General features: G+C 39.5%; 3 protein-coding genes across 3 annotated transcripts; 2 read left to right on the top strand and 1 right to left on the bottom strand.

Moving 5' to 3' along the window:
• Positions 1-17,499: 17,499 nt before the first annotated feature.
• On the top strand, positions 17,500-25,775 carry LOC124258011 (carbohydrate sulfotransferase 15-like). The gene is made up of 6 exons (XM_046692086.1): positions 17,500-18,037; positions 19,099-19,231; positions 20,385-20,513; positions 23,327-23,477; positions 24,850-24,997; positions 25,540-25,775. Exons 1-6 carry the CDS (start codon positions 17,797-17,799, stop codon positions 25,719-25,721), a joined length of 984 nt encoding a protein of 327 aa, XP_046548042.1. The 5' UTR covers positions 17,500-17,796; the 3' UTR covers positions 25,722-25,775.
• An 8,516-nt stretch (positions 25,776-34,291) lies between these two features.
• On the top strand, positions 34,292-35,391 carry LOC124258012 (beta-1,3-galactosyltransferase 2-like). Its single transcript, XM_046692087.1, has 2 exons — positions 34,292-35,080; positions 35,299-35,391. Exons 1-2 carry the CDS (start codon positions 34,292-34,294, stop codon positions 35,389-35,391), a joined length of 882 nt encoding a protein of 293 aa, XP_046548043.1.
• Positions 35,392-47,035: 11,644 nt separating this feature from the next.
• LOC124258013 lies at positions 47,036-49,374 on the bottom strand. Its single transcript, XM_046692088.1, has 2 exons — positions 48,832-49,374; positions 47,036-47,080 (listed from the first exon to the last, which is right to left on the bottom strand). Exons 1-2 carry the CDS (start codon positions 49,372-49,374, stop codon positions 47,036-47,038), a joined length of 588 nt encoding a protein of 195 aa, XP_046548044.1.
• Between the last annotated feature and the right edge of the window lie 13,111 nt (positions 49,375-62,485).

A 62,485-nucleotide genomic window follows, 5' to 3' on the forward strand; every position in this document is an offset into this window, starting at 1 on the left:
CACTTTTAAGGTGCAACATGTCAAGTCAGTTAGGGCAATATTTTAACCGATAACTTGATGGTTTAATGTAATAACTCTGGTTTGGTTTGAACGATTTTCATTTAAAATAGCTTTGGGTGCTCAGATCATGAATTAAAATTGTTGACAATAATATTACATATATGCTCATCGCCATAATATTTTGGTAAGGTGAAAGGTCAGTTTTAATAGAAAGGGCATTTCATGAGAAAATATGAGTTGAACTTTACAAATTAAAAGGTAATGTTTCTAAAATTATGTTTTTCTGTTTCATCTATATCATTTGAAGATCATGTATACCTTTGGTTGGCATTGTATTCATGAACAACCATTAAAAGGAAACAAAGATTGGTACTTTGTATTTAGATCAGCAAAATATTATATATTATTAGTTCCATGATTTACAAAGTAACAACAATGCTAAGATACTGTTGAACTATCATACAAATTTCCGTTTATTTACATTCGGGCAGAAACAACAATTCAGCAGATAGCAGAAGGAGATATGGTTTGGTAAGTGTCAGTATTGCGCTGACATGTCGTGAAACCCTTAAAGCTATAATAATATGACATCCTAATGGAAGGTTTACAAGTGACATAATGGTGTGCCAATTATTCCGTTTACAATGTGAAACATTACGACTTTGGTTTTCTTGATTTATTTTACACCAGCAATTATTAATACATTGTAAAAGATACGAGGGGCGATCAAAAAGTATGAAGAATCACCAAGAAAACGATACAAATGCAGTTATTTTTATGTTTTATTGTTCTACATATTGTCTGTCAAGCTCAAGCCATTTGGTTTTGCTATGTTCCAGTTTCGACGATGCCTATTTTGTTTTACCTTTCTCTTGGTACCCTAAGAAAAGCAAAATCTACAGTAAATGCATCAAAAACTTCAGGAAACAAAATATGCAAGGAAAATTTGTGGTGTTTGAGATTGTTAGAAGTCCCCTAGAATCACACTTAGATATTAAAGTTCATAAAAAAGCAATTTGAAATTACAATCGCTTGTCAAAGTGACTACACCCCACCCCACCCCTTCATGTTGACTGAAAGAGCTTGTTTTGGAGTCACTACCCATCCCCCTTTCAGAGGACGTAATCATGAGGGCACAGCTTATTCTAATGTTTTCACTTATGCATACATAATGCCTAGGGTTCAAACTAAATACTGAATGGTCACAAAAGTGTCAGCTCAAAATATATTGTAAGCAGTGCCATCTTGAATATCTGGACACAATGTCTTTGAAAGATTAAAATGGGGGTGTCCTTAAACAGTAGCCCCCGACTAAATATAAATCAGGCAATCCAAATCTTTGACTGTTGATCATGACGGGAAGTCATCCAATACTATATTGACCATATTTTATATGACATAATCTGAGAGCATACCATTATCCAAGAGGTACCAAAGGACCAATCGTTTTTCATTTTCTGCAATTTTGTTGAAATATTTTACCCCAATGTGTTGTGATGACAAATATCTGGTTAACCACATTACCCACACATGTGAAATTTTGGATATGGCTTTGCGAACAACTTTCTTCAAAATAAACTGGAAGCTTTTTAAACATTGGACATCGAGAATATAGTTAGGCTACGTACTTTTTTATCGACCCTCGTATGATACACTGATCAGAAAGGCGTTGTGGTATCTTACCACCATATATACACACGGTCATGCTATCATAACGCAAGCAACATTTCCTTCATATCACTTCGTATTGATGGTTCTTAATAGTCGTAGTGTATTCCCAGTTGAAATGTTAGTCAATGTCAACAATGTCAAGATCACGGGAACATGTTTCAAGTCCACATCCACATGCTGAAGTACACAACAGGTTCAACCTCTTGCAGCTACACCTTCCTGTACATTGGCGTTTACATGCACAGATATGTTGAAGAAGGTCCACGGAAACGATTTAGTCTTAACTTATTTGCAACTTTATCACGGAGGAACAGAGGCATATTTGATGAAGATCTATTTTGACAAATACGTACTGCTTTAAATACAAAACATTAAGTGCCTACTTTTATGGACAACTCAAAGAAATTCCTAGACAATATTCATATAAACATCTTGCTTCTACTGTAACGCTCATAAAAATATGCATACCTCGGTTTTAGTAATATGTAATGAGTTACACATAGCATGGTGATGACACTATGAGCATCGATCTTCACAAGTGGGATACGATGACATGCATCAAACAAGTGAGAACGGCCACCCGATCACATTAGTTCGCTCTTACAACATGTTTGTGAACCTGTGATAATGGTTAATGAATAAATGGATAGTCAGTCTCATGATATCTATTGCAGATCATCCCAAATGCTATTATTGACAACACAATGTATATCGCCAATATATTTTCTGGTCTCTGCATAAGTCGTACCTCAGAGAGCCAATTGTCAAGTTGTATTTAATTACTATCAGCTATTCAATACACGCACATAAGTTGGTATATACGTTGACAGACGCTTTAGAATTATATTTTGCGCGGAAAACCTTGCATCGTCCATACGTACTGACAGTAGTGAGTGACCTCGTCTAGATGGATACTAAAAGACCAACTGTCGTTCCATTCCCGATTTCAGTATGTCGCATGACTACGTTGTCCTTCAAGCAGAGAGTGAATGAATTGACAATAGTTATCGCATCATGGAATTGGCTCACGTGAATCACTATCTTCATCAGCTGATGAACGTCGACAATACAACGTCAGCTCTAAAATATTGACAGACTTCGCCAAGATGAACACTACCAAGTCGGCAGTAGTCAATTGCATTGTTCCAACAGATATTATGAAGCCACCAACTGTGATCAGCAGAGTGTATTTCAAATGAAGGACATCTTCTGCTTGCCCATCTATATACTTATTTTCCGAAATACGAATGCTAATTAACTAGGAGATTAGGCTTTTAAAATGCGTTTCCCTCCTTGTAAGAACTACATTCGCTCTGAATCGCTGGGACCTTACACATGCCAGTAGTCCGTCTCATAATCCAAACTTTCGGTCCAACCCTTTCTGTAATGCAAAAGTCCAAAATAAAGTCAGTCTAGGCCCCCACTGATTCTGAATCTCCGAGCTCACTGGGGCTAATTCAGTATGTACGGAATTATATATAGCTGTCAAAATTTCTATTTTCAGAGGCTTACGCTAGGACCCTGTAATTATTGACCCAAACATGCCCCGGATATGCTTATTGGTTTTTCAAGACTATATCTATATTTCTGAATTTCTCCCCAATTTAACAACTGTTGTTAGATCCACTATTAAAATTTCACGCGTTGTTGTCTTTTTATGGCATTGGGTTTTGTGCGTGTGTTTGTTTATTTGTTGTGTTTTTTTGCTGCATTTGTATGGGCTGGGGCTATTCAAGATGAAATCCACCTAAGCATAATTAATTTAGTAGCGAATTAAGTGACCTACGTTTTGTTTGTACCATAAGCTCCATTTTTTTCCTGGTGACTTGACTGCTTCTTAGTAGCCCAGAAACGTCGTGTAATTTATGACATTGAATAGCTGCTTGATTTTATGGAATATGGAAAGGTTAATTCAAGTATATTGCATGTATGGTTGCTTGTGCAATCTTATGATTAGCATTATTATTTCCTCCAATCATCAATGGGGTAGTGGAAATAGAGGAAAATGGGAGGTATCTGTTCAAGGCGTTATTGCGTTAATACTTCCAGACATCCAGATAACCTGCAGCGTTGCTTGAACACCCATTCTCACTAATGAGGTGCAATTGATGTCGCCAGCTATTTGTTCATTATCCAACAAATATTGTGCCCAGTATTTGCATTATTCACAAAGTCTTATACTCGCCCTAGCCAATAAACACTGTTTCGGGTCGTCTGACCTTATATTGGCAATACAGGAAAAGTCAAAGTTGGCAAAACGATACGTACGTTACTGTCGCCATGTCGGAGACGATTCACTTAAGTTAATACTGTCATTTTGATTTTGCAGTTTGGGTTTCAGATTGAATATTTAAAGAACAATGTACTTATTACGCTGCATTCAAATGAGAATAAGACGGCAAACCATCCAAATCGGAATAGTTATAGAGTGTTGAAATGTTGTCGCCAAACTTTGGATACATACGTTGTGTTTTTCTGGATGACAGTGTAGCAGCGTACCTTTCTGGCTTAAGTGAAGTACAGTATCAATTATTTATACTCAAAACATTTACCAATTCAATTACGACAGGTTTTAACTATAAGTATAGTTCAGTATTGAAAAAAAAATACTTTTCAACACCACAAACAAGATGCGTAGAAATCAAGCAATACATACGTTATCATGCCAATAATTACTTCAATTTCTATAACACTTCACGCAAAACATTATACCAACAACACACATTTCTAGCTTTGTAAAACAGCTCATATCACGATCAGTAGTGTGTATAGATTTGCAAAAAATGAACATGAAAACCATTGAAAATATACATACGTAACCGTTACATACGTTACTAGAAAGTACGGAATTAAGTGTTCGAAACAATATGATTGGGTTTTGGCTATACCTACTTCATGTGGCGACAGTCATCGAACAGCAGATACATTTTGAGAGAGAAACCACATCAGTTTTATGAGGTAATGTTGTTTAAAATTCAGGTGATACCATGCATAATTAAAGACGTCACGTTAAACATGTTACAAAGTGTAATTCTTTCAAATTGTCATTGTGTGTTTTAACTACCATCATAACAAACAGGAAAGCGATGCTAAGGGCATCATTTGATGGTCCAGTTTTCGATCAAGGAATGCTAAAGTAACTGATACATACGTTATCAACGGTAATGTAGGTAACAACATTTGTTGAAGGTTTCAAACGTAAATGTCATATCATTTGAAGCCAGAAACTTTGAGGTTTTTTAAAAACATTCAGACTTAAACTGGCAATCAGTGTTATTAAATGTCCTTTTATTTTCACATAATGAGCTATGTGTTGGGAAAGAGATGGTCACCTCTCTGAATGATATGAAAATTGATATGAATATTTGATTGTTTAATGGGATGTAAGGATTGGTGTACAAATGGTGTACAAATGAAAGACAGAGTTTATATATTTGTAATAACATTTGGATTAGTCCTGGGTCTTTGTTATGTGAAAGAGCATTATTATAGGGTAACGTATGTATCGAAATGTATTATACATACGTTACTCATTTGTTTCTTATTTCAAGTGGGAAAACGTAGAGCAGAAATTCAGACAGAATATCGGTAAATTCGGAAAGCAAAAGGACCCGCCTTGCTTGAGAAAGAACGATCGAGGATACAGTCTTGTTATGTTCCTTTTGCCAAATTTATGATGATTAATATTGATCACCCTGATATTGTCTTTATGTAGTACTCAAAACTGTAAAGGAAGAAACGATAGAATCTTGTAATCCTGAAGAAAACGATGCTGATGTGTTTTAATCGATGTTTTAGGTAAGAAAAAGTATTATTCTTCATAATAAAAATCTTATTTGAAACAATTTAAAGTTGGGCTACATACGTTACTGTTTGTACTGCAAAAAGTGACTGGTAATTTTCATGAGTTTTATGTTGTTGCAACTGGCTATCGATCAAATATTTTGCTACTTATTTTTTGGTCTACTACGCCCTCAGATTGTCGGCTAATCTAGTTATCAGGTTTGATTTTAGAATTTTTTTGCAATTTGTTGGTATTTTTGAAAATTCAATCTGAGTAATAATGATTTACAATGTTTATGTCAAAGTACTTCTAAAGTTTTTGAGCAGACATGTGTGTTACTAAATCGCCAAACTCATGCGGAATATTTGATAGGTTACTCAAATAATTTATCACATTGTCACTTAATTCTCTAGTCAGAAAAACTAGTCACGTACGTATCAGGTGATAATATGTTATAATTCAAGGTGCCACATTTAGATACCAGTTGTATGGTTATTTGTAAAATGGTATGGCTGAAAAAGTTATATCTAATAGACCATATACCAAACTGTCTAAATAAAATGTTTTTGCATAGATTTTGTGTAGTTGATTTTTGACTTACGACGCTTACCCATTTGCACCTCATTAGTGAGAACGGGCGTGAAATACTAAATAATACATTTGAAAACAAGCTTACCAAAAAGAACTTTGAAAAGTAAGACAACACTGTGTGAAAGTACCTGTGAGTAATGCAGCTTTAAGCAGGTTTCGATCACAAGTATTTTTACAGATGTTTTGTTATTGATTGAAAGCATGAATCATGAATCAAGAACTACATTGTATAATGCATGGATGTGAAACATGTTGCAAGCTGCAATGTTGTTGTCGGTTAACACCCAATAAACTAGGAGAGAGTAATAACAGATTGCATAGCCTAAACAACTATAACATATGTTACATTTAACCACTTTCTAAAATTGCATTGTGTATTTCATAGCCTAAACAACTATCAAACCTCAATGTGAATGACAACATTTAAGTCTTTAACATCTATACCCCTTTTCTCCCACTCACACTTGTCTAAAGAACTGACAATGGGTTGAAACGAAGTGATTAAGCTGGTGACCTAATGGAAACCTGTCTGCTTGCATAACAATGTTTTGCTTAGCCAGGCCCTCGGTATGAGCCTTGATTTCAAAGGCTTCAGCATATGTGAATAACACAATGTGAACCCAGTTTTTCTGTGACCATTTTGTTTTAGTACTGGTAACATGAGCATATAAAAAGTGTTCAAATGTATGCCCTTGATATCCGGAATGATGCACAAAGTTTTAAGCCAAGAAAACATTTGAAAATTAGGTGGGGAAACATTTGCAAATTAGTAAATTTTCAAATGTTTCCCCACCTAAGGAAATATTCATATTTCTAACCCAAGTAAACTAAGAAAAGAGTCGGAAATTACATCACCTAATACAATCAAAAGGAATGTATTGGAAATACTGTGTATTTCACTTGTAAACCTTCCATCAAGCCATATTATTATCCATCAGCTTTATGGGTTTCACGGCATGTCAGTGCAGCTGGAGCGTGAAGTGACACAAATATAAACAATATTGACACTTCATCAAAACATATCTCCTTCTGACATCAGCTGAAATGTTGTTTTTCATGCATGCAGTGCCAACCAAAGGTATGTATGATCTTCAAATGATAAAATTATAAAAACATAATTTTGGTAAAATTACCTTGAATTTGTAAAATTGATAAAGTTGCACATAAGTTAAGACTAAATCGTTTCCGTGGACCTTCTTCAACTTCATATCTGTGCATGTAAAAATCAACGTACAGGAAGGTGTAGCTGCAAGAGGTTGAACCTGTTGTGTACTTCAGCATGTGGATGTGGACTTGAAACATGTTCCCGTGATCTTGACATTGTTGACATTGACTAACATTTCAACTGGGAATACACTAGGACTATTAGGAACAATAGACACGAATTGATATGAAGGAAATGTTGCTTGCGTTATGATGACATGACTTACTCATCATTCTTCAATGAGTAAAGAAAGACATCTGGAATAATAGAATGATACATTTAAGAAATTTCTGTTATGTTGTGCGATTTTAATGATAGTCCAACAGTATCTTTGACATATTTGGTATCGTTGACTATGTAAAGCATGGAGCTAATACTGTTGAACAGACATCATGTAACATTTTGCTGATCTAAATACAAAGTACCATCCTTTGTTTCCTTTGTTTGTAAATGTTTTTCATGAATACAGTGCCAACCAAAGGTATATGTGATCTTCAAATGATATAGATGAATCAGAAAAACATAATTTTGGAAAAATTACCTTTAATTTGTAAAGTTTAACTCATATTTTCTCATGAAATGCCCTTTCTATTAAATTGACTTTTACCTTACCAAAATATACTGAGTCAAAAAAGAAACTTCACAAAATGTAATTTAAAAAATAATGAATAATTTTTCTCTGATGATACATCTATGTATCCGAAATGGGATCCCTATCTTTCGACTCTAGAAAAACGTTAGCAAAACCCACTCAAACCCATCCATTCGTCGTGCAAATGACGTTAGTGCCAAATCAGGTTTTGCACGTGCAGTCGATCACGTGATCTTCGCATCGAAGTTTTCTTCATATGCACGTGTTTGCATTGGCCTCAAGAATTGAAAAAACACTTTTAAACCACAGTTCTAACGGTACTTGAAATGCCACGATTGTCAAATGTGCAACGTGAACGTGCCGTTGACATGTTGCAAGCGGGAAGATCAGTTATTGACGTCGCAAGAGCAATGGGATGCAGCCGTCGTACTGTGTATGACTTGCGAGGTCGTCTACAACAAACTGGCACCACTTCTGATCGCCCAAGGTCGGGTCGTCCACGTGTGACGTCACGAGCAGAAGACCGACAAATCGTCCTACGTCACCTACGTGACAGATTTCTGCCGGCTACACGAACCAGGGCTGAGATGTTTAGAGGTCGACTGTCCTCACAGACCATTCGAAATCGGTTGCGGGCTGCCAATCTCCATTCTCGACGTCCATATCGTGGGCCAATATTGACGCCGTTTCATCAACGTCAACGTCTGCTGTGGGCCCAAAGAGAGAGACTGGAATCGAGTCGTCTTTAGGGATGAATCCAGGTTTACCCTCAGATTCGCGGACGGCAGGCATAGAGTCTGGAGACGACGTCGTGAACGGTATGCCCAATGTTGTGTACAGGAAGTCGACAGATTCGGGGGCGGAAGTTGCATGGTGTGGGGTGCTTTCTGTGGGAACAACCGTTCCCGACTTCTGGTCATCCGTGGAAACCTCACAGCTGCTGCTTACCGCGACCAGGTGCTCACCCCCTGAACTCGTTCCTTTCATGGCGGCTCATGGCCCAGGTCTACAGTTCCAGCATGATAATGGTCGGCCGCATACCGCGATGTTGACACGAAATTTCCTTCAAAACGCTGGAATCAACGTCATAGACTGGCCATCGAGGTCCCCTCACCTTCATCCAATAGAGCACGTTTGGGATGCACTTGGGAGAAGGCTTCGTGGTCTTAGGAACCAACCTCAGAATTTGCAGGAACTTGGCGCTGCCTTGCAAGAGCAATGGCGCAGAATCCTCAACCACGTATTCACAAGCATGAGGCAGTCGATGAGGAGACGGTGTTTGGCAGTGGTGAATGCGCGGGGCGGCCATACACGATATTTAACTGAGAAATTTCGCATTTTTATTCTTGTGACTTGACATTCTGTATACCCATGTTTTGGAACGGCGGTGTAGCCTAATGGAACTGATTATGGCACTGTCAGTGTATCGAGTACATCACACAGATCTCAGCAATGAAATAATAACAATTTAACAATTTTACCATCTCTTGTTCTTTTAAAGAGCCCTGAAGAAAGAATGTGAAGTTTCTTTTTTGACTCAGTATATTATGGCGATGAGCATATATGTAATATTATTGTCAACAATTCTAAATCATGTTCTGAGCATTCCAAAGCTATTTTTTATGAAAATCGTTCAAACCAACCCAGAGTTATTAAATTAAACCATCCAGTTATCGGTTAAAATATTGCCCTAACTGACATGACATGTTGCACCTTAAAAGGGCCCCTACACGATAGTCACGCACGGTAGCTGATGACAATCGGCTTCAAATCAAAGCTAAATCATTCCTGATTGTGAAAATCGTTTAGTCGCCAGAACTGACCCCACATTTTTACCATTTGGGGGTCTTACTTCTAGACCATGAGTGAGTTTATATACTCTTCAAAAAAGAAACTTGACAAAGGAAAACTTGAATTTTAGGAAAATATTTGACACAAGCCAATCCATGCTGAAAATATTTGACACAAGCCAATCCATGCTGAACCCTCAGCAGTGGGGGAATGGTTGCCGACGACAAAACGTTTGAAAAAAGAAACGTTGAACAAAAACGTACCGTTACTCTCACGTCAGCAGTGAATCGTTAAAATGCACCCTACCTGAAATGCACGTACATCATGAAATTGTGTTTCACCCTGAGCAGAAGCCTATGACTGTAGGCTTTAAAAAGCCACATCAATGGTTACCCACATGCATTGCTTTAAGCCACTATAGACGACAAGAGAATGAAAAGACCGTTTACAAGGACGGGCAGCATGAGGTGGCAAGGCACTTCAGCGTGTCCAGACAGACCATCTCAAACCTATGGACCCGATACAACAATACTGGAAGTGTTAATGACAAACCCAGGTCAGTTCGACTTAGGGTTACCGTCGCCGCCCAGGATTGCTACATCTGGTTGAGACATCTTCGTTCAAAACACGCATCGTCCACAACAATCCAGGACTGCGCCGAATCTCCGACCAGGCGCCTGGGAAGAATGGCCAGTTTAACGGTTGATTTTTGAAGCATGACAATACTCGACCTAACTTCCTCCAGCAAAACAATGTTCAGGTGTTACTTTGGCCTTCTCGATCACCCGAGTTGTCCCTCATTGAACATATATGGGATACTCTTGATCGACGCTTGCGCCAGAGTAATCCGCCACCTCAGACACTACAAGAACTGCACACAGCACTTCAGCAAGAGTATCAAAACATTCCTCAAGACAGCATTCAGCATCTCCTTTCTTCTAACAATTTCATTTATATCAATATTAAAATCGATAAATTTAGAAAGTAAAAACATGTAATCGAAGGACAGAAAACATACTGGAGTATCCCAGGTCTTAATTTAAGACTAGTACGCGATCATAAATATAAATCTTTATAAACAACAGTACAAAATAAAAACGGGCCATAGATCACCAGGAATTGAAGGCTTATCACCATACTAAAGTACTGTCGGCAATAGAAAAAACTGTATTTTCTCATTTATCTCTACAATTTATGTAGTTGATATGTGCAAGTGTGAAATATCTGTTAAACTGAGTTCGGCCTAACTACAGTCTAAGTGGTAGGGACATAGGAAACGTAGAAAAAGGACTTTACTGAGGAGAGATTAGTGCACAGAAATCAGTCATGCGTCCAACACGATTTATTTGGAACAGACCATGGCTTTATGCAAATTAGTGTGCGACAATATTGTATTACAAAGGACACTTTTGAAATGCCCAATTTGAAATTAGACGTAGCTTCATTATAAACGATAGCTGGCGTAAAAAATAATAATTTTGATGCTGAAATTATTAAGGATGTAGCTACCATGGAGTCTCTCTGTCACTATATAAAGAAACAGATAGGAGGGTTCGTCTCAAAAGCAAACCCTGGACGGGTGTCGAAGACGTTCGTTGGGATCGGGCTGGGGGATATCAGCTAAGATAAGATAATCCTTTAGGGCAATTATACTGGCAAGGTACACGGCATGTCATAACAATTTACAAATAATATCCAGTCCTGTCGATCTTCGCGATCGGGTGGTCATGCCACCTATATATTTTGAGACATTTAATACGATGCGTTTCTATGGTTATCACGTATCATACTCTTTTACATATCTCAACATAAACTTTAGGAAAGAAAGACACGTAAGATGTTAATCAATAGATGAGGCATAGTCAACACACATGAAAAAGCACAAAATATCTTTGAGATGACCCCTTGTGTCTGTAGGCAGCACATGCATTTCATGCTCGGTGAGTCGACGGTCCGTCGTTATACCTGGCTGAGCGACCTAATTGCCATCTATAGTCTGATCTATTGTTTTCAGCAGCTATTCGTATTATTTCTAAGTTTTGCATGCTTTTCTGGATATCCTATTACGCATCCCACTGAATGCCAAGTTAACCGAAGTGGGTTATTTCGACATATGCTATTTGCAATTGGGTAAATTTTAGGGATACAGAGTAACAGTCTAAAAACAGTTTTATGCTATTTCCGACAGTACTTTAGGAACAAAATTGTGTTGTTCAGCCACGTTTTTTCAGTAAAACATAGTAAACATGACTCACGATATTCGTACAAATAGTTTACACTTGTTTCAAGTTCCGGTAGTTGTTACCGCAAAGATCGGACGTTGGAAAGCACTATTGTACGTAGAGGAGGGCGACTTTTCCTGACTCGTATGCGTTGTCTCAAAGCCCACTTCTTACCTCTTTTCCGCTTTTTAGCATCATTCCAGGAACATTCCTTTGGTAAATCAAGTGGCGCTCTGTAGTCCGATGAGAAAGTGTTGAAACGCATGAGCTGATTGCGTTTATACCGTAGAGAGAGATGCTGAGGAACTGGATGTCCACCGTCTTGAATAACGTCCAACGGTCTTATAGCAGTCGCGTAGAAGAGCTGATGGAAAAGGATCATTCCTGTTGATGTTACCGCTAGCCCAGTGCTCATCGCTATCTCATTATGATGAATAAAATATTTGTGCGCTAAATTTTCACAACTTCAGACAATATAAACTCAATTTAACAACAAAATTCCAAGACTAAATCACAGAGTTCTTTGAATGCGAGTCGCCACGGCACAGAGCAACCTCGGGCGCTCCTAGGGCGATAACATTCGCCCTCAAGTGTAGCAACTGGTGCTCTGAACTCTTCACAGTCGTCAGACACTTTCTGTACAAGGGCCAAAACTTGTCAAGCTTGGGATTCTCAGTTGATTCTGATTTTTGTCCGATGACATATTGCCGCAGCAAAATGGCGGCCGTCCTGCCTCCTGCCACTCTCCTACCCAAAGTTTAGTCAATTGTTCAACTGAAATAATTCGGGAACGTGTGGTACAAGTAAAAAAAAAGCTATGGAAGAAAGAGATGAAAACTTACTTAGTTTCAAATAGTTGTACACTGTTCTTAGCTGAGCTTCTGGATCTTTATCGTGGTCCTCTGTACGCAAGATCAGGAATTGGTCTCGCGGAAACACCTTCAGCCACTGTCGCATATACACCGAATAGCACCCAAAATAAATACGAGTCTGAAAGAAAATATATGAATTTTAGTATATATTTTTATCTGTTGTTGGAATGAACTTAGAATTGATTTACTGTTAGTCCTACAATATTGATAAATGTTCATGACATTCTTGAGTGAGTGAGTGAGTATAGTTTGACGCCACTTTTAGCAATATTCCAGCAATCTCACGGCAGGGCACCAGAAATGCGCTTCACACATTGCACCATGTGGAGAATCGAACCCGAGTCTTCAGCGTGACGAAGGAACGCTTTAACCATTAGGCTGCCCCACCGCCCGATCACTAGTTACTAGTTTTCAGAAATTCTCACTCGAAGTCTTTGTAATATGTCCAGGCTGAACAGACATTATATGGACCGTCTCCCATTCAAGGACTCTCCGAGCTCAACGTTGCTTAACTTCAACTGATTTGTGACCTGAGCTGTCAGTATTTTAGGACTGGCGTTGTATTGTTGACGTTCATCAGCTGATGAAGATAGTGATTCACGTGAGCCAATTCCATGAGTTATTGTCAGTTCATTAACTTAATGACTGACAACGTAGTCATGCGACATGATCAAATCGGGAAATGAACGACATTTGGCGTGGTAGTATCCTTCCTGGCGAGGCCATATGGTAATAATCCATTTACCTATTTACCTAGCATTCACGAGCGTATGAAATATAGGATAAATCTAAACCTGGTCATACACAATTCTAAGGGTACTAGTATTTAAACTTGTGTCATAAATGAACAACATTTCCAATTATTTCAAAGAACACGATGAACGACGAATGTTTGCTGCAGACAAGTGTTTTGGCATTTGGTTCGAGTGAGTAAGTATAGTTTTACGCCGCTTTAAGCAATATTCCAGCAATATCAACGCGGGGGACACCAGAAATGGGCTTCACACATTGTACCCATGTGAGGAATCGAACCTGGGTCTCCGGCGTGACGAGTGAACGCTTTGACCACTAGGCTACTCCACCGCCCCCTTTGTTTCGAAAGAATAGTATTGGCTTAACATGTAAAATATATTTTAAAACGACACAGATACCAAATACGTCAACACTATCAACTCGATCTTCAACTGGATTACGGACACTAACACTTCTTTTTACGATACATGATAACGAACCTGCTTAGTTATATGAGCTTATAAACTAATTGTAATCATGAACATTTTCTAGTTTCTACCCTAAATATGAATCCAAATAGATATTGTGAAAAAGGTGGGGGTATATTTTGGCAGGTAACTGATATTTGAGAAACCTTCCGTACGGGGTAATGTCTGGATTCCGAATTAAAAGAGGTTATAGCAAGAATGTGCATGTTTACACTTTCTGCAACATTATTGTTCAAAGTTATTACCTACTGACCAGAAAAGGCCAAAAGCTCCCAATCACCAAACACTCGTATATAAGTACCAATAACATCCATGTTGCAAGTATTTAATACTCATCGCCCTACACTTACATAACATGCTAAGTACTATAGAAAACAGAAATGTCCGATTCTCACCCATCGACCCGATATATGAACCTCTTCAAAAGACATTATGTGTGGGTCAAGAAAGCCCTTTAAATTGTAGGTCCTCAGTCATGGGTATCTCTTCACTATGTGCTTCTAATGATCTCAGTGCATTATGGCGTGCTCGGGGCCGCTAACGAACCCGATGGTACAGTTATATTACCAATCATTGAAATACATGTTAAATTAATGTCAGTGTTGCAACACTCCATTTGCCCATTACCACGTATCAAATATATGACAAACCTAACCCTGGTCATACCCGATTTAAAGGGTATTATTCACAGGATTTATGTTTGTTACACGTGCCAGAAAACACATGAAACCAATGGCCAGATTTACACACTTATGAAACACTTGTAAATACAGAATTGAGTGTTCGTATATTTCAACACTTCCGTAATCTGACAGCCATATGATATATATGTTCCTGACCTGAACGCTGCAACCTGATGCAGTTGTATGCTGCACTAATCTGTCATCACGAGATGGTGGATCACCAGATGGTGGACACACGTATACGTTCAGATCGTCTGGTAACATCCTTGGTTACTGACTCAGTCCAAACGTCCCTCTATCAACCCAGCAGAAAATCGGTATCCTATATGCGAGAGGGAGGTAATATATCTTTGTTATCCGTTTTCAGTTTGGGTTGCTTATTCCTCAAGGAGTTGAGAGTAATAATTTGAATAAATACGGTCGGGAAACAAATAAACAGCGATTGAGCAGATACTTGTTTCTGGAAAAGTACGGTATGTAAATATGTTAAAATAATTTGTGGAAAGCCAAAGCAGTTTGGTATGTGCCAGCAATACAGTCGCATCCAGTTCTCGGACAGAGGTAAGTTTAAATCTGTATTTAAGTTTTCAGATAAACACAGCTTTTCACAACAACTGTTCAAAGTAACTCTTTGGCCTCAATCTTCTTTTTTACATTTTTTACATTTTTACAATCTTGATACTTGGATTAACTGCAAAATGAGCCGAAGATACGCTAATTTTAATTAATCCGACTGTGTTCATAAGATTGCTGTTTGGGACTGCCTTTTGGGCTGTTGTAGGGGAGAGTTTTACTGTTGCATATATAACTGTAAATGTTTGTCCACGTGTTCGTAAACACCACATATTTCTGCTGTACATGAGTCGTTATTGATCTGTCCATCTTCGAGAGGGTTTTACATTAATTATTAACTTGATAGCAATATGGAATATGTATCATTTTCCAGCAAGTCACGATGAAGTTCAAATTAGAACAACGGGTGTTATTGATTCTGGTTGTTTGCGCTTCACTATGGCTTGTGGCATGGCACGGCAGTAGAATGGCCATTTATGGCATCAAGAACAACATCATATCTTCACATGGTTACCTGTCTGAATCCAAGAAAGTAGACAATGAGTCACAGAAGCATGGAATTCGGTGTGTGGGAGGAGGGGCACACACGGCAGAGGATTTATTCTGTATGGTATGTAAAAGGTTTGCTTCTTATTTTGGGAATATGAGGGAGTGAGTGAGTGAGCGAGTGAATGAGTGAGTTGCGTTCTACGCAGCTTTTAGCAATAATCCAGCAATATCACAGCAGGGTACACCAGAATTGTCCATCACACATTGTACCCATGTGTGGAATCCAACCTGGGCCTTCGGCGTGACGAGCGAATGCTTTCACCACTGGGCTACCCCACCGTCCCTTTTGCAGAGAAAATTATACCTCGGCTGGAGGCGATCAATGGTTGATAAAGTTAATTCCAAAGACCGGTTCCATCGCCGAACTTAATTATTCCTATAATCAGTTGTCAAACAGGTGCTTTATGTTTTTCATGCTTCATTTCAAAAGACTAATATTGTTTTAATCTCAGCATTTACATTTAGATAGCTTCTTTCCACAATTTTAACAATGCAACAGTGATCACGTTACTACTTCTTTAATGATGATAGCAAAATCATGAATACGAGTAGAGAGAGTTTATTCCGATAAAGGGGTCACCGGCCCATTATACATGTACATTAGTGCTACAATACGTTGACGAAGCGCCACGACATTCACATATACAGGTGTTATGTTTTAGGCAATATTATAATGAACATTGATAGCATCAACATGATGAAAAATATTTGTTTCGTTTCTTCTGTGCTAAAGAAATATATTTAGCAAGATTGTTTATAATAACATAGGTTTTTTATGGGAATAATAAGATAAGCTTGTTGCTAGATGGAAAAACATAATAAAATTCTTGCAAGAGATCTGATAGCAGGTCGTGATAAAATGGACATTCAAGACAGAAGTGTAATTCGGATTCAATATTAGGTCTAACACAAAATGGGCAGAGACGATCTTTGCGGTCAAGTTTGAGACGTCTTCCATACTCAATCATTAGGTCATGGTTGGGGCAGCGGAACTTACACAATGCAATACAGTAAGCTTTTACTTTGACTACACTAAAATAATATTCTTCAGTTAGTCTATTGGATACAGAGTAAGCCCGGAGATCGAATGGTCGGTGGTTCGACCTCCTGCTCGTAGCCAGATCACAGAGAAAACAAATGCGATGAAATGACGTTGACTATTGACAGACATTTTATGTTTTTCCTCAACTGTGCTCTTTTATACTATATTGTTATCATCATGACATTTGGATATTTTATGAGCTCCCTTTTTTTCTTTTGGCAATGTGAAAATATTGAAATATTGTTTAGCAGATGTTACCGGGATGCTTGTTACCACATAATATTCTTAACGGTATTGGGACGGTGGGGTAGCCTAGTGGCTAAAGCGTTCGTTCGGCACGCCGAAGACCCGGGTTCGATTCCCCACATTGGTACAATCTGTAAAGCCCATTTTGTGGTGATATTGCTTGTATATTGCTAAAAGCTGCGCAAAACTAAAACTCACTCGCTTAAGGGCATTACACGACCATACTATCTTCTCATCCAATACTGTCCACACTGGACACACAATTCACAGACGCTTTATCCCACTGAAATATCTGGATATTTAAGAATCATTTCACTATGAAGTACCAGGCGTGTAGACGGGTGTCGATGAAAATATCATAATATTTTGTTTCCAAAACCATGACTGCACACACAAAGGTCACGTAAATTGATGAAGTGAATGGACGTGTATGCATGAATTTTAATATGGTTGTCAATTAGCTGTTCGTTGTGGCTTGAATGTGTATCATCATCCGAGGTCGTCTCTATCATTTTGGAATAAAGATGAGTTATGAATTGGAGGAAATGTGTTGCACACTCATGTCTACAGAATGAATAACAATGGACAACGTTAGTATATTATTGGGTCTCGAATGGTCATCTCGTGGATAATGCATGATATTAGAATATATTGCTAAGAGCGGCACAAAACTAAAACCAACTCACTCACCAAGAGGATGCTGTTGTGCGAATCATGCTATATGAATAAGTACCATCAATGAAGTGGTATTAAGAAATGCTGTGTCTTATTTTACAGGAAAGTCCCAAATATCTGCCGAACTTTAAGAATCCCTGCTGGTACGCAATAGAGAATGGAAAGCTCCATCTTAAGTGCGTCCCATACTACCACATTCTTGGAGTGGCCAAATCGGGGACCACCGACCTCTCCTACCGCATACTGGCCCATGAAGACGTCCTTGGATGCAATGATTGTTACAAACAGAAGGAAATATTTTATTGGAGCCGTTTAAGATATGGTAATTGTTAATTAATATATAATTTATACCAGGTGAGGGAATGACTGACGAATATTTTAAACACATTGACTGGTGTACAGGTACATATAAACCAGTAATGTTTGTTTCCTTATAGACAGACAAATGTGACACAGCCTTGTACCGGAAGGGTAACATTTACCATGGAGTAAATATGCAAGCACAACAGTGACTCCTCTATGTAATGTTGTGCTGTGAGTGTAGTGTTCAAGAGAGCAAGTTCCGTCTTTATGGGCCACAAATCAAGATATTATGTTCTGGCAACTAACGGAGCAAATAAGCAACAGACATCATGATTTCACATTTGAGAAATCAAATTTGTCAATGAACTTAGAAGTTATTAGAACATATGTAACAGGCGACTAACAGGATCGGGTGGTCATGTTCGCTGTCATCGGTTCCCAATTGCGCAGATCGATCCTCATGCTGTTGATCACTGGATTGTCTGGTCCAGACTCGATTATTTACAGACAGCCGCCATATAACTGGAATATTGCTGAGTGCGGCGCAAAACTAAACTCACTCACTCACTCATTAGAACATATACAAATAGAAAGAATTTAATTGTAATTTTCACAAAGTTGTACGTTACGGATGACGTCAGTGGTGTCCACGCACAGTAGAGCAGCATGTTTTTTCTGAAAGATCGTGTCTTGACTGCAAGAAAACATAACATAAAAAGACAGCTTCTTTCAACGGTTTAACAATGGATAGCACAATACATAAATCATCTTGTTTGGATGAAAATGATGCCTGTTACAAGTATGGCGCTAGAGTGGGTGAGTGAGTGATTGAGTTTTACGGCCTGTAAATAATCCAGCCTCATACGACAAGCATGGGTTACTGAAGATCAGTATTCTAACCCGGACCTTCACGGGTCTGGCCCTAGAGAGGGGATCGAGCAACATGGAGTGTATGTGATGAGATGTTAATTTGTTACCTGTGAACATCCTACAGTCAACATATAGTGTACTTTCCACGTGCTTGGATTACTGCCTGTACCCTCCTTACATACCCACCGTTAGTTGTCGTATCCGTTGCAGAGGATACTGTCGCCATTTTTGGTACTAAGCTGCTCGAGCGGATTTTACAGCTGGAACACGTGCCTGTATCCCTCGCCCGATACAGTCCCAGCAACGTGCTCAAGGGGATATGGACTCGTGGTAGGCACGGAAGGTGAATTATTCTGAATGGAAGCTGTCACTGAACGGTATGGCCCTGCTTTGTCATCCATAAATGCAGGTCTTGTCGCGAGGGGATGATTATCAAATTTGGGGACAACGACTGGATCCAGGAATAAACTGATCACCAAGTCAAGTCTTCAATCATGAGAGACAAATCACCACACCATGACGGAACCTCCACCAAGGGCAAAAGGTGGTTGAATGCAAGTGTTGTATTTCGCTGCCTCCAAACTCTCAAATATCAGTTACAGGGGGGGCACCAGAAATGGGCTTCACACATTGAACCCATGTGGGGATTCGAACCCGGGTACATGGATTCAGCCGTCATCGGATAAATATATTCTTCACAAAGTCCATAGACTCCAGCGTTGCCGCGGTCAACACAAGCTGGAATTGGACTTAGTCCTGTCAGCGGTCAAAATATGTAAGGATGCTTAACTCTTTCAAGGTGTATATACTAATATAAAGGTTCAAGGTTATATCGGATAGCAAACACTATCCGACGCAGGGCAGTTGCTATTGCCAGATATCAGAAGAGAACAAAGTGGTTGTTTACAAGAGTAATGGGGCTGACGGCTTCACAGAACAGTATCGACAATACTTTACTCTCAGGGTTGGGGCTTTTTGAAAGTTTTTGTTTACAAATATTTTTTTGGGGGGTTGTTTTTTTGTCTGTAACACCCAAATCTGTTATTATGATTTTGTTATTGGTGTTTTGTATTTTGCTCGCCTGTATATTAAAGTGACAAACATCTCTCCATGACAAGAGGGATGACTTCAACCTTCAAGTAGTGATTGCTTGAGTATAGTTTTACGCCGCACTCAGCAATATTACAGCTTTATGGCGACGGTCTGTCAATAATCCAGTCTGGACCTGTCAATCCAGTGATTAACATCATGAGCATCAATCGCAGTTGGGATACGATGACATGTGTTAACTAAATCAGCGAACTTGGCCACCCGATCTTACGCCAAGCATGGGTTGCTTGTCTAAACCATTTCTAGATTTCTAGATCTTCTCGGGTATACTGTGATCCAATGTAAGACACGTTAAAGTAAGTTTGCTTATGATGAAAAATACTTGTTCACCAGTGTACTAGGAGAGAATAAAGCATTGATATTTCAAATCATTTGCTTTTACACAGGTTATACACTCAGCATGAAGGAAGCGGGGAGAGCATGCAACTTCAGCTGCCATCTACAAAAGTTCACTATCGCGGCACAAAAGATAGAACAGAAAGTTACAGAATCAGGATACCACAACATGATTACAGGTAGGATAACATAGTCCAGCTTGTCGTCATTATACTTCCGGGTTTCGCGAAAGTGGTAAATGCCAAAGATTTGCATAACTTCCTTTTGATTCCTCTTTCGTCGCGGCGTTACAACTTCAATCACTCACTCACTCATTTCGTCCAGGTGACGGAACTCCAGGGGATTTTAGCGATTTCCGAGGTTGGACCAAAATACCTCAAAATGCAGGATTAGAGAAACCGGTGGTTTTGACACCCCATCTTATGAGACGCGTGTATACAGATCCAAAGTTCATCCTCATCTTTAGAAATCCAACTGAGAGGTGGGAACTTGTTTTGTCTTTACAGAACTATCTTAATTGATTATCTTAAAGAGATTGTTTGTGTATTGAAAGACAGATCACATTTTCGCACGGATCAAGTTTTAATGATATCAGATTTTTTTCCAACAAATAATGGTACCACCAACTAATAGAGACACGAAGTCATGGTCACGGTATGTTCGAGGTGCTGGTGTTGTGTTTGTATGTATCGTGTGTTAGAGAGCACAACTACATTTGGTACTGAGGATTGCAACAAATGAAAGCATTCATGTCCCTTCATCGGGGCAACACAACGTCACGTTGCAAACATCTTTGGTGTCAGCCAAAACGTGATCAGCAGGGTATGAAATCTGTACCGGACCTTCTGATCAAATACCAACGACAGACATACAGCGTTCCACCGGACAGCGAGGTGACTGGTGCCTCTTGTAGCAAAACGTCATCACTCAATGATTGCAACTGCTCTCAGAAATTACCTGTGGAACTTTTCTATATTGCAAGTGCTCTCAGAAACGACCTGTGGAACTTTTCTACTCACAGTGTAATCGTCTCTATTCTAATCTGCAATCAGAGGCAGGCACTTTTGTATTTAGGTGAAAATTACGTCAACTGGACTGGGCTCTGGTGCTCTTCATGAATCGAAATGTCTTGACTTCGGATATCGTTGTACCCAAGTGTGGCTTGCAGTATTCGCACATGACGAATATGGAGGAGGCTCAGTCATGATCTGGGATCAGTGAAGCTACAGTCGGGCGCAATGACTGGTTAACCTGTAGGCTTTTGTGTTCATGAGGTGATATGCTGATGAAATCAGATTTTACACATGACCTGATCGCGCCAGGGGTTTGGTTATGCTGAGCAGGAGATCATTGCGGTCATGTCGTAACCAGCCCAGAAGCCAGACACCAACACTATGACAAACTCAGATTTGAATCACTCTTTGACGACATCCTTTTCTCCCGACAACTCTACAGCAAATTCTCGTACTCATGATTGAAAGACTTCCCTTGGCAACCAGTGAGACCCATATTGTGAGCATGAGTGAGTGAGTGATCTGGGTTTTACGCCGCTTTTAGCAATATTCCAGCAATATGACGGTGAGGGACATGAGAAGTGCGCTCCACACATTGTAACCATGCGGGGACTCGAACCCGGACCTTCGGACAAGCGAACAATTCACCCACAGGGTACAATACTTGAAGCCCATTTTTAGTGTCCCCCGCCGTCATATTGCTGGAATAGTGCTTATAGCGGCGTTAAAAAACTCTTACTTCATCCACATGAGTCAAAAGTAGGTAATTTGTCCAAGAAGTTTAACTTGAGCTACAGGTGTATGAGTGACATCCAATTCCCCTCCAAAAATTGAGGAGACCACTTACTGTTCTATATGTAGGTCGATGCATGACAAGAGGGGTTACTTCAACCTTCAAGTAGTGAGTCTTTCCCTATATTTTCCACATTTGACGCCTTCACAATTTCAGAAGTACAATCGAACATGCAGTTTCTACATAGATTTCACAAAGCGCCCTACCATTCCTGCTATAATACTGTTATAAGGCTTATACCTGATTCCACAGGTTTTATGATGGACATAAGGGTTCCGGTGTTTTTAGAGGTAACCGATTCCGCCATCGGAATCACACAAGGTATTGTTCAAGTAGAAAATTCAAATGATTTTGACTCTTGTTGTGTCAATTTAATTTGAAAACTGGCCGCATTTCCAGGTTTTTAAATAGTGTGCTTGAAATTAAGGGTCCATTTAGGCATGTAATCCAGTGAATTTTGACGTCAAGTCGGCTTCTTTTGAAAAAGCTCACAAAAGGCTTATGGTCGAAGTAACTTGAGACTCTCTTTACTTGCTCTATACGTTTCTTCGGGTGAACAATTGAGGTTTCTTTGCATTTGTTTTTGACGGGTGCCACCGATGGGGCAGCATACGTACGACATTTTTCTGAGCACCTGGCTTGAACTCTTCTTGATTGTGATTCATGATAAAGTTAGAATTGTACTATCGACTTTGCCTTCAGCAGATATTTCGCATCGACGCACAAAGGGCTTGTTGCTTTTATATAGGCATCCACGATCACCGTGGAAGGGTATCCAAAGGTATTGTCACAGAATGAGAAAAGGCAATTTAAACTTGAATGTTTTGAACATGTCCACACAAAAATATAGCAACCTGTTGGTACTTCGTCACTATTGAACTTATGTCTGTAGAAATGCAATGTTTGATCTGGGGTGTTTTAATCATCAAAGTCTAAAATCAAATGAACACTGAAATGAAGGATCCTATTCATTGTGAAAGAGACTAAATACCTAAAGTCCAATCATGTATCATAATACTTATTTTATTTATTTAAACTTAACATAAGTAAACGATAGTAGATAGATAGTAACCTGAGCAAAGCAATTTTGTAAAGCTACTAATTATAACATTGAAGAAGCAAATTTCTTAGGTAATATTTTCAGTGAAATCTATCAGAATTGTTACCTTATGTAATGTTATTGCAGGTTATATTCCGACTACACGATGTTAGGAGGGAGCTCTGCTGAGGATTTCCATGAAGCTGTCAGTGACACTATTCAGATCGAGGAGGCCTGCATGAAGAACCACACTGTGGAACAATGTCTGTTCAGCCTGGACATATCACGAAGACTTCGAGTGAGAATTTCTGAAAACTAGTAACTAGTGATCTTCAAGAATATCGGGCGGTGGGGCTGCCTGGTGGTTAAAGCGTTCGTTCGTCACGCCGAAGACTCGTGTTGTTCGATTCCCCACATTGGTACAATGTGTGAAGCCCAGTTCTAGATCCCTCGCCGTGATATTGCTGGAATCATTCGTAACTACTCGTGTAATTCCGGCAAGCCGGATGGCGTCTCGTACCCCTCTCGTGGCCATGTTTACGACTGGGTCCTGTCTAAGCGCAAACGGGCATGGAGGTGAAAATAGTCTAGTACTATTAGCAAGGAAAGATAACTCTGAATTTCTAAACATGGCTCCTAGAATATCCTATATCCCGTGGGCAAAACAGCAATACAGTTATTCCCTTTGTAAATATGTTTCAGGGTTTAAAGTTGCTGATCCTTAGCTCAAAGTTTATGTTAGCTTAGGAAAGTTTCAGTGTTCAACGGTGCCGCCATTTTCTTGCTTCGAAATGCGTTTTATTACGCGCGATTTGATTCGTTTGCCACGATTCTTGGCAATAATGGCGTACGATAGGGGTACGAGTCTTCTTGTAGGTCACGGAAAGAGGCGAGTAGTTACGAATGTGCTGGAATATTGCTAAAAGCGGCGTCAAACTATACTTACTCACTCACTCAATAATGTCATGCACATTTATCAATATTGTTGGACTACGGTAAATGTATTCTAAGTTCATTCCAACAACTGTTAAAAAAATTATCTTATCTTCATTTAAATTACTTTAATTTCATTGGTCAATGACGGTTTAACAAGTTTCCGTGTCACCTTCCTAGGAGGGTGAGTACTGGAAAAAATATTACCCGCTGCCACGGTAACCGCCAAGCTCTCCGCCGAATAGCTGAAGCACTAACAATCGTATGACGTCATAATATGACGCATGCCGTGCCCGGAGTTCGAAAACCGTTCGATCAGCTGTTGTTGTGTTCACTTTGTACAGATTTATTTTACCGACTTTCACTACTTTATTGAAGCTATTTTATACATTGAGTGGTTTGCACACTCAGCTTAAACATAATTAACAATTTTTATAGCAGTTTTATGCTTGTCAGAATATGTTTCACTGATGTTAAAAATCCAGTCGAGAGGCAGACGCCATTTTGTTTGCATGCCGTATAGTCAGTAGAGATCTTTAACATGAAATACAATGATATTTTGAACATTTAACATGGCGGTAAGACAAATACGTTGTATGCTTCTCTCGTGGGTAATACGGTCTGATGTACGCCTCTTTGTAGCAGTGTTACCCGAGCCGGTAGGCGTACATCAGACCGTATTACCCTCGAGAGAAGCATACAACTTATAATACTTAAATCAATATATTTTCTTTCAGACTCGTATTTATTTTGGGTGCTATTCGGTGTATATGCGACAGTGGCTGAAGGTGTTTCCGCGAGACCAATTCCTGATCTTGCGAACAGAGGACCACAATAAAGGTCCAAAAGCTCAGCTAAGAAAAGTGTACAACTATTTGAAACTAAGTAAGTTTTGCATCTCTTTTTTCCATAAGTTTCTTTTGACTTGTACCACACGTTCCCGAATTATTTCAGTTGAACAATTGACTAGACTTTGTATATGTCAGTCATGACGTGTGTCACCGGTGGGGCAGGATATGTTCATCTTTTCGCGAACACATGGTAACATCACTATTTCATAGCGATTCATAAACACATACTCTGTCATCGTACTGGATGGTGACAATCACTGGATTGTCCAGTCCAGACTCGCTTGTTTACAAACAACATCGAACAGCTGCAATACTGCTGAAACAAATACATACTCATGATATAGTCAGAATTGTACACTCGACTCTGCTCATAGCAGAGCTTTCCTGTGGGTGTAGAAAGAGTTGTGTCGCTTCTATTTCAATTATTGTTTCCGATGAGCAATGGCCGGCTGCATGGAATCTAAGAAGTATTAAAGGAAGAATGATGTAGTCACCATTTACCTTTTTATAGCATCAACATCGTAGAACAATATTCCCACTTGAGGACAGATCATTCAAAGTGTCATTTTACTTCAGATTATACTGAAGAGTGGCTGGCCTCCATCACGCGTGTCCCTCATCAAAATGCCAGTAAGAAGAAGAAAGGAATGGGACCCATGCTTCAAAAGACCCGTATCCTACTGGATGGATTTTACAGCAGATATAATCAGGACTTGGCAGATATGCTGCAGGACAAGATGTTTCTGTGGTTGACATAATAGTTGCCTTAAAACTTAATCTTAATTGTGGGGGATATAAAATACCACACTAAACAAATAAACACAAATACATGTAGTTCAGTTGACTTGATGGTGAAGGTAAATAACTATTACCCTTGCTCAGAAATTGCTTGATCAACGTTCGATCATTCAAGCCCTGAGCAAAACTTTAAAGAGGTTTATTGTCGCGAGAAAAATCAAAGGTTTCGGCTGTTGTCCTCCTGAGAGGGTATTTAGTCCCAAAACATTCCAGGTAAATTTAGTTCTACCAAACTTTTAATCGTGGAATACTTGTTACTTTAAATAATGGCTGAACTCAGATCAATCGCTAGCAGCTGAAGGGATGGTATAAATCCAACTAGGGTCCACGCAGGTAGCAAAAACACTGTAATTCCCAATGGTCCCTAGTTGGTGATGAACCTTCAGTTGCTGGCGACTCTCAGCCCGTTTTTATATTGTATTGTCCTGATTAATATCTAGTTCTAATTCTTGTTTCTGTGATATTCTGGTTGTTTACTGTCCTTCGTCGACAGGTGTTTTAAAATTTAACTGTATTTATCATGCTTTTATAGCTAGTTTTAGTCACGATATGGCTGAAATACTGCTGATGTGACCATAAACGTAAACTCACTCACTCACTCGACTGTTATATGATGCAATGTCATATGGCTGCAATGGCAAAATGTACGACGAGCGTTTCTAAACAGTGAGAGAGTTTATGTTAAGCGTCACAGTAATTAAGCCATATCGTGAATACATTTTTTAGATACAAACTACAAGAGTATCACAGATATGTATTAGGTCTTTTCCCGGCAACCCAAGGCGTTGGCTCAGTAGCCATGGTCACAAGATGGGACGAAGGCCAAATGACACAATTCATTGACTCCTAAATTAGACAAAGACTGCATTTTTGAAAGTTGAAATTTGCGAACAAGGAAATTGATGCCATAAATATAAGTAACCTTCTGAGACAAAATATTTTCTCTAATGTACCACAATATTTCAGATTAAGGAAATATGAACAAATTCCTTTTCCCATTCGAACACAATTTCATCCAGCTGGTTCAATTACAGGAACGTGTGGCAGAACATGGACTTGTCAGCTTACGATGTCGATTCCATTTCAAGACTCATTGTACTGCAGCAAAACTGTAGGTCACATTATCACAGGTGAATTCCGCATTATTAACAATCTTCATCAGCTACTCAAATATGGACCAAAATATCCTTTGCAACAACTATACGTTACAACTTTTAAATTATGATAGAAGCTGTAGAAGCATATGCCAAAACAAAGAAGCTTTCAGAGTGGGTTGAGTCAGTGCGTGATGTTGTCTGGTAGAATGCAGAAACTGATACTGAGGAAACAGAAACCTATTCTGTCAGAGCTAGATGTCCAAAATCTGCAATGCATGAGAAGTTTGTAGTTGTTTCCAATGACAAGACCTCAAATAACATGACCACAATATGTAAACATCACTACATTTACTGTTTGATGAAAGAGCTTGTACTGCACTCCAAAACATCCCCACAAAGAGTGATATATTGCCCAGCAAATGTACGACCTAATCCCTGTCTCCAAGATTCATTGATGTGATTGATAACATCAAAGTACAATTGGGGATAAAATGTTGGACGAGAAGTAGGCACACACGCACGGCACGCACACGCACTCACGCACGCACGCAGCCAAACACACACGCACAGAAAAGACGATATCTTTCCATATCCGTTCCTCTCGGGCAATATTCCATCATCTTCAGCCTTTGGTGTTCACATTTCACAACTTTTGAGATACAGCCATACATATTCTATTTACCAAGATTTTAAAGAGCGTTATTTTGCTCAGACATTGTACGCTCAAACTTACAACATACAAGGTCTCAGTAAAGCTTTCGAAAAATTAGTCTTATGGTAGACATGCGGAGAACAACTTATAAATTGACGCATCAGTAACACAGATAATGTTCGATGAAATTCCCTATTTTGATCTGTATCACGCATTTTACGAATGTTTTCAGGTGAAAAATTGACAAGCCCTTGCTAATGTATTGAGCAGACATGAGCATGACACTTCACAAATGACATAACACAAACATAGAATGTGGTCAGTGGCACGTAAGCAAGGAATGCAATCTTATGACACTCAACACCCAAAAATTAAAAACCTAACCCCCTTTCTTTAATCATAAGACATTCTGCTGAGTCAGTATCCCGAGTCTCAACACCTCAACACGATCGAAACCATCGTCGCCATCTCCCCTTCGCCTTTTATTCTGGTCCACTGAAACAGCACGACTCAAACGGGAGACTTATCACTGCCTATATAGAACGACCTTCTGTCGGCGTCCTGCTCGAGAGCCCATCCTTACAGATCGACACCATGAGGAAAAACTTGGATGAGCAACACCGCTTTAAGATTAGCCTCATCAGCAATGGAGGAGGTGGTGGGGTCAGGGTATCCCGCAGACGTGCATAACGATTTGCAAACGCAAAGAAACACAAATGTGGAGGCCCAAGCATCATGGTGTTTGGCAGCTTTGGGCTCAATCAAAGAACTGGAAGCTTCGTGGTGTAGGGCAGCTTTGGACTCAGTCAAAGAACTGGAAGTTCGTGGTGTTTGGCAGCTTTGGACTCAGTCAAAGAACTGGGAGCTTCGTGGTGTGGGGTAGCATTGTACTGAAGCAAAGAACTTGAAGCTTCGTGGTGTGGGCAGCATTGTACTGAAGCAATGAACTTGAAGCTTCGTGGTGTGGGGTAGCATTGTACTGAAACAATGAACTGGAAGCTTCGTGATGTGGGCACCATTGTAATGATGCAAAGAACTGGAAGCTTCGTGATGTTGGCACCATTGAACTGAAGCAAAGAACTGGAAGTTTTGTGATGTGAGCACCATTGTACTGAAGCAAAGAACTGGAACGTCGTGGTGTAGGGCACCATTGTACTGAAGCCAAGAACTGGAAGCTTCGTTTTGTGGGGCAGCATTGTACTGAAGCAAACAACTGGACCTGTATTTTCCCAAAATACTGGCCCAGGTAGGGAGCCCTACATTTACCGATTCCTCAGAGAGTAACTCTTTCCCTTTTTCGCCCGTCACAAACGCCGCATAATCCTGCAAGACAACGCCTCTTTCCATACAGCCAGAGCCACTAGAGACATCCTACAGGAGAATAACATCATCAGCATACCTTCGCCTTCCCTCCGTTTAGATTTGATTCCTATAAAATACTGGTGGGCGTGATCGAAAGAAGCCATATTGGCCTCCAACCAAGACCGACATTCCAGCGGAAGTAAGTGCAGGTCCCTATGGCCTTCATCAACCGCCTCATACACTCGATTCACAGCGGATGTGTAATCATCATTAACACCCGCCATGGGCATACGAGATATAAACTTTATTTTTTTAATTTTGGGAGTGTATGGCGTTGCATTAAACTTGAAAATGCCAATCAGTAATTTTAATACTATGTTGAGGATATGTGTAAAATCGAGGCATTCTTCCGGCTTACGGGATGGGATGGTCAGGCTTACTCGTCTGGACAAGATTATTTGCTAAAATTTTACTGAAATATGTAGCTTGGTCAATATTCAAAATCCATCTCGACCCGTGAAGGTCCGGGTTAGAATATTGGCCTTCAGTAACCCATGCTTGACGTCCTAAGAGGCGACTAACGGGATCCGATGGTCAGACTCGCTGGTTTGGTTGACACATGTCATCGGTTCCCAATTGCGCAGATCGATGCTCATGCTGTTGATCACTGGATTGTCTGGTCCAGATTATTTACAGACCGCCGCCATATAGCTGGAATATTGCTGAGTGCGGCGCACTCACTCAACATCCATGTCACACAAACCGAGACACAACAGGCTTAAGAAAGCTATTAATTGATATAATTGTAGATGTTATTATCATCCAGTACTCCTTATGTAAACAAGCATTCAAGAAATATAAAACATCAATGCTTAAGAATAAACAATCTCGATTTTTTTGCCGGGCGTCAAAATCAAAATAGCTGTAATGACTATCACAGTGGATTGCTGAAGCTCAGCGATAGCGCCGGGTGTTGACAAAAACGTTGTGTCTCAAAAGGGCAGAATTTTTCTTAAGCTGCAGGCTCTTAGAATTCCGGTGTGCAAGCTGGGGCTTTGTCAATATCCTTTCTGTAATATGTATGTATGTATACATTGATAATGTATTTGTCTGGAGCGAACATTAGGAATTTCATTTGGGCACACGAACCTGTATTTTGAAAGTGTGTTTGTTTGAAGTTAACATGCTCTTTCATAGACTCAATCCACGTCAAAGGCACTAGGAAAAGTACCATATCAAAAAGCATAGCTATAACAGTTAATAATTATTCCACCTTAAAGAACTAGTTGGCGAATTGAAAATTTCTACTTTTGATGTGAAACTATTCTTTTTTTTCTCATGTTCATTATACGCAGTAATGCGAATTTCAGCAGATCGATGCTCATGATGCCAATCACTGGATTGTCTGGTCCAGACTTGATTATCATATTCCTGGGTGCAGCGTTACAATCAAACAAAAACAAAATGCATGTCTGAGTGAGTGAGTTTGGTTTTACGCCGCTTTAAACAATTTTCCAGCAATATCACGGCGGGGGACACCAGAAATGGGCTTCACACATTGTACCCATGAGGGGAATCAAACCCGGGTCTTCGGCGTGAGGAGCGAACGCTTTACCACTAGGCTACCCCAACGCCCCCAGATGCATGTCTGAGATAGCGATGTAACAACATGGCGGGTTGGCCACATGTGTCATCCAAGCAACACACACATTCAACAACAACTCCAGGCCTCCAGTAAACACATAATCAATCATGGACACGTAAACACCACAAGAAGTTATCTCAATGTTCGGTCATAGGTAAGTGGAACTTTCCCATGTTGACAGAACTGTATTTGGTTCGGTAATATCACTGTGTTGCATTGCCGTAACCGGTTCCTTTGTCAGCGTTACTGTAATAAAGACGTCATTGGTAACATATGGTGTGGAAATTAAAAAACACACCCATAGAAAGCTCATGCGTAGATCTGCTTTTAGGGAACTACAGCAGTTTTCAATCGAAGTGTATTTGCTCTTCTATGCCACGATATGTAGTTACACGGGAGTAAATTTGTTTCCGGTTCAACATTGCACTTGAAGCAGGAAGTGTGGAAGAAAGTTTACAATCTTCAGAAAGGCCATTCTCTAGTTCGAAAGTTCGACAGAATGCTGGTAAGTTATAGTTCGAGCGTTTGGAACACTAACCATTGTTTCTGGTTCTAAGATTATGGAGGGGCGGTGGGATAGCCTGGTGGTTAAAGCGTTCGCTCGTCACGCCCAAGACCCGGGTTCGAATCCCCACTTGGGCACAATGTGTGAAGCCCATTTCTGGTGTCCCCCGCCGTGATATTGCTGGAATATTGCTAAAAGCGGCGTAAAACCATACTCACTCACTCACTCTAAGATTATGGTGATTAATGTTGACTACCCTCGGTGGTAAAGGGGTATTCAGAAAGCAGCTGGACAAAGGATGTTGACAATTTAGTACATAGTTTGCTTAGTTTTACATCTGCTTAAGAGGGGATCTCCTTACGTTTCCTGATATACACTAATTCGAGATACCAATTAAGTACTTACCTTTGGCAATATTGTTTGGGTGACTTAGGAATCTCAATGTTGTTTTGTCAGGATTACATTTAACATGCCAATTATACGTTGAAGAGGAAAGACCTATCATGATCCAAGTGGTATTCCTAAAATGCACGAACGGAAAATAAAGAGAAAATACAGGAGTTGAATTGAAATAATGATCCCCAAAGTGGTGCTTTATACTAGAAGTAGAAAGGGGCCCAGAACAGAACCTTGGGGAACCCTAGTTGAATAGGCAACCATTTCCTACATTTTGTTTCTGCCTAGAATCTTTTAACCAAGGTAAGCGTTTACAATGGATGCCATATTTTTCAAGTTTATGTTGAAAACCTTTGTGCCAAACCTTATCAAACGGTTTAGCGACATAACAAAATATCATACAATTCATTTTGTTCTTGTCAACAGAAGAAAGAAAGTTTGTATATGTTTCAAGCAACTGTGAGACAGTACAGTCTTCTTTGACGAACTCGGAAAAGCTGGTATCCATGAAGATGATTACGTAAACGTTTAAATACAAGTCACATATGTATGTATAGTAAGCTTACTGGTTTATAATTTAAGGGAAGACATTTTTCTTCTTTCTTATGCAACGTAGCTGGATCAACGAGCTGCTTTAACAATATATGATTATTGTAATCAAGACCACTGTTTTTATCACTTGGTGAATATTAGATGTTCGTTTATGGTGATATCAGTAAGAAAGGATTCACGACGCTTTTCGGGGGAAGGTACAAGATTAATTATTAGCTTCAACATTACTTATAGAAATAAATGATTCATTCACAATTTCAGCCTTGTTAGTATCAGTAAAAGCGCTACCAGAGGCAACATCGGGATCATCTTCTAAAATGTATCTCAGTAATTTAGAATATTTATTAATAGTAGCGTATCTAATAATATAATATTTGAATTAACAGCTTTCCTTTGCAAACTTTTCATTGGTACTTATAGTTATATTACCAGAACGTATGGCTTTTTTCTGTGACTGTCTCGTAATCGACGTTGCTATCAATCATGATCAAACCAGGGTTTGTCCGATGGTGGAACGGTAGTAGGTTTGTGGTATGTGATCAGCCATGACACATTTAACATTCGATTGTAAAACATCACACATGTCACTGACATCTCACATAGAGTAACATTATTCTGCTTAGTTTGTTTGTGATATGACCCGTGAAGATCCTGGTTAGAATTGATCTCCAGTAACCAATGCTTGTCGTAAGAGGCGACTAACGGGACCGGGTGGTCAGGCCCGTTGATCTGGTTGACACATGTCATCATATCCCAATTGCTTAGATCGATGCTCATTTGAATCAAGTAGTTTCACTTTTTTGTCAGTTTTCCCATTGATTCAAATAGTTACTCTTTGCCGTGACGTTTCCAATTGAATTATATAGATACATTTTGCTGTGAATTTTCCCATCGAATTAAATAAGCGCTCTTTTCTGTGAGTTTTCACATTTGAATCATATAGCTGCACTTTGCTGTGAGGTTTCCCATTGAATTATATAGATCTACTTTGCCGTAAGTTTTCCCATTGAATTATATAGCTACACATTGCGGTGAGTTTTCCCATTGAATCAATTAAGCGCTCTGACTATGTCAGATCTGTCATTGTGTTGTTCTTAATATCAGTCCCTGGTTTGCTTGGTCCAGACTTCAGCTCTTAACTCCACGCCGCCAAATCGCTCTTGGGACAAGCATATTCGTACTTCCTATACAAGAAGTCCACATATATAAGCTCATAGCGCACTCAAACATATCTGTAATTACTACTGTACCATTTTCCTAATATATTAGTTTTAGGTTGTGCATTTGAAAATGAATAAAAATAAAGTATTACATCGATAAACCTATAGATTTGTTGAACAATAATTTTGTTTCAATTTTATTTTGAACAGTACTTTCTAAGTGTTCATGTAAACAGTGCTTAAGAAATCTTTGTATCTCAAACTGGCATTCCATATCGTCTAAGTTCGTGATGTCCTAAATATCTTTGACAGTGAAGCCGTCTCTTTTTCAGGAGTACTGACGTGTATGACTGTTGGTGTCACAGGACAGGACAAGATGCTGGAAAGGATGTCTCTTTTGAACGACGGTCTCTACCTTTAGTTATAGGACACAACAGAATTTATAATAATGACTGCAAGTATGAGGGGAGTATTTACCTTCTAAACATTACATAACTGATTCGAGAAGTTCTTTGGTCTACGAGAGAAACGGCTGCGGACAGAAGCAGGAGGCTCACGATTCATAGACTGAAACCACCAGCATCTGAACGCTTGGATTCTTTTATAGCACTCCACAAGGCTCATTTATCGCATAGGGGCGGTGTGGTATCCTAGTGATTAAAGTGTTCGCTCGTCACGCCGAAGACACGGGTTCGATTAACCACATGGGTACAATGTTTGAAGCCCATTTCTGGTATCCCCGCTGGAATATTGCTAAAAGCGGTGTTAAACCCAACTCACTCACACAACTCACCCTTATGACTTACCTGTAAAGAAATCGACTGCGTCCTATGATATTTGATCTATAATACGAAATGATTTCAAGCTAATAGTTAACACTGTAAATACGTAAAACGGCCTTCAACTGGTGACTATGTTTCGTGGCATTTCACTGTGACATTTCACTGTGGACCTGTACGTTCAAATAGTGGCTTGTGAATCGGGAAAAGCTTCTTCCTTTAACTGCTCTAGTGATGTGTATAATAAAATTTAAGCTCACAGGCAAACGACAAACTTTGGAATGACCTAGAACCAACTGACCAACGGTTAGTTCCATACTCTTTTAAAACAACCATGACCTGCGAACACCTCCGTTGCATGGCCTGTTTTACAATAATACATACGATCATCACACTGGTGTTGATTGGGTTCGCTAATAAACGCTCTGACCACACTTTGAATATGGTGTATGGACAACAAAGCTTATGGGGAGATGATCTGTCTCGTATCTACATCGCATCTCCTAAAAGGAAATCCAAAACCTTAAGGCAATCATCCGACCCAAATTTCAAAATTGTTCGGCAGAATCGTGATCTGTGCTCTTCAGCTGCAAGAGTTGACGCACTGTTTGTCGTCATCACAGAGCCATCGAACCGGAAGAGGCGAGATGTAATCAGAGATATGTTCACAAGTGACGTCATCAGCAAGAAGCACACCAAACGAGTCCTGTTTCTGATCGGATGGCCGGTTAAATTTGTAAGACGCACTCAAAACGACATCAGAATCGAGACGAAACAACACAGGGATATACTCCAAGGCAAGTTTCTTGATACTTACAGAAACCTTACCTACAAAACTGTATTTGGATTCAAATGGATCAGCCGACATTGTAGAAATGTGAACTACGTCATCAAAATTGACGATGACGTGTATGTCGACATTAACAACTTTTTCTGCACATTATTTCCGAAGTTTGAGACACGCCATGCTGTGATATGCAACAGAATGACCTATTCAAATGTTATGAGGAACGGCAAGTGGATGTTGGACGATTATACATACAGACACTACGTTTACTACCCCGTTAAATACTGCAGTGGATATGCAGTGGTATTGAAAGGCGATATGGTACCACTCTTGTACAAGGCGTCTTTGATGACGCCATTCTTCTGGATTACTGATGTATTTATATACGGTACTTCTCGGACCTTCTTACGCTATCTTCCCCCTAACAAGCACCAAAACAAACATGTATTTCGCAATCAATGGATCAAAAGCTGTGGAATGTTTCAAAAATGCCGAACCATGCCCTATCATATTCAGTACGTTTATCGAGGATCTGTATGGGCTTGTGCAGTTCCGACAGAAGTTCTTGAAAAATCAAACACAGGATTTGTGGATGTGATCCTGTACAGTTATGCATTGTCAGCATGAACCTTCGCTATGACGATTAACACTCCCATACACAGGCTGACAACAGGTTTCTCAGTGGACCTGTTCCTAGCCTGGACACAGATGAATTTGTGAAGCCATATGACTTTGTGAAGCCTGAATATGCATAGGATATGACGGGAAACTCAACGTTACTTTTGGCGTATGGAGGCAAAGCTCAGGGAATATATACTCCTTAGAATAGTACCGCCTCCGTGGTGTAGTGGTTAGAGCGTCCGCCCGGAGAGCGGAAGGTCGCGGGTTCGATCCCCGACCGCGTCATACCAAAAGACGTTAAAATATGGTACTTGTTGGTCCCTGTCTGGCGCTCGGCATTAATGGGTACAACAAGGACTGGTCGACTTGGGGTCAGTATAATGTGTCTGAGTGGGGTATTCATGCTTCACTGCGGCAGGGTATCTCAGTGGACTAGCACTATAAAACCAGCTTAAATCTGGGCTAGTACAAGCAGCCGCACATCCACATACACAAGCATGCACGTCGTCATATGAGCGAAATATTCTCCAGCGCGACGTTAAACCCAACTTCACCTCACCTCACCTTAGAATAGTAAAGGATACTCGGAATAACTTAACAATTACATTTATTGTTAGTTTGTATGTAGAAAGAAATCGCCCCAGTTGAATGGTTCACTGAGCCCCAAGTTCCAGACTTTGAATTGCATATGTCAATGCAATGGACACTTTCAATAATAAAAGACGATTACGAATGTGGTAATGGTGACGGAACTGCCTTATGATTTTAAAGGATGGCTCACGTGACACGGATATCTAGATGAACAACACGAATATAGGGTTGTGTTAAAAGTAAACTTATAGTTTGAGAATAAACGTGTTAATGATAAATGTTCAAGAAATACATGAATATGCACTTACCATGCTTACCCTGCAGTAAACTTCAGTTGGCTTTGGCGAACAGGAAAGCAAACTACAACGATCGTATTGAACTGTGCTGCTTTTAGCAACTACATATATGTTGGGTGTATATATGTCATGTTTTGAATATGAGTGTATTTGTAATGACTTGTATGCATATATCTGTCACAGACCTTAGATTGGTATACGAGTGAAATTGTATTTATCACTGTCCTACCTAAATGGTTGTGACGGATATCCAGACATTAGTCAGCAAATAACTAACGCTAACTTCACTGTAGTTTGCTGATTATATGATTACCAATATATAACTAAGAGGGGGGCGGGGGGATTTGCTGGTAGAACAGTCAGGTGAGCGAGTTGAACGTGTGAAATTGAAATTTCACGACACACGTTTATTGATTCCCTGGCTGTTCTACCAGCAAGTGGTCCCCACATATGAACATAGAGATACGTGACAACAAAATAATAATCATTTGTTGAACAACGTTTTTATTCGGGTGCCCAAAATTATGAGACAAATCATCAGAGTTAATTTCATGTGAATGTGCAAAATTTGGATTTGTTGCATTTAGATTTTGTGTTAGTGAGCAATTCATCGGTCTCAAATGAAATCAAACGGACTGTATCCGATGTAATGTGGTTTCTGATTTTACAGACACAAACGTTCTTTTAATGTAATAATAATACACACACATACACACACGCGTGGGTATTATTATTATTATATTAATAGAAGATTTGTGTAAGTAAAACCATTGTGTTCAATGGAGAGCTGAGACCATACCCGTCGGCTGTGGTCTCATTTACATATTGATATATATTGATCTAAATTTGAAACAGACTGATATACATTGATCTAAGTATGAAACAGATTGATGTATATTGATCTAAATATGAAACAGTTCACTGGTATCACCTTACCCATTTTACACAGATGCCATCTTTGAGGAAGTCCAGCATTTACATATTATTTCCTTCAGATGTGCTTTCTTTGTGGACACATAGTCGTCAATCTCTGACTATAGGTGCACAGCTGTATATACTGTAACTGTATACGTGGTCACTCCGTTGCGAAACGAAAGCTATAGAGTTTGAGGAATGACGTAAGGGAAATTGCTGTACAATGTTAAAAATAAAATCAGAATTTAAAAAAGGTATTTAAATCCTTTTCGTTTCTTCGTGTCTCAAATACCTGTGACTGCGAATAAAGTTTTTCATTGATTAATTGACCTTTTGTTACGTATTACTAGTTACGTCGCCTATGTGCTATTAAAGCAGTAATGACGTAACACGGTCACAGACTGGCCATACGGGAACACGAGACATTGGAGCCTTTATATAACGGACACTGGTAGACCTCCACCAAGAAGGTGACCAAGTAACAGTGTCCCAAGTCCGTGAGGTGAGGTGAGGTGAAATTGGGTTTAACGTCGTGCTGGAGAATATTTCGCTCATATGACGACGTGCATGCTTGTGTATGTGGATGCGCGGCTGCTTGTACTAGCCCAGGCTTAAGCTGGTTTTATAGTGCTAGCCCACTGAGATACCATGCCGCAGTGAAGCATGAATACCCCACTCAGACACATTATACTGACTCCGAGCCGACCAGTCCTTGTTGTACCCATAATGCCGAGCGCCAGGCAGGGACCAACAAGTACCACATTTTAACGTCTTTTGGTATGACGCGGCCAAGTCCGTAAGTCCCTACCACGTCGACCGTCGTTAAACCAGCACACAGTTTTATACATTATGATATTAACAGGAGCAGGACGTACACAATTGGTTGACGTTAGAATGTAACATGTTGCATTCTGATTCGGCAATACATGCAATGAATATGCAAATATTTCATTTGAATGGACATGAATAAATAGACTGCAACCTGATTGACATTTATGTCTATCTGATCAATAATGAAGCTTTATTGGCTTGGGGCGTCAGTCAGCAGGCTAATAATAATGCTTTTGTTGTGTCAACTTGTCTTGAACTCAAGGGGCGATGGGGTAGGCTGCCGGTTAAAGCGTTCGCTCGTCAAGCCGAAGAACCAGGTTCGATTCCCCAGATGGTAAATGTGTGAAGCGCATTTCTGGTGCCCCCGTCGTAATATTGCTGGAATAATGCTAAAATCAGCGTAAAACATACTCACTGTTGAACATAAGGGTTTACTTTAATGACTTAATTTCTAACTTTATGCATATACGTTATCAAAATGCTGTATCCGCATGCAGTGAACGTGTACACGTAAACGTCGCTGTAAGACAGTGTTAGGTTACGGTTAAGCTTTCAGACAGGCATACAATATTTGTGGCCGAGTTTGATGTCACTTATACCAAGTGCTTGATCAAACAATGAAAGAAGTGATACTTACTTATGACGATTACATTATCTGCGGCTATGTCAGCGAGAACTACAAACATTTCACATACTTTGGATGGCAGCAAGGGGGGCAAAATGGTTTTATTTTAATTCTGTTTCCTCTTTTACAGTTTGTGCATTTTTCCGATGAAAACATCGCGCACTGACTTTACCCACGCTGAAACTCATTCAACTCTAATTTAATTCCACGGTATAAACTAACACGCCTCACAAGCTGTTGCGCCCACTATATATGTGGTAAGGACAAATCTATAACCCAACAATAGGTCTATATTAAACGTACTGGATACGCATTCGCCAGTGACATCTGTGACAGAAAGAGTAAGGTGAGATTCTAATAGCCTGGCAGATCACGTGCTCTCGTATTTGAATAAATCCCAAGAACTTCTTGTTCCTCTGTAAAACAGTTCTAATTGAAAAATTAAAAAAACATTTGATTTTCATGTGGGGATTGTTGACGGTTGTTGATGTTGTTTTGTTTTATTGTTATTTTTGTTTGTTTTGGGTTTTTTGTGCTATGTACATGTATTTTATTTTTATTATTATTTTTTAATGTAATGTTTTACCTTTTGTTTGGTTTAGTTTTGTTGTTTTGTTTTTGTTGGTTTTTTGTTTGTTTGTTTGTTTGGGGGGTTGGGAGTTGGGGGTTGGCTCATGCGCATTATTCAATCCCACTCATATTTTTACGATCATACTACATTGTATTGCACATGCTTTGGATTCCTCTTCCAATACCCTCCTCCTGACAGGGCATGTAAGTATCGAAACATTCAAAGTATATATCCTCTTACCACAAGTTTAATCGTAGTATGTGTGATTCTAATTTATGGCTATATTGTCTAATATCACCAGTCGCCGAGGGAATGGTGTAAATTCAGCTAGGGTCCATGCAGGTAGCAAGGGTACTAAAAGTCCCTATGGTCCCTAGTATGTATTGTTCATAAATCTGTTTAATCTTACAGTTACATGCTAGTTTTAATTCTCTATCAGTGATAATCTAGTTATTTTACTGTCTGTCGTCAACAGTTTACTTTATAATTTAATTGCGTTTACTATGAATTTTGTATTTTTTCAAAGATACGATATGGCCGAAATATTGCCGATGTGATGATAAATCGTAACTCACTCACTCACTCTTCCATTACCCAGTGGGTTCCCTGCGGGTTTCATATTCTTGCGTATCATGGTAATGTTTCGATGATGTTGGTCTGCAAATGGTCTTTGACGGCATGACAACAGTGAAGTCTAGCGTTGTCATCCATCCTCCCCACTGGCGAGGGGATGGTTATCAAAATGTGGCACGACGGCAGTATCCAATACTTCCTGTTGAACGTTGACCATTGAGTGTACCAGGTACTGTAATGATGTCCATTTTGCAGTCACACGAAACACAACGCCAAACCATGACTAAGCAAAGGATTCAGCTGTATGGATCATCTCCTGGTGATATGCCTTGACCTCATATGGGACAACGGCTGTCGTTAATGTGCAGAAAAAAATTCTCACTTTCATGAGACAAATGAACCCATGTTGCGGTTTTCTCGGAAACGGCACCATGCCAGACGTTCTTGCCTGTGCTTGCCTGTGAGGACGTGACGTATGATCGGCCGATGGTCCCTCAGGCCAGCAGCCCGCAGCCACCATCTGATGGTAATGGTAGGTGTGGGATTCCCACTCTCGTTCTGGGATTGTGTCTTACAGGATGAATTTAGACTCGATCATCAAGGCCATGGTCTTCCTCGGTCTTATGGTCTTGGACGATCCTTCACTTCACTGCTGGTAATGTGTTACCTAACAAGCCGACCAATAACGGCGTGCTTTATGTCGCGACAAGGCATCCATCCCTACGTCGTGCTTGTCAATGGTTTACGGTCGTGCATAACTCTACGTCTTGCCAATTCAAAGTGCCGTCGTCTTTTAAATCAGTTCAGATTTGTTGGATGGTTTGTTGTTTAAAGCCGCACTCAGCAATATTCCACCCATATGGCCGCGGTCTGTAAATAATCGAATCTGGACCAGATAATCCAGTGATCAACAGCATGAGCAACGATCTACGCAGTCGGGATACGATGACATGTCAACCAAAACAGCGAGCCTGACCATCCGATCCCGTTAGTCGCCTCGTGGGACAAGCATGGGTTGCTCAAGACCCATTCTAACCCGGATATGCAATATATATGAATTTATTATCCATCAAGTCGTATCCTTCATAATTTACTCACCAGCGTCTCGAATGCTGATTACACACTTAATCTATATATGTGTAGAAGTCTCTAACAAACATCTCAGGCAAGCATGAGCCTCCATCCATCAAGCTGTTACACCGCCTACAGCATGCGTGCTGGATGTAATTGATCTATTTACAAACCACGACATGATGCAAACCTTGTTTCTGAACCAAACCATTGATCCCCTGAGATCAATTCGTTGGTCCGACAAAGAGCTAATTCAAACTATGCATTCTAGACATGCTTACAACGCTTGAAGTTTGCGACTTGGTGACGATGAGAGCATTTGGTGACAAGGTATTTGTTTTCTGAATATGGAAGACTCCATATACGCGTACCTACGTGCTGACGGAGACTAGAAGGATTCATTTGATCAGTGCTGAATGAAGGTACGTTACCAGACATACGGATTTCAAACGGAGGGATGCGGATTCGATCGCTTCAAGCTGCAAAGGACAAGCATCATATTTACGAAAGTACATTAACGTTTAATCTATCGTGTAATCTAACGTGTGATGTCTATCACGACCTTCGTTTTCAGGTGCTTTGTGTGCATACTGTCATTACACATTTGCGTTGTAATAGTGGTTTTAACCACACTGGGATCTCACAGAGACAGACGGGAGGCTTGTGAAGGTGAACATATATCTGACCCGTTAATAGGTATGATAATAACCAACATGACAAAAGGACCTCGGCATAAACGATCACAAAGTATTGACGACCTATCGCTAGACGTGGTTCTTGGGAACACGCTGCTGTGTCGCGGAGTTTCACAGGTGGACGTTGTATTCATTGTCCACAGCTCAGCAGGCCATTACAACCGTCGGCAAATACTTCGAAAAATATTCCAGAAGAGGAAAGGATTTGAACATTATACCGTGCGACATGTTTTTCTCCTTGGACAGAAGAACGACGCAAATATTCAGAATAGTATCAATCAAGAATTCATCCAAAATGGAGACATTGTCCAAGGACGGTTTCTGGACAGCTACCAGAACCTCGCGTATAAAGCTGTGATGGGTGTGAAATGGATCAGCCAAAACTGCAGGAACGTCAAATACGTCATCAAGATCGACGATGACGTATATACTGATTTACATAATTTGTTTACTCACGTGTACCACCCATACCAAGGTGATAACAGAATATTGTGTTGGGCATTGAACATGCCGTACGGAATTATAAGGAGAACGGGAAAATGGAAGGTTCCCCAATACGTTTTCAGACACTACCAATTCTTCCCTGTGGATTATTGTAGTGGTTTTGGCGTCATTATACCTGGGAAGATACTCCCAGTGCTTTACAAGGTAGCCTTAACGATGCCGTTACTTTGGATAGATGACGTCTTCTTTATATGGAATGGTCCGTTGTTTCGTAACGGGTTTGCACGACCTTGGTGATGGTCTTTATACGGAAGAGAAGGAAGATGTATCGAGGTGCTTTCAGAAGCCCTCAACATGTAAACTTATATTTGCCCATCTCGACAAGAAAGACATTTTACAAATATGGAAAAAACGACAAACATATCTTAAAAGCCATACGAAACTTTGAAGCGATTAAACCCTATTAGTTAGGAAAAATAGTTAGGAAGTTCGTTGAAAATGAATTCACATTTTGTGTTTGTTGAAATTTATTGGCGCTTTTAAACATACGTATATTGTGGAGCACAGTGGTGGAGTGGTTAGCATGCTGGCCTCTCACGCCAAAGGCCCGGGTTCGAATCCCGACGGAGACACCAAAATTTGTGACCTGGGTCTCATACTGTGTTGTGTCCCTGGGCAAGGCACTTCGTCCACATTGCAGTCAGTCCACCCAGCTGTTCAAAATGGGCACCTGAGAAGCGGATATACGGACCTATAGAAATAGCGGTTTGAAAGTACAATTCTGTCTGAGTAATAATGTAACGCCACAGAGCAGCATCGTGTTGAATTCTAGGCGCAAAAAATAGCATTATTATTATCTATATATTGTATATACATAATGTAGAAGCTCAAGGATGAGGTTAGAATAGACCAGGTGGTGCCGTAATACAAGCAGCAACCATTGAATCACTGATCGCGCTATGTCAAAGTGAAAGATATTTATTGTACTATTATAGGCGTATAAAGAGTGATACAAGTATATATACAACACATGTTACAGACATTTCACAAACCAAAACAAATTACATTTCCGAAAAGATATTGATTCTAAGGATAACGTCGTGTTTTACATGAAGCGCTAGATTACGTATTACATTTTCTTTATTGGAGGATAAAATGGAAACTAAGGCGGTTGAAGCATATTTTAACAGATAATTATTTGGAATAAATTGTTTTCTTAAATCAGGTTAATGTGGGCATAGAAAAGCGAAGTGTATTTCATCTTTTATAGCCGAGCTACATAATGGACATATCCTTAAACTTATCTCTATTGGAAATCGTCTGCCTTTATTTACTGACAAATGTGCGTCTGATATTTTTGGATGTCAATACAGATAGATTAGTTCTGGTTGAATTAAGCTCTTATATGATCTATACAACTGATATCTTGAACTATTGTCTAGACAGGAATGTCATTCTTGATAATACATGCTAACAGATTGTTCTTGAAATTGCTTAAGAAATATGTTAATATAAGCAGCTGTTTGATTTAGCCACACAAATTCAAAGCAATGAGAAAATAAAAGATTTCTAATATGAGACGCCCATGTTGTCTTACCTCTATCATCTAAATGTACAAGCATGTTATAAGCTAGTGTGGGGATTCTTTGTTCGTGCATTCCCAGGATCTTTCACCAATATTTAAACATCAGGGCCTGGGTTTTCGAAGCTCTCTTAGCGCTGAGATAGTCGTAAGTTAAGGTTAATGTATGGCACTTACGACTATCTTAGCTCTAAAAGAGCTTCGAAAATCTAGGACCTGATTTGTGAATTTATATATCTCGTTTATCTACCGCATTATCCTTAAACCATACAATTTGATACTGCTTGAGCTACATTTAAAAATCTTTTACATGCTAAAAGAGCTAGTTTCTCTAGACATTCGTGACGTTGAAATCCCCAAAATTCAGACCCATAAGCATTATCGGTTGGATTTGTGAATAAAAAAATTCGAAAATATATTTTCGGGGTTAAAATTCAAAAAATTCTGGGAAACGGACATAGCATTAATAAGAGCCTTCTCAGAACGTGATTTCAGATCTATCACACCCTTTTAATGTTCATAGTATGCGAAAACACTACTCCGAGGTAGGTATAGTGATTAACAATAGAACATTGTTTCCCATTCAAAACCCATTTTTCTTTTCTCTATGTAACATTGGTGAATGTACCACGATATTACGACGGCGCAACAGTGTTTAAAGTCACTGTTTTGTCTGTAACGATTTATTTATTTATTTAAATGCTGTAATGAGAAAAGTTTGATGACTGACGTGGAACTGGGAATCAAAGGATACTTATATTCTGCACAAAGAAAGGATTTATAATTTACTTATGCTTATCTAAAGGACGGTCTGGTAATCCCTCGTCCTTCTTACGACCATCTGGTGTCCGCGCAACATCTACTGGAGAGAGCTGGTAATATATAGTTTTGTTTTTATATTATATTGTTTGGTGTTCTTGTCATGTTCAATTTGTATATTACTGCGTTTCAATAGTGCACAAGGTATGAAACTAACTGTGTTAAAGTTGGTTGTTTGTTTCAGCTTTCACTTGTAAGCTTCACCTGGTAATAAAAAGTTTGTTATTTATTATGTTTGATTTTCTTGTCATGTTCATTCTTTTTTATTGCGTTTCAGTAGTACACAAAGTATGAACTTGACTCACAATTAGTTGTTGTTGTTGTTGTTGTTGTTGGGGTTTTTTGAGGGGGGTTGTTTCAGCTGTGACTTGTATGCTTGGCCTGGTAATAATAGAAAGCAGTGGCCAGGTAGCCTTAAACGTTGCAAGCCGTTGTATAGAGTTACGTCCCATAACTGCTACAGGATCCGCTGGTCGTCGGTTCAGATGCGCTCTGATAATGATACTCATGATGTCAGAACTATCTTGGGGTTCGTCAAAGGAGTAAATATCTATTATATAATGAGTGGCATCACTCAGCTCGTCAAGCTCCGTCTCGAACATTATATTTTATTAATGTACAACTATCACAGTCACAATATGGCCTAAATAATGCCGATGTGACGTTAAAGTTTAACTCACACACGTCCTAGCAGTACAAATCAACGTACCCTTTCTATTGCTCAAGAGAATGCGGTATCCATTATTTCACAGATCTTAAAAATAGTTTAAGGGATCTTAAATTTGCTTGTGGGAGGGGCTAAATAGACTGAATTGTGATCAGATATCCCGAGTGGAGCTCGAATGGTTTGAAAACGTCCTTGACATGACTGTAACACATATCAATTGTTCTATACTCTTGTGCCTTGCATGTAAGATCCTGACTGTAGGTACCACATGTGTTCTGGTAATTGCAAAAACGATTTGGTGCATTTAACAGCAAGGCCATGCCATATCCACATGTTTATGAATGACATATAGTTAACATATTGTTAACGTCGGCTGCACATATATGCCGAATTCTCGTGGTTGATGAAAGTAGTGTAAGGAAACCGACAGTAAGTTCACATCATCAGAACACAACGTCTCCCTCACTATATCAGTGAGTTTAGTTTTACGCCGCACTAAGCAATATTCCAGCTATATGGCGGCGGTCTGTAAATAATCGAGTCTGGACCAGACAATCCAGGGGTCAACAGCATAAGCATCGATCTGCGTAATTGGGAACCGTGTCAACAAAGTCAGAGGGCCCGCCTCTTACGACAAGCATGGATTACTGAAGATCAATATTCTAACCCGGACCTTCACGGGTATCTCACTATAACACACACTACTCACACAACCTCTGGTTTACAGATAAACACCTCTTCTCCGAAGGATGTTCCTGTTAAGTTGACTTTTGCCATCACAAGGGATCGATATTTCACAGTTTCATCCTTAAAGGATCTTTTTTTTATTTAAGTATTCATTTAATTCTTGTTTTTTGAAAGGGGACTGATTTGATTCATAAATTTAGATCATGTACTGTTTTAAGTTTGGTGGAATGAGTACATGTGTGTGTGTGTGTGTGTGTGTGTGTGTGTGTGTGTGTGTGTGTGTGTGTGTGTGTGTGTGTGTGTGTGTGTGTGTGTGTGTGTGTGTGTGTGTGTGTGTGTGTGTGTGTGTGTGTGTGTGTGAGGGTACTTAAGACCACGGCATTCAATGTATGTTGATCATTGCCAGAGTTTTAATCGTACAATGTTTGTAGTTATAATTTATGGCTAAATTGCACAAAATTCGCCAACAGCTGAAGTGATGATGTAAATCCAGCTGTGGCCCATGCAGGTAGCAAGAGTAATGTAAATCCCCATTGTCCTTAGTAGGGTGATCTACCTTCAGTTATTGGCAATCTGTAGCCTGTGTTTTATATTGTATTGTCTTCTGTAATAAACATCTTTTAGTTTAACACGCTAGTTTTATATTTATATCTGTGACACTCTAGTATGTTAATGCCCATCGTCGACTGGTTTATTGTATAAATTGTTTTTTAAATTGATATATTGCCAATGTGACTTTAAATATTAACTCACTCACTCCAGTTACGTTGACGTCATTTCTGAATAGTGTTCCGAAACCATCAATTTCGAGGCAAGAGTTCACCATACCAGCATCGAACCAGGTTAGGTGAAACAAAGTTGGCAGCTTTCGCTTGTAGATTGTTGTTTTGTTTGTATGTTGTTCAATACAGCACTCGGCAATATTCCAGCTAACAATCAACATCATGAGCATGTACGCAATTGGGATTCGATGCCATGTGTCAACTAAGTCAGTGAGTTTGACCACCCAATCCCGTTAGACGACTCTTACGACAAGCATGGTTTGCTGAAGACCAATTCTACCCTGGATCCTCACGGGTTCAACAGTACATGTATTTTGGTCCCCTTTCTTCTATGCTTTCGATGTCTTCAGGTGTTAGAGTCAAGCCAAAAGTTGATGGTACTGATGAATGGTTTGGGCAGATTTCTTCCCCAGTTAACATACTAGCATTATTTAATGTGTCACCAAGCTCTTTAATCAAAAGTTGATGTTGTGATGCTTACATATCATGGTTATGTTATGTGAGGTCTTGTCATTAGGAACAATCACAAACTTTTCAAGCAAGGCAACCAGACTTTACATGACAACTGGCTATGACAATATGGGATTTATTCCAAGTTTATTCCGACTTAACCAACATTGAAAGACATTCTACAGGTTCCTCTTCTTCTTGGTTCTACTCTTCTCATCTATCATCTATGAATATTATAAATTTATAATGCCAATTTTGTGCTCAGGGTATTTTGGTCCATGTTTCAATGGCCGATGAAGGTTGTCAATAATGGAGAAGGCACCTGTGATCATGTGACCGACAGATTTGTAGCAGTACAATGAGTCTTGAAAGCGACATGAAGTGAGATTAACATGGTAAGCTGACTAGTCCACGTTCTGCGACAACCTCCTGAAATTGAACGACATGGATGAAATTGTGTTCGTATGGAAAATGGAAATTGTTCTCATTTCCTGAAATTTATGGCATCAGTCTTTGTCTAATTTTTTGTTTGTTTCTGGTTTGGCCAAGAAGTTTCGAATTTGTATCAAGAACAGTACCCTCAAAAAGATACTGAGGCTTTAATTTCGGTAGACCGCCCATCAGCAAAATTTCCTGGTGTTGTTAAATTTCTTCCAATGACCCACAGTTAAGTCTTGTTTTAATTGTGTGCAGTCCCAATGGGTCCAGCAACAGAGGCAAGTCTTTCAAATGAATTGTGTCGTTTGGCCTTCGTCCCTTCTTGTGACAATGACTTTGAGATGTTGGTAACAGAATTAATGCATTGACATTGGCAGTTCTTTGGTAAGAATGTCTGTCAGCGTCGTGCATTTTTCAATTGCATCCACATGACATTGAAGTACATAACATTCGAGCCCACTGATTTTCTCATGACAATAACCTTTATAAAGTTTTGCTCAGGTCTTGAATGATGTAACGTTGATCAAGCAAATTCAGTGCAAGGGTTACATGACGCTCTTTGACATCTTTGGAGACAGATTAAGCTCTAATTTTCTCAAAAGTTGTCAGTGTATGGGCATATAGGATAGCTACGAAGAAGTTTGTATTCTTCATATCTTGACAAATTCAAATGATCGTAATGGCTGTTGATTTATATTCATTCATTCATTCATTCATTCACATGTCATTTGTTGTGACTATGAATTGTGTCATCGAAGACACAGATCGAGGTTGAGACACAGTCCAGCGTTGGTTTACCATTGGTGTTTAGACCTTTACAACCAAATTGTAATAGCACTGATAAGACAGTAAAACTGTTGACTTGCACACCAAGGCAGGGATTTTGTGAGGTAACTGACAGTTCACAAGGACAAATAGAATATTCCACTGATAGACACATATAAATATATTTTAATCAAATTCATGTCAATAAATTTAATCGTTCCACGTGCCACATTAGATCCCGTGTCAGTTTGAGGTTTGACCCTCTGTTAAGGTTCATATACCGCATGTAGTGTAAAGTATCCGATACCGTACGAGGGGCAAGTCCAAACACATAGTCGCACGATGTTTGGTTAAAACATTGCACAAACTTCATCTTGTGAAGCTGAGAGTAGTTGAATTTTATGAACGCTTCAGAATAGTGGCCAATTCCACTCCGGAGTATCCCATACAGAAATGCATCATCCACCCACAAAAAGGGCACCATTTGAGCAGCCTTGTGTAATAAAGGCAGCATTGCTCCTGACAACACCACAGCAAAACCACTGCAAAATGACCACGGAAAGGACTTGTAATGACGAAATATGTTTTGTTCCACTGACCAATGCCCTCGCCGATTTAGGGGCACGCTGTTCGCAGGCATCACGTTGCACAACACCAAGCGCGAGTGGTTGGAATAGTTGTGGTATATACGATGAAAGACGTTGTATAAATCTACATATACATCATCGTCAAGTTTGATGACGTATTTCACATTGGCACAATGCTGGCTCACCCATTTGATTCCCATGGCTCCTTTGTAAGTTAAGTTCCTGTAGCTGTCTTTAAAGTTCCCCTGTAAAATGTCGCCATGCTTGGCAAACTCGTCTCGAATCACCGTCATTTCCTGCACATGGGCATATGTGGTTCTCCCCAGCAAGAAGAGCACACGTGTCGAGTAGTTTGTGAACAGAGAACTGTTTCCGAGATCCAGTATTCTTCTCATGGTATCGCGTCGTTTCCAGTTAGTCAAGCCAGAGTGGACCATGAACAAAATGGACAGCTGTCTGTCAGACGGACACAGGGTCCTGTTCTCTAGAAGTAACTCTGCGTTGAGATCTGTGGCATAGCGAGTCAGAGTGTATCTTTGTCTTTGTGGTACCCTGCCGAACGTTTCTACTAAATCTTGGGGCATGTTCCATTGGAATTCTCTAAACCTGGACTTCAAGAAGGACCAGTCAACAAACGTGTGATAGGTGAACAGTACTACTGCCACTGTTTGAGTAAGGACCAACAGCAAAAACACTTTCAGAGCCCTTGACCGCAGTGGTGTTACCATCGTGACCGTGGACGATGTAATTGTGGATGTGGAAAGGGTTTTGTCGGAATTATCTATAATTGATATGTGTATACAGTCCAACAATATTTGTCGCCCTTTAAACCACAAATTATTGTTATATTTAACGCCAACAAGGGCATACAAAGTATTAAAAAAACATGTAAGAAAAAAGTGTACTTTTTCTAAGCATATACTAAAATATTTTTTTACTAAACTGTATTGTATGCACTTAAGGTGTTGTGATCTCTTTACTGTCCGCAATAATGAGGTGAGGTTTTAGTTGTGAAATATTATTTTAAGATCATTAAGAAACTGAAGTAATATGCTTGAAATCCACATTCTTTGTTAATGTTAAAAAATTGTAGTGTTCATGAACTCTATTCAGGTCATAGGATATGTTAGGAACTTAGAAGGGTATCATCAACCAGCAGACCAGATCATGATTTGAAGTCATATTGGCGAGTTCCATTCACAAGGTGAGATTATGCTGTTGGACATGTTATATGGATTGGACATCACACGCAGGGTGGACATCACACATGGGGTGGACATCACATGTGGATTGCAGTGCCAAGCTGACAGTCACGTCTCCCAAGGTTATCCCTGCTTCAAGCTGGTGAGTTATGATCAGCCTGCATTTCTTGACCACAGGGGATGATGGCTGGAGATGCTGACGTAACAGTAATCCAGGCTGTTAACTGCAATAAATAGATACATCATGAAGTTATTAATCACGATAAAAAGGAACATGTTCTACTGAGTGAATGAGTTTAGTTTTATGCCACTTTTAGCAATATTCCATCAATGTCACGGCGGGGGACACCAGAAATGGGTTTCACTCACTGGAATCAAACTCGGATCTTCGGCCTTAACTATCGCTACAGTAGTTTCTTCTTTGTGTAACATAGCACAGAAGTACCCTCTCTGATGGAAACGACCAAGATCCGGGTTAGAATTGATCTTCAGTGACCCATGCTTGTCGTAAGAGGCGACTAATGGGAGCGGGTTGTCAGGCTCTCTGACTTGGTTGACACAGGTCATCGGTTCAAAATTGCGCAGATCGATGCTCATGCTGTTGATCACTGGGTTGTCTGGTCCAGACTCGATTATCTACAGACTGCCGCCTTATAGCTGGAATATTGCTGAGTGCAGCATAAAACGAAACTCACTCACTCACTCGCTGATGGAAACAATTTGATTCGACGTCTATCTTTCAAGCGTTATGTGTGTAAAGGGCTGTAGGTTGACAGTTGGTCCAACCTGTTGTTGCTAGTTGGAGTGTACTAACATTGGTCGGGGACATGGGTGACCTGGTTGTTTCGCCAAGAAGCAGGCATCCCCATAGGCACCAACGGTGTTCCCCCTCCTTGCGGATGTTTCTTTATGCATATGAATCAGAATTTCTGCTTGGGTTGAACTTTAAAGCTTTCGGTATATTGATTATCTAATATTGTTCAATAACCATCAAATAGCCACTGATGTACCCACCTGAACTAGATTCAGAGAGACAAAAAACTCTCCACAAGGCTGTTTGACAAAAGGGAGGATTTGAACTTTCCAATACTCAACTTCCCGTTCATATCGAGCAATATTCCAATAGCTCCAACCTTAGATGTTCCTTTCACAACTTTTGAGGTACAATCGAGCATGCTCCTATTATGAGGATTTCAAAGAGTGTCATGCTACTCTTGCCCAGAAGTTGTGTGATCAAGGTTACAACATTCAAGTCCTCGGTGAAGCTTTATGGTAGACATGTGGAGGACATTTCGAAATTTGATGCATCAGTAACAAGAATGATGTCCGATGCAATTCCCTGTAGACCTGAATGCTGATATTCTTTATAGTCTTTAGTCTGCTGATTTGTCTGACCAATGGATGACAACCAATATCACTTGCAACAGCCCTCAATGACATTCTATATTACAATACCTTGCAATCCTTGAGCAGTTGAGGATGGCCCGTATTTGCTTATCAACAACGAAATACATTGATTTTCCAAGTTATCGAGCTGTAAGAACAGTTTACTGAAACTTTATATTTGCTTATTAACGGGAACACGTATTGCACGCGGTGCTCGCCATTGATTGTAGCACGTGCATATGGAAAATCAATGATGGTGCGCCCGAAGTGTGAAAACAGCCATACAAACATATTTATGTTATGAATATAAATAGCTGTATGTGTTGCGATATTTTCTCCATGTCTACAGAATACTTCACTATTTCTCTTTATAGTCTGTAGAATACTTCACTATTTCTCTGTATAGACTATAGAACACTTCACTATTTCTCTTTATAATCTACAGAATACTTCACTATTTCTCTTCATAATCTCAAGAATATTTCTCTATATAGTCAATAGAATGTTTCACTATTTCTCTGTATAGACTATAGAATACTTCACTATTTCCTAGTATAGACTATTGAACACTTCACAATTTCTCTGTATAGACTATAAAATACTTCATTATTTCTTTGTATACACTATAGAACACTTCACTATTTCTCTTTATAGTCTACTTAATACTTCACTATTTCTCTTTATAGTCTACAGAATATTTCACTATTTATTTTTATAGCCAACAGAATACTTCCCTATTTATCTTTATAGTCAACAGAATACTTCCCTATTTTTCTTTATAGTCTCAAGAATACTTCAGTATTTCTCTTATAGTCTACCGAATACTTCACTATGTCTCATTTTAGTCTGTAGAATACTTCACTATTTCTCTTTATAGTCCGTAGAATACTTACTAATATTCTTTTTAGTCTGTAGAATACTTCACTATTGTTCTTTATAGTCCACAGAATACTTCACTATTCCTCTTTATAGTCCGTAGAATACTCTCTAATATTCTTTATAGTTTACCGAATACTTTACTATTTCTCTTTATAGTCTACAGAATATTTCACTATTTCTCTTTATAACCAACAGAATACTTCACTATCTTTCTTTATAGTCTACAGAATACTTCACTAATTTTCTTTTTAGTCTCAAGAAATCTTCACTATTTATGTTTATAGTATGTAGAATACTTCACTATTTCTCTTTATAGTCCGTAGAATACTCACTAATATTCTTTATAGTCTACAGAATACTTCACTATTTTTCTTTATAGTCCACAGAATACTTCACTATTTCTCTATATAGTCCACAGAATACTTCACTATTTCTCTATATAGTCTACAGAATACTTCACTATTTCTCTTTATAACAACTGAATATACTTCACTAATTTTCTTTATAGTCTTCAGAATACTTCATATTTTTTCTCTTTATAGTCCTCAGAATACTTCACTATTTTTCCTTATAGTCTGTAGAATACTTCACTATTTTTCTTTATAGTCTAGAGAATACTTCACAATTTTACGAAACTCGTGAATTTATTATAGTATCTGACCTCGCTTTGGCTCGCTTAGATACCATAGGAAGTTTACGACAGCGAGACCTTATGTCGACAAAACAATACCTCAGTGATCTGAAGAGCTGTCGGCTGAAAGGGTGATGTCCTTCATATATGGCGTCAACATTATTAGTTTTTCTGCAACAATCACCGAACCTCTAAGGCAAGACGTGAAGTAGCTGCTGCTAGCCACGTTTAGTCATGTTTGAATAGTATGGCCAGGAGGCGGAGTTGACAAACATCGCTTCCAAGCGGTCTGATACCACAGGAAGTTCCCGTGTGTCGTAAAATTAGTATATTACGTGAACGAGTGGTGCATTTTATATATTACACGCGTTTTTGTGTAATTGTTTGATGTTTTTTTATTCACGAACCGAAACCGGTTTAGGAAAAGGTTAAGAGTAACTGACTTAACTTAATAACCTGTGCTTTACCTTGCGCATAAAGTTTTTAAATTTGCGTTGAATGGGGTAAAGACGGTATAATCTGTGAGGAAATATTAATGAGAGGTAAAAAACGTTCGGTATTGAGCTATGAGAAAGAGCTACAAGATTTTAGGCATGAAGATACACGGATTGTCAAAATCCGCCAAAATAGAGTGAGACAGGTAAATCATGATCACGAAGATTGTTGAGACTCCTGGTGTTGGTGGGCAACTTGGTGTTGTTATGTCACAATTGACAGATTATCTGTACTTACGTGCAGTTCGTTGGAGTTTTTTTCACTCTGAGATATTATTATTTCACAATGGATAGACATCCGTACTTACGTGCAGTTCGTTGGGGTTTTTTCACTCTCAGATATTATTATTTCACAATGGATAGACATCCGAGGTTACTTGCAGTTCGTTGTTTTTTTCACTCCTAGATACTATTATTTCACAATGGATAGACATCCGAGCTTACTTGCAGTTCGTTGTTTTTTCACTCCAAGATACTATTATTTCACAATGGATAGACATCCGTACATACGTGCAGTTCGTTGGGTTTTTTTTCACTTTTCACTCTGAGATACTATTTTCACAATGGATAGATATCCGTACTTACTTGCAGTTCGTTGTTTTTTTTCACTCCAAGATACTATTATTTCAAAATGGATAGACATCCGTACTTACGTGCAGTTCGTTGGGGTTTTTTTCACTCTGAGATACTATATTTCAAAATGGATAGATATCCGTACTTACTTGCAGTTCGTTGTTTTTTCACTCCTAGATACTATTATTTCACAATGGATAGGTATCCGTACTTACGTGCAGTTCGTTGTTTTTTCACTCTCAGATATTATTATTTCACAATGGATAGATATCCGTACTTACGTGCAGTTTGTTGCTTTTTAACCCCTGGATACTATCATTTCACATTGGATAATCTATCAGGACTTACACGCAATACGTTGTTGTTGTTTTCGATAACACGTGCCCCGAATTACTAGCCCCTGCTTCGGACTGTCTTCCCATGATAAATTAACAAGATATGATTAAATTAAATGGTTAAATAATGGTTTAAGCGACGTTAAACACCAGTTACCGTCAATGTTGAAATGTGTAATATTTCACAAGCCACCATCTTAATATACGTGACTGCCACATCATCAGACATTTTATAAGATGAGTGTTGGACGTATGGCATAAGTTTCATAATTAGAAACGTCTCAAAGTAAACATTATTATCTCATTAAACAAAAATGTCATCGTCACTTTCTTACCTGTATTGCTTGTGATCTTACCGCGTTCTGGCAAGAGCGACCAACTGAAGTATAAGTGCAACTGCCGGATCAATATGACTTTGTGCCATCTTGAAACATTCGAGGTCAATATTTTCCAACATATCCCTGTGTAAGATCAATGTTCCATTGTTGAGGCAATTAAATAGGCGTCCGCGATATACCTGGAAGGTGTCAATAATGTCTTTGTTGGCATATGGTGTTGAAATATGCATAATCGACATGAAATGTTTAGAGTAAATTGTAGTTTTTGTCATAGTGTTATATTATTGTCAAATACAAAATATATGTTTGCTTGATAGCGTCATATCACAAAGTTTCGTCTCTGACGGGAGACAATTTAATTATATTTTCATCAAAACATTTTCAAACGTCTTCCAGCGTGTTTTCAATGAGGAACGCATTATTATTAGCTATGAGAATTGGTGTCTGCAAGTAGGTACATAGTCAATATTTCCTGTTTAAAATGTAGGACGCATCAAATAAACGTATTTTTTACCGAAGACTTTTTTTCCTACAACCTTGAAATTGTCAACGTATATGTCCACTGGGAATTAGTTCTTTGGGAAACACCACTTTCGCTGTTTAATGCACAATAACAGGGAGGGAGGGAGGCGAGAGGGGGGTAGTTTTACGCCACTTGTAGCAATATTCCAGCAATATCGCGGCTGGGGACACCACAGCTGGGCTTCACACATTGTACCCATGTGAGGAATCACGTTGGTCTTCTGCATGACGAGCGAACGCTTTAACCACAAGGCTACCCCGCTGCCACTTTCTATAATAAGCGAACTATATATGCAACATTAACTTGACAGGGAAATATCAACTGTACTATATATATATTATTTTATGGGACAGTGTTATCCATTATGGGACAGTGTTCTATGTGTGTGACATTGTTTCTGTTGACATTGAGTATGGGGCAGTGGTATGTTATATTTAGACTTGCTTCTGAGGGTTCTGGAAGGTACTGCAGTGTACTACGACCACATGCCCAATTCCAGCATAGCCTAACCCAGAATATTATGGATAGTTCCATAACAGTTACTAGAAGACCAGCAGATGACTTCCACGCTGAATACTCACTCTGGGCCCATTTTGGAAGCTTAAACACTGTTGTTGCACAGAGGTGATATCCATTAACCTAACTAACAGACTCACAAATATCCTTTACTGGTTAAAATCTGTCATAAAAGTGAGTGAGTTTAATTTTACGCCGCACTCAGCAATATTCCAGCTATTTGGTGGCGGTCTGTAAATAGTCGAGTCTGGACCAGACAATCCAGTGATCAATAGCATGAGCATCGACCTGCGCATTTGGGAACCGATGACCTGTGTCAACCAAAACAGCGAGCCTGACCACCCGATCCCGTTGGTCGCCTCTTACGGCAAGCATGGGGTACTGAAGATCAATTCTAACCCTGATCTTCACGGATGTAGTCATAAAAGGGAATGATGGGATCGGGTGGTGAGGCATGCTAAAGATCGACTCTCTCCCTCTATTTCTCTCTCCTTCTTCAGATTTACCAGATGAAACGGTCGTAAAAGGAAAACAACATGTAATGGTTCTCTTAAGTACCATCTTCATAAAATGAATAGTCTAATGAATAGAAAATGACCCGATTACCTTATTTCGCTTTAACTTCAGACTTAGTTCATAAGTGAGTGAGTATTGTTCTTCACCGATTTTAGCAATATTCCAGCAATATCACGGCAGGGGACACCAGAAATGGGCTTCACATTGTACCCATGTGGGGAATCACGTTGGTCTTCTGCATGACGAGCGAACGCTTTAACCACAAGGCTACCCCGCTGCCACTTTCTATAATAAGCGAACTATATATGCAACATTAACTTGACAGGGAAATATCAACTGTACTATATATATATTATTTTATGGGACAGTGTTATCCATTATGGGACAGTGTTCTATGTGTGTGACATTGTTTCTGTTGACATTGAGTATGGGGCAGTGGTATGTTATATTTAGACTTGCTTCTGAGGGTTCTGGAAGGTACTGCAGTGTACTACGACCACATGCCCAATTCCAGCATAGCCTAACCCAGAATATTATGGATAGTTCCATAACAGTTACTAGAAGACCAGCAGATGACTTTCACCCTGAATACTCACTCTGGGCCCATTTTGGAAGCTTAAACACTGTTGTTGCACAGAGGTGATATCCATTAACCTAACTAACAGACTCACAAATATCCTTTACTGGTTAAAATCTGTCATAAAAGTGAGTGAGTTTAATTTTACGCCGCACTCAGCAATATTCCAGCTATTTGGTGGCGGTCTGTAAATAGTCGAGTCTGGACCAGACAATCCAGTGATCAATAGCATGAGCATCGACCTGCGCATTTGGGAACCGATGACCTGTGTCAACCAAAACAGCGAGCCTGACCACCCGATCCCGTTGGTCGCCTCTTACGGCAAGCATGGGGTACTGAAGATCAATTCTAACCCTGATCTTCACGGATGTAGTCATAAAAGGGAATGATGGGATCGGGTGGTGAGGCATGCTAAAGATCGACTCTCTCTCCCTCTATTTCTCTCTCCTTCTTCAGATTTACCAGATGAAACGGTCGTAAAAGGGAAACAACATGTAATGGTTCTCTTAAGTACCATCTTCATAAAATGAATAGTCTAATGAATAGAAAATGACCCGATTACCTTATTTCGCTTTAACTTCAGACTTAGTTCATAAGTGAGTGAGTATTGTTCTTCACCGATTTTAGCAATATTCCAGCAATATCACGGCAGGGGGACACCAGAAATGGGCTTCACACATTGTACCCATGTGGGGAATCGAACCCGGGTCTTCAGTGTAACAAGCGGACGCTTTAACCATTAGGCTACCCCCACCGCCTCTTGGTTCATGCACGTCACCATACACACCGATAGGGTGAATGGTGCTTACTACATCAAATCCCTTGACAGTCTGGTCCTGACATTTACAGACAGGCGTCACTCAGCAATAATATTGCTTTGTGCATGGTTTAATGTTGAAGTCAACCAAAACAGCCATTTGACATCCTTCCCCAGCAACATATGTCGGTTAAAATGACGCTGGAATGTTGTGGTCTCAATGAAAAACAACCCAAAGCAATCTCATTTCAAAGATATTTTATATCATCACTTACAATATATTACATTTTGTTATGTACAGTAGATAGGTAAATAAACAATATACAGTTGAACATATGAAGATGAACTACAGACATTTTCCTCTATCAACAATCATGAACAAATATCCATAAACACTTACAGATTGTAGAAGTTAAAGAGGCTGCGAATCAATCCATTTCAGATGCCTCATCAGACAACCTTGCACTATGTAATCATTCACTACTGGATCCCTACAGGACTGAATCATTATCGCAAATATATTCCATACTAGAGATGCTATATGTGATCTTAGCGCTAAGACCGTCTAAAGTCTACAAGTACTAGCAGTTACTAGCACTGTAGGGAGTGTCAACTGGTGGCAGTTACACAGAACAATCTTCTACGAATGTAGGAAGGATGTTGAGTGAGTGAGTTTAGTTTTACGCCGTTTTTAGCAATATTCCAGCAACATCACGGTAGGGGACACCAGAAATGGGCTTCACACATTGTACCCATGTGGGAATTCGAACCCGGGTCTTCGGCGTGACAAGCGAACGCTTTAACCACTAGGCTACCACACCATCCCAGTGAGGCTGTGTTCAAGTATGGGAGTTACATTGGAACAAACATCACTTTTGGGAAATGGGTGCCGGTGATCATTTTTGAAGGTTGTGCCAAAATGTCATGTTTGAAGAATTACAAAATCAAACATCTGTCTTGATATTCTTGACTCTATCCAGCAACCAACATTGATTTTTTTGTAAAACAGCTGAAAAAATTAAAGCTTGTACTTTTTCAATTTTCAGTCCGACTTGAATAAACAAGACTCTTACCAATATGGGTTGCTCACAGCTGATTCTAGAAAACACTGGCTCAGCTTTTGAATCAACAAGAAGACAAAGTCATCAATATCCCCAGCAATGGCAAAATACTCTTCATGATTATGTCTACGAGTTATGATTATTCAAATATTTAGGTGTGTATATAGAAAAGTGGAAGGAGAGTGAAAGGTTTTTAAAGTTCTGATCCAGAAAGGAGCATTATCACCTATTTCAGTCTATGTCAAACTTGTTGACATGGAAATGCCAAAAATATTTTATTCAGCAATCCAAAACTACCAAAAGGCACCAGTACACCACCAGATCTATGTATGTGCCAAGTTTGGTGAAGAAACATTGAACGGTTTTAGAGTTCTGCTCCGGAAAAGTGCACTACCACTAATTTCTGTTGTAGTCAAACTTGTTGCCACGGAAAAGCCAAAAATATTTTATTCAGAATTCCAAAACTACCAAAAAGGAACCAGTACACCACCAGACCAATTTACGTGTCAAGTTTGGTGAAGAAATAGTGAACGGTTTTAGAGTCCAGCTCCGGAAAAGAGAGCTACCCCCAATTTTAGGCTAAATCAAACTTGTTGCCACAGAAAAGCCAAAAATATTTCATTCAGAATTCCAAAGCTACCAAAAGGCACCAGTACACCACCAGATCAATCTATGTGCCAAGTTTGGTGAAGAAATAGTGAACGGTTTTAGAGTTCTGCTCCGGAAAAGAGCACTACCACTAATTTCATTCTAAGTCTAACTTGTTGCCATGGACACGCCAAAAATGTTTTATTCAGAATTCCAAAACTACCAAAAGGCACCGGTACACCACCAGATCTATCTATGTGCCCAGTTTGGTGAAGAAATAGTGAACGGTTTTAGAGTTCTGCTCCGGAAAAGAAAAATGTGCACGGACGGACGGACGGACGGACGCACGCACGCACGGACGGAGTCCATTTTAATATCCCCCGCAAAACGTGTTGCGGGGGATAAAAATATAATTATATTTATGAACATGTTCCAAAAGTCATTGTTACAATATCTGTCATCTCAGTGACTTCACGAAAGTGAAAAGGAGGGCTGCAAAATACGACCACAGCAAATAATACCGACGATATAGAAATGATTTTAGGTTATCTAGGGGGAAAGGATGGCTGCAAAAAGTGAACACAGCCAATAATACTGTTGACAGTGGATTTGGGTTAATTGGAAGCATATCCCCAAATAAGTTATGGTAATGAAATATTTATTAATTAATTAAACTTGAACTATTAATGCTCCGGATATGGACTCACTGCCGCAATGGAATAGCTTCGTCTTCTATTTCCCTGCAACATTTAATTAGTCCTTCCACATTTACATAACCTTAAAATGACAAAACATGCAAACCTCAATTTTCCCTGAAACTGAAATAATTTGGGGCCAAAAGAGACCAAGACAATGACAAAATTGTTAAGACCTATTAAACAGCACAACTGGGTGGTAACAAAATCAAGAATGCCCAATATCACCACAGACTGAATTTCCCTGAACTGCAACCCAGCGAATGAGAGCTCTGCAAGAATCATTGGTGGAAGCAGAAATTCCACAAATCTTGAAAGCTTTCAATTTAAAACAAAATGACGTTGAGTATACATTTCTGATATTCCCCCAAACAAATATTTGTTTAATCCAACTGGTTTAAAATGATAAATTGCATCCATCCTCTACTGTCTCGCAATACTAATTACAATATACGTTAAATAGAATTACAAACTGACTAACAAAATAATTTTCTTGGAAGAACGTATTTGGCATCAGGACAGTCACCACTTGATCGAAAACACAAATGTCAGACAGATCTGTGTTCAAATTCACCAGGGGGGATAACTGATAACAAACCCTCTTCAAAACTAAGTACATACTATATAGACAGAATATTTTCTTTTGATTGTACAAACTCCATACACATGTGGAAACTGACGAAAAGTTCCGTGAAACATTTTGAAACAATTACTGCCATTTTGTCAGACTGTCACCCAGTCCTTTCTGATCATCCAATTCCACCAATTGGTAGCCAGTATGTCATCTACAGGTCAGAACGATCCAGTGTGAAAACAAGCTGGTCTTCTTTTAATATTAATTCAATTCATCCAACACAGTCAAAGAGAACAGTGAGTGAGTTTAGTTTTACGCCATGCTCAGCAATATTCGTGCTATATGGCAGCGGTCTGTAGATAATCGAGTCTGGACCAGGCAATCCAGTGATCAACATCATGAATATCCATCTACGCAATTGGGAACGGATGACATGTGTCAACCAGGTCAGGGAGCCTGACCACCTGATCCTGTTAGTCGCCTCTTACGACAAGCATGGGTTACTGAGATCAGTATTCTAACCCGGAGTCGGACCTTCCATGGGTACAAAGTGAACAGTAAAATGAAAATAATATATAATAGTATCAGCCATACCAATAAATGTCTGCATAGCAGGCAAATTTCACCACCTCCCTAACATCTATATCCTCCTGTTTGGCTTTTCGGACACTTAAGAATATCTATTGCTTTGCCCATTATCACATGAACAATTATAAAACATGTCAGCGACATGACCTTAAACACAAGCCATCATGTGAGTATTTACAATGTGACCTGTCTCACCATAGGGAGACGTACAGTACAACCAGAAATTATTGAGAATATAAGATTGTTATTTTGTTAAAAAAAATTCACTCATTTCTCACGTATTAAATGTGAATATTAGCAGAACATAACTCCAGATTCAAACACAGGTGGACAGTTAGTACTTTGTCAAGTCACCATGGGCAGCAATGCGGGCTTCAATGCGGCGGGGCATACTACTGATCAAAGAAGTTAAAAAATCGTGGTCCATGCTGTCCCAATATCGGACAACATCTTCTTTCATTTCAGCAATATTTGTCAGATTTTTCTTGTTGACACTTTCCTTCATAAGTCCCCAATCATTTTCTATCGGATTTAGGTTAGGGCTATAGCTTGGCCAATCTAATAATGTCATATTTTGGGTCCGAAACCAGGCCTGTGAATGCTTTGAACGATGTTTTGGGTCGTTGTCCTGCTGGAAAATCCAAACATTTCCATAGAACACGTGAGCAGATGGAAGTAAATGTCCCTCGAGAATATCTGTGTACCGCTCACTGTTCATATTCCCTTCAAATACACAGAGGGGCGTTGCCCTTAACACAGATATGCCACCCCACACGTTAAATTTTGGACTGTACTTTGGGCGCTAATACAAAGGTTTTTAGTTTGTTTGGTCCAGAATTTCAGTGTATTAGGAAACAGCCACACAGAACTTTCATCTGAGAAAATCACATTGTCCCAGTTAAAATTTCTATGCTGTAAGCACCATTTCAACCTTCGCTCCTTTTGTTCAGGTTTCATGATCAGTGATGGAATTCCTCGACTTTTCTGCCAACCCATTGCATGCAGCTCAGTTCTAATTGTCTCCTTACAGACAGCCACAGTTCCTCTATCAATCATATCCAGCCTTAAGTTTCCTTCGTTTGTTTTTAGAAACAAGAATATCAAGCCGCCCTGTCACCGACAGTCAATTTTCTGGGCCTACCTGCGCCTCCCTGGTGCTCAATGCCATATCCATTTGCAATATTTTTCAAAACACGATAAACAGTGGACAAAGGGATGCCTGTTCTACTTGAAATCACTTTAGCTGATCTGATGTCCTTGTTATAATACTCTAATATCAACTTCCTCTTCTCTAAATCATCCATACTGAGGATCACTGAAAATGTCGTCTGCTAGCAAGTAAACAAAGGGGGATAACTATTCACAAACTAATGAAAAAGGATAAACGGAGTTGTCTCTCTTGAATGAAACCAAGCACTTGATAGCTGGTCAAGGTTGTTTATACTAGAAATCCAACTAAACATATTCCTAAAATTCTCAATAATTTCTGGTCATACTATAACAATGCAATCCGAAAAAATATGATGTTTAAAAACATAATCAGAAGAAAAATTGGGGGTTTTCATCACATTAAAGGTTGGTTGGTTGGTTGGTTGGTTGGTTTGTT

This window comes from Haliotis rubra, unplaced genomic scaffold (genome assembly GCF_003918875.1).
Source record: "Haliotis rubra isolate DU_JTF1 unplaced genomic scaffold, ASM391887v1 Scf68, whole genome shotgun sequence".
NCBI classification, from domain to species: domain Eukaryota; kingdom Metazoa; phylum Mollusca; class Gastropoda; order Lepetellida; family Haliotidae; genus Haliotis; species Haliotis rubra.

Coding starts and splice junctions, on each gene's coding strand:
- LOC124258011 (XM_046692086.1), top strand. CDS start 17,797: ATGCTGTGTCTTATTTTACAGGAAAGTCCCAAATATCTGCCGAACTTT. Junction 20,514..23,326: donor ATACCACAACATGATTACAG/GTAGGATAACAT, acceptor ATGTTATTGCAG/GTTATATTCCGACTACACGA. Junction 24,998..25,539: donor GTACAACTATTTGAAACTAA/GTAAGTTTTGCA, acceptor ATTTTACTTCAG/ATTATACTGAAGAGTGGCTG.
- LOC124258012 (XM_046692087.1), top strand. CDS start 34,292: ATGGTGTATGGACAACAAAGCTTATGGGGAGATGATCTGTCTCGTATC. Junction 35,081..35,298: donor ACAAGCACCAAAACAAACAT/GTATTTCGCAAT, acceptor TCCCATACACAG/GCTGACAACAGGTTTCTCAG.
- LOC124258013 (XM_046692088.1), bottom strand. CDS start 49,374: ATGGTAACACCACTGCGGTCAAGGGCTCTGAAAGTGTTTTTGCTGTTG. Junction 47,081..48,831: donor GAGCCATGGGAATCAAATGG/GTGAGCCAGCAT, acceptor TAATATTCATAG/ATGATAGATGAGAAGAGTAG.